The following is a 72,089-nucleotide window of genomic DNA, read 5'->3' as shown; positions in this document are numbered from 1 at the left end:
ACTGCCTTCTGCTTGTCCACAGTGTTTGTTACCTCATCACAGAAAGCAATGAGATTGGTTGGGCAGGATTTGCCCTCAGAAAACCCATGCTGGCTTTTCCCATTTAACTCCTTGTCCTTCATGCATTTAGAAATGGCTTCTGAAAGGATTTGCTCCTTTTCCTTCCAGGGAGTGTGGTGAGGCCAAATGGCCTGTAAGTTGCCTTGATCCATCCTCTCCTCTTTCTTTAAGATGGGTGCAGTGTTTGCCTTTTTTCCTCTCTGTTCCCACAGGCTTCTGTATGTTTAACTGACTTAAGTGCTCCCTGCCTCCTGTGGGTACTGCTGCCCTCCTACAAGCTCCAGTAGAGACCTGGGAAGCCTGAAAAGGCCAAAATTAACAATTGTGAAGTCCACAGTTGTAATGCTGTTTTGTTGAATTCTCTTAGGACCTTAAACTTCATAGTCTCATGGTCACTGCAGCCAAAACTGCCCTTGATGTTCACATCTTCCACCACTTCTTTCTTGTTTGTGAGTAGCAGGCCCAACAAAGCATCACCTCTAGTCTGTTGATTGATCACTTGCTTCAAGAAATTGCCCGGAGTTGCCAGAAAACTGTATTGCTTGTGCCTGGCTGTATTGCCCTTCTGTAAGATATGTTAGCATCTGTATCTACCTCTATAGATGGACAGAAATTTCAGATTGGTTGAGTCCACTGCCAATAAACAAAACAAAGAAAATCTCCCCTGGGCCTTAAAAGAAGTATGAGAAATCATTTTTTTTCAAAAAAACTATAGGAGAATGGAGAAAAAACACCCTTATTCTGCTTTGTTCTCTTCTTCCCATGCCTAAACCCTGCTTAGTTTGGTAGAATAGGTGTGGCTTAGAGACCAGGGCCAGTACTAGCCAATACCAGTTCTGAGCAAGAGTGCAAGTCCTTGAGGTTCACACTCTTGGACCAGCTAGATCGAAGCTTGTTGGTAGGGGTCCTGCTTCTGGACAGAAACTGGCTTTGGGAAATAATCTGGACTTTTAGAAAGAAGCACAAGTTTGTTTTCTTACTTTCATACGTAAAGGGTGAATAACCAAGATTTTGAGATCCAGTATAGCCAGTTTTTCTTTTTGAAGCTGGGAATCCATCAGCCTGGAAAGTGTAAATCAATTGACAATCATATATATTCCAGACACAGATATTCCAGAAAGTTTTGCAGGAAATAAGCATGTGTATGTGAACAGTGAACGCACTTATATATAAGAGAGGAATAACAAAACACTATTCACATTTCATAGATTGCCTGGGCAGGTAGATGATGTTTCTTATTCTTTGTTCTAGACAGGCAAAGTGGCTGAAGTAATATATGAAATTTTAAGTTGTGTGTGTACGTCTGTCTGTGTATGTGAGTGTGTATGCGCGCATTTCCGTGTTTGGTTGTACTCCAGGTCAGAATATAAGATCTAAGGTTACTACTGGCCTTTAAAAACCTTTGTCTGAACCAGCCTTTCTGACCATGTTCAAGAAAGAGTCTTGTCTCCCTAGGCAAGGAGAACTGTCTATGTTTATACCCACAGGATGTGAATTTTCTTTATTCTTACTCATTGTGCAAGGTCACTTATGAATCTTTTGACTTTTAAAATGAAAGTACAAGGGCAAAATGACGTCAATCACTTCAAGAAGTCATTCACTGAATTGCAGTGCCAGCCTGTTTTTTAGAGTTCTTTGGACCACACTTTTTTTCTCCAGTGCAAAAGCCATAGCCTGACCAATAGAAGAAATACAAGTTCCTGTGAGACAGTTTTACTGAAAGTAGAGCCATTGCAGTATTGCAACAAACCTATGTGAAATATTCACCAAGAACTGCTTTTGTCTGCACAGATGATCACACTTTTCTACAATTGCTTTGTTAAAGTCCTATTTAATTATCATTACACTATGCACTGGTATTCTGTTAGCCCAAGTCTGAATGTCATGGTAGCAGTCAAAACTGCTGGTTGTTCTTCATAGTGGAGTAGCACTGGAAAAGCTTGTACAGGTAGGATTTTGTCCAGGAGAAGACAACAATTTTAACAATTGCCAATTGTTAAAAAGCTAGATGAAAAACTATTCCTTCCCATCATTGTCCTCTAGAGTAGCTCAATTCAAGGAGCCTTTGTGGAGAAGGTGACATGCTCCTCAGGGTCTGCTGTGTTTGCATGGGACACTGTGTTGGATATGAGTGTGAGCACAGTGAAAGAAAATATATTGGAAGAAATAATATTTTCATGTATAAAACTTTTAGCCTCAGATAACCACATCAAAATCAGAGACTTGTGGGAGATCTGGGCAATAAGGCCAAAAGGACAAGTCAGGGGAGGGATTTGGGGATCCCTGAACAGGCTAAGAAGACAAGAGCTTCCAGGTTTAAATTATCCACAGATCATCTGCACAGACAGCAACACCTACTGCTGCTGAATGAAAGACATGTAATTTTCTGTGTATGGAAAATAGTTTTTTTGTGTATGAAAGTACTGTCTTCATCCCAAGAAAACAGTTGTGGAAAAGGAGCACATTTTTTTACAAAACTTGTATGAATATACTTTTTGTTCTCATCTTCCAGGCCGCCCCAGAAAATCTTTGTCTCAGAATGCTTAAAATATTATTTTTTGCTTCTGAAAAGTGAAGGGGTATAAAGACAGAAGGGGAAGGTGGACAGCTGTACAGTAAGGCTGATCTGAGTTAGTCCTTAACTAAATTTTCCTGAGCTGAAAAACTACTCAGGATACGGATAGCTCTGAATATGGACAGAAATCTGAAGCAGTGCACCATTTAAATGTGTTCATTTATCTCTAACTAATACTCTAGGCTTTTTCAGTCCTTCTACTCTTTTATTCCTGTCAGAGATTACTTTGCCATTTATATTTGTTTAGAAGCTCGTGTTCTAAAATCATGCACCCAACTGAACTGACTAAATCTACAGATTTCTGGCACTGTGGAACACTTCATGGCATCCCCCATCCTGCAGGGACAGGCCATCACCACATCATGAAACCTCTTATATCATATTAAATTTAATCCTGTGGTTACTGTTATTATAGAATCATAGAATACCAGGTTGGAAGGGACCCCAAGGATCATATGGTTCAACCTTAACTCTTGCTAATAAAAATAGGATCTGATTTTGTAATGTTCCTTCGCACAACAGTAACTTTGCATTGGATTAACAAGGAATATCACTGCAAACAATAACTACGGAAGCCAAATATCATATATTATGATAGGAGGGAGCAGCAGAAAAATGAGTCGATGGAGTAGAAATATGTTTAAGGGCTAACCTTGTTGTATGAAAACAGATGCTCCGTTAAAAGTTATCTCTAAAGGAAGGCTTTGCTATTGATTTTTTAAAAATTAATATTATTTTCACTGGCATTTTATTTTATGCCTAAATATACTTTAGTTTGTAACAATGAAGAATTAATATTAACTTAAGCTTTTGAGGCACTCAAAGTTTCCATTAATAAGTTTATAAACTACTTAGATCATAGACATTTCAGCTTATTAGAATATGGGCCTTCTGTGTGCATTTTTCTTGTGCTCTAGACAAAGTTTAGCATTTATGGCTTATTTTCTGGTTTCCAAGAGATCCATCTGTTCCTTGCAACATTGGGTATTGTTACAGAAAATAGCACTCTTGCTATGTAGCTATTCTTAAAAAGAGGAATAATTGAAGGAAACAGAAAATTTAAAAAGCAGAATTTCTTCTAATGCTTTGTAGCATTTTCTTAATCTTTTGTTATTAAATTCCCAGGCCTTTTATGGGAAAATTTATATGGGAAAACATTATTAGCAAAAATGAAATGTGACAGCAAAGAAACAGTGATATAGATTGTCCCTTATAAAGCTGAATTCCACAGCAGGAGAAAGCATGTACATTAACCTGCTCAAAGACCATGGATCTTTGTGAAATTCAGAATTAGTTACCTTTACAGAGCTCTGCTAAACCCATTTTGGGAAGGGAAGGGGAGGGAAGGGGAGGGAAGGGAAGGGGAGGGAAGGGAAGGGAAGGGAAAAAAAAAGAGAGAATTTTGCTTAATTTACAGGCAGGGGAGGAAAGCGACCCCAAACAAACTGTAATATAGTGTAATTACAGTAGATTGAATGCATGGTACCTTTATAAGGCTGTTTTGCCTTAACACTGGTGTCAGTATTTCTGTTCCTGTATCACTATGTTAAAGGATGAGTGTCTTCCCTTTGAACAGATTGAAATAAGATCACTTGTCCCCTAAAATCCCATCATTTTCAGTACCTTCTGCAGACTGTATTGGTGCCTTTCATGTGCAGCATCTTTAAAAAAGCTAAGGTGCTGTTGTGGGATCCTAACAAAAAATTATCTTTTTCACTGAAAAGAGTTAGGAAACCCGAAGAGATTGATGAGGTAAGTCCATTCACCTTAGATCTATCCTTTATTGAACAGATGAAAGCAATATGTAATAGGTGGTAAAACAGTAGTTCTGTTACTTTTAAATAGGACTCAATACTTTCTGCCATTGAATTTGTGTGTTTAATGAAACTACCTCATGTACTGAACAATTGTGCTGATTTCTACCAATTTATTTCTAATTTATAGGCATTTTTTAATTACATCCAGGGCCTCTTTTTATACTTTCTAACATTAAAAAATATTGTTAAAATTAAATGAGCAGCATTTTTATCTGTTTTGTTCAAACCACAGATGCTAGATTTGATTTTATTTCTTACACTGAGATTGAAAATCTATTTTAATATGCAGAACTACAGCCTAGGGAGCCATAAAATGCAGAGTGTTTTCATTAGATGATGGCTCTGCACGTCTAGTTAGCAGGAAAGCTGATTCATCAAACAGTAGTGATTGAGACACTGGGGCCTAAAAAGGAAATTGACCACAAAGAGGATAAAAGGATGAATCTGTTTTGCAGTATGAAATTGTTTGCTTTTTGGTTACACTCTAATTCTGCCAATAAAAATTTTCTTTAAAAGTACAGCCATTTGTTACAGATCAAGGCAATGACAAGGTTGAAGCACATGTTATTCTTCCACTTACAGACTATTAGTTATGGAATTTTAAGGAATGGTTTCTAAGTGGTGACTCAGTTTGGTGTTTCTCTTGATGCCTGTGTAATTTATGGGCTAGGTTTGTTTGAATAGTATATTGCTGCTAAAAACATAATAAGTGGACTAAAAAAAATAATCAAGTAAAGCCTGCAAAAAACTGCAGGTACAAAATTATTCCTGCATATAGTGGGTAGTATTTTAAGGAAGTATTTTAAATATTAATTTCGTAATTTTCTTGTCTTGATTTCACAATTTACATGAGCTAGCCAGTTTAACTGGCTTGGTGAAATGTTGCGTTCCTGTACCAGGAGGCACTGACCAAGTTCTTCAGTGTTAATCACGATTTAATTGGCATTTCATGGAGTATGGTGATGCAAAATAACCAATTGGAAGTCTCTCTGTTTTTGAGTATGAGCTAACATCTTTATCATGACACACAACGTGCTGCTCCTTGTGGTTTGAAACTGGAGCCACATTTCTGCTTCCCACCAGAATATCTTGGTATGGCCAACATAGAGAGAGATCTAAAAGCATATATGAGAGAATGCGTCTCACTGAATAACAAGCAACAACAAAAGGAACAAGAAATACAAGAGAATAAAAATCTCCCATGCAGAATGATGATTTTGCATTATATATCTTTGCATTTAATCTCTGCTAGCTCCTAAATATTCCTTGTAAAATGCTAGATGCTTCTCAATTTCTGGTCTTGTTTCATCCCAGTAGCCTTTGCAGAGTTCTGTTTTTCAAATGTGACCTCTAAAGAGCTGCACAAAACTATCTTTATGTTTAACAATGCAGTGTGTATTTCCATGAACTGCTTGTGCTGCTACAAAGGGGTATAATGGAGCTTCAAGACAGACCAGATGCTCATTCATGATTAATTTTATCCAGAAACAGATAGCAGCCTGTTTTAAGTGGCTGGTTACAGTGTCCAGACCAGGGAGCACTGCAATATCTAGAAATAATATCTATGGTAAACTTATGTCTGTCAGTGAGGAACCTGGTTTCATATGCAGAGTCCACAGTGCAGCCGAGTGCTCTGTCATCCTCTGGGGTTTTTGAACTTTTGTGGGAACCAAGATCCTTCATTCATGCACCTGAGATGGATGTATAAAGGTAGACAGCATATAAAACCCCATCCTCGTAATGTCCTGTTCAAAGTGACCCTTTCCTTATTTTTTGCATATGTATTCAGATATTCTGAAGAATAATTCTTAAACTCTCCATTTAATTAATCTTTTTGCTTAGTAAATATGTGAGTACATACTGCATCATGAAATGAGGATATGCTTGTCCAGACTTGCAATTTCCCTGCAGCAATTTATCAGCAATGATATTTTAATTGATCCCTACAGTATAAGCCAATTTAGGAAAATATCAGCTAGGCAAGAGCATTTGGAAATCCTTTGAAGTAAAGAAATCTGTGTTCATATTCTTTCCTTCTGCATGTATTTGTTTATAAATTAAAAGAGATATTATCTCTACCACTCCCTCTCTGCATGGCAATGTATTCCCTTGATTTTTTCTGCTGTTTCAAAATTATAATATAAATGATAATTCTAACCAATTATAGTTCTTTTTTAAAAATGAAGGAAACCAAATTGATCTCTGAGCTAGGGCCTTGAGTCCTTCAGAAAAACTACATAGCTATTTGCTAGGGAACAGTTCCATGCTCTTGAATCAGAAGAAAAGTGAAGAAAAAAATCTAGATGCAAAGAACAAAATAATTTAAATTCATCCACTATTCGCCAAAGCTGATATAGTGGTGCCCATTGATTTCCATGTCTTTGGGTCAAACTCCATAAACATATTTTAGAATCTTTGATTATTTCTTTTTCTTAAAGGAAGGGCATGGGTGGGTGGTGTGGCAGGGGTGGGGAAGGAAAACCAGCCAACCAGCCCAATATTTGTTAGAACTTTCTTTTTCATTTAAATCAGTTTCCCAGACTCAGGTATAAAAACACACAATCTCCTCCTTGTTATGTATTATTCTTTTTGACCTGAATGGCTTGATAAAACTTTTTGAGGAGAAATGGACAATGGAGTCAGGTTGTTTCTGTGATGCAACTTTGTTTAATAGTATCTACAAAATTCCAATGAAAACCATGAAAACCCTTTTGCTTGTATGGAGTTTCTTCAGTCTTTGCTGCCAGTGCACTTCCCAAAAGCTGTCTCTCTCATGAATTCATTCTCCATTGCCCTGTACCTTGGCTGTCCCTTTCTGCATGCCTATTCTTGTTGCCTTTTACTTGCTTACAGGCCAGGTTTACACTTTCACTAAATGATAACACGTTTCATCTTTGTGTGTGTATTTCTGTTGTAGTGCTCAGTTAGCAATGGGAGGCAAAGGCTGACTTAGATCTCTCCAGGTTTCATGCTGATGGTTTTTTTGTTTTCGACTTGTGGTGGGTTGACCCTGGCTGAATGCCAGGTGTCCACCAAAGCCGCTCTATTGGTCCCCTCAGATGGACAGGGGAGTGAAAATATAACAAAAAGCTTGTGGGTTGAGATAAGGACAGGGAGAGATCACTCACCAACTACCATCACAGGCAAAACAGACTCGACTTGGGGAAATTAGTTTCATTTATTACCAATCAAAATCAGAGTAGGATAATGAGAAATAAAACCAGATCTTAAAACACCTTCCCCCCACCCATCCCTTCTTCCCGAGCACAGCTTCACTCCTGGTTTTCTCTACTTTCCCCCAGCAGCGCAGGGCGAGAGGGAATGGGGGTTTGGGTCAGTTCATCACATGTTGTCTCTGCTGCTCCTTCCTCCTCAGGGACAGGACTCCTCACACTCTTCCCCTGCTCCAGCATGTGGGGGCCCTCCCACAGGAGACAGTCCTCCACGAACTTCTCCAACGTGGGTCCTTCCCACGGGCTGCAGTTCTTCACGAACTGCTCCAGCATGGGTCCTTTCCAAGGTGTGCAGTCCTTCAGGCACAGACTGCTCCAGCATGGGTCCCCTGCGGGGTCACAAGTCCTGCCAGAAAACCTGCTCCGTGGGCTTCCCACGGGGTCACAGCCTCCTTCGGGCACCCACCTGCTCCGGCGTGGGGTCCTCCCCAGGCTGCAGGTGGAGATCTGCTCCAGCGTGGACCTCCCTGGGCTGCAGGGGGACAGCCTGCCTCACCATGGTCTTCCCCACGGGCTGCAGGGGAATCTCTGCTCCGGTGCCTGGAGCATCTTCTCCCCTCCTTCTGCAGTGACCTGGGGGTCTGCAGGGTTGATTCTCTTACATGTTCTCACTCCTCTCTCCAGCTGCAGTTTCTGTGCCCCCTGCAACTCTTTTCCCCTTCCTAAATCTGTTCTCCCAGAGGCACTGCCACTGTCGCTGATGGGCTCGGCCTTGGCCAGTGGCAGGTCCGACTTGGAGCCGGCTGGCCTTGGCTCTGTCAGACATGGGGGAAGCTTCTAACAGCTTCTCACAGAAGCCACCCCTGTAACACCTCTGCTACCAAAACCTTGACACACAAACCCAATATAGGACTTTTGTCCAAAACGGTGCAATTACACATGAAAGTATTATGCGGGTTGTGTCGGATTGATAGCTGTTCTGCCTCAGGATCACAACAGGAAAACATGGCCTCCCTTGCATCGTCACATTTCAATTTGTTTACTCTTGCATGTGCCATTTTGCCATCTTTAGACCTTTCTGAAAGGCCTGTTCCTTTCCTTCCAGGACCTACTGTACTCAGACTCCCACTTCCATTTACTTACCTCAATTCATGTGGGATGTCTGAAGTTATTTTCAAGAAACAGTCTTTAAAGGATTTTTATTGGAAGAACAACAATGTATAATACAATATAAAATAAAAATGCTTTGCTTGCAAGATTTTAGAGATTCAAAAATAGGGCTTAGATAATACCAGGCTGAAAACTTGATCCCATGTGACTACAAGAAATAATCACTGTCAATAATTCAGAGTTTGTTACCAATATTATTACTGCTTATGCTTTTTGTCTACCAAATGGAAATATTTGAGCTGTTGCAAACCAAAGTATTTGTCTCACCAATTAGTCTGCAAGTGTAATAAAATTAACATTTCCTTCTAAGATTCTTTTTTGTGCATTTTAAACTTTAACAAAATTTATGAACACAAAATGTAGAAAACCTGAGACTTGGTTTCTTAAAGCTTTTCTATTGCTCAGCACTGAACTTCAAGAATTTCTCTTGGTGTAACTGTACATTTCAGCCATATGAATGAATGAAGATAGTTGCTCTGCTTTAGCCAGTAAGTGTTTAACTCTGAGGGCCTCCCAGCTCTTGGCTGGTCACATCTTCTTTTCAACATATGAATACCAATACTGGGTTATTGTTGGAAGATTCTTAACCTCTGAAAAGAAAGCAGCTGAGCATACAGTTACAAATTACTGAGCCTACAGACTCAAGGAAGATTTCCTACACTAAGCAAAAGTGTTTGGGCAGTTTTGGTATAAGATTTGTGGTGAGCACCTGGCTTCAGCCAGCAAATAGTGAAGATGCTGTAAACACAAAAAAAATATGATCTTTTCTTGCAGTAAGTCTTGTGCAGGGAAGTGGGGGATCTATTAAGGAGTCAGTGAGGATACGTAAGCAGAAATCAGAGGACCCTGGTGTCTATGTCTGATGTGAATGCATTGCACCACAACTCATGCACTGATGTTTTTTTGTTGATGCTCCTCCTGTATGCTGCTCAGAGCCTTCTTGTGACAAGGTCATGCCTCACAGAGGACTTCTAGGCTTTTGATATCACTGGAGAATAAAACAAAGGGGTGGCTTTGTATGCCTAAGGAGGAACAGGGGAAATGGGGAAGCTGTAACTCCTGAGCTGTGTGCAGGTCCCAAGTGCATCCAGTGTCAGTTCCCAGTCTGGGGAGACAGCTGCTGGGCATGCCAGCAGTGAACAGGAGAGCTGATGTCAATGAGGGACATCTAAGCCCAACCTTGACAGTTCAGCTTCAGCCGCAATCCCTGGCTCATGCGCTGGACAATGGCAGGGGTTACAAAAAGCCATTTTAATCTCCTGCCTTGGGTCCAGGTCTGGATTTGGCAATTCCTTGGCTCTCCCAGATGGTGGAATGTGTAACCTGAGGTTGGTGGAGCATGTGGGGATGTTGATTGGCAGTTTGCACTGTGAGGTGTGTTGGCCATGACCTGCAGTGATGCTGGGGTTGTGGGTAGAGGAGCTTTGTCATGTGAGCTGACATAACTGGAGAAGTTTTTATAAATCTCATAGCCAGGCCAGTGATCAAAAAATTTTATTTACTGCATTTATTTTTAGTTGTTGAGATGCTTTTTTAGTTGTGGTGGTGGTTTTTTTTTTTTCCCCTGGTAATCTGTACTTCTGTTACAGCACTTGTTTACACAGTCCTATCAGTACCCTTGGTGTCAGATGAAGTGGAAATAGAAAGAAAAAATCTTTGCCTTCCATTGGAAACCTAGTAGGCCATCATTAATTCATTCTAATGACTTGGAGATCAATTTTAGCATACTATTTTTTACCAGTCAACAAGCAAGGGGACAAACACAATAAAAAAAATCAAGGATAATGTATCATTAAAGATACTTGGTATAGTCGACATGTAATTTGATTTAAATTATTTATGGTAGTACTGCATTTATTAGTAGACTCATAAATGCTCTGTAGTACAGTTTGTAAAAATAAAGCAATACATTACATTTAAAAACAATTGTACTAAAAGTGATACTTCATGTACATATAGTGATATATGTGTACCACTAACACATATAACATTGACTGTAGAATAGTCAGGTATGCTGTATAGAGTTCAGTTTTCTGGTTTTTATCTTTTATAATTTTCACACAGCATTTCTGCTATACTCTAGCATTATTTTTGCTTTCCTTTGTTTTGTGTACCTCAAAACTTGCAGTGAATCAGTAAAAGCCTTCTAAGGGCTCTTTGTAGGTGGGGTTAAGTCACTTTGGAGCACATTTTCCATCTGCTTTTGCTGTTACTGAGTCACTTAAGAGCCTTCAGCATCTTACCTTTTTCCACCAGATGGAATGGCAATAGCAACTAAGAAATCTGAATTAAAAATCTGTCAAATACAATGAATAATATAGAGAACTAGTTGTGCACAAACACCAAATTTGCACGTATATCAGATAATTGAACCGGGGTATGCCAGGGTCTTGAAAAGAAGAACATATATAGGTGGAAGTAAATTAATATAACTTTGAAAAGCAGGACTCCAATGACCAGTGAGAAACCATGTGCCAGTGCTAGTAGACTAAGTAGTTTCATTCTGTGCAGAGTATTTGTTATGGAGGTTAATGCTCATTAGAGCGCTGCTACACACCATGAAAACTCATAGTTCTTACTCTTTTTTAATGTTCTTGTTCCACTTAACTTGAGCCACAGGTATTTCTGTTTTCTTGGGTATAACCTGGGGAGTCCTATTTTTTGTTCAGAACTGCTGTTTTAAAAGCATAGGAAACATTAATAAAGGCATTTTTATTTTCCCTCTTTTATATTTGAAACCAAACTCTCTAGCATTTTTTGGACATGAGAAGAGATACGAAACTAATTCTAAAGGTTCTACTTCTTTATGAAACAAGGAGTAGGGTCTGGAGCAGAGTAGATTTAAGCAAGCAGCCATCAAAACACAGGCATGAGGCATTGCAGTAATTTATGATCTGGCAGCTGGGGGCTGGAGGGCCTATTTGTGTGCCTAGAGGATCCTAAAATGTAGTCATTACCAACAGGACACTATTTACTTTTTTTTTTCTGTAGGATTTTTATGTAGGCAGTAGTCCTTTCCTGTAAACAGATAACAGGGGTGTTCTTAGAAATTAGATAAATACAAATCTCTCTTGTACTAATCTGGGTGAGACCGACCAATAAGCAATTATGTTTTACATAAATGATGTTGTAGGTGCTGTCTTTCAATTAAGTGTCTTGTCTTGGCAGATATTTTCGCATCTAAAAGTGCTGCTGATTGAGATCTGTAGGACAAAATCTGCATGACTTGGAAATCAATAGGAAACATAGGTAGCACAGTGTTTCCAAATACTGACTAGATAAAAATAGATTTTTGTTCAGCTACTCTTTAGACATCTAGGGAAATCAAACATATTTTCAAAATAATGAAAAACAGTAGTGCAAGACTGTACGTTTAGCACTTAAAAATCCATGCTCTAACACAAATGCACTACAGAATTTTTTTTTTTCCCTGAAGAAACAGAAAAGATGCTCAAGAGTGTTTTGATAAAAAGTCCTTATTGTGGAAAAATCAAAGCACAAGAGTCTGGGGACAAAGAATACTGTATAGTGTGATGGATTTATTAAAGAAGAAATCCAGACTAATCTGACTAATTTGTCCCCTTGATCTGTACTATCAAAATTTCACAGGCATTCTCTGCACCATACAGAGCACTGAAATAACTCCCAACATGTTTTTGTAGTTGCCTCAGAAAAGAGGCACAGCCACCTTTATTGCTACTCAACACATGTAGGACTTGGAAAGAGTAAAGAAAACAGCTAAATCAAACACTTAGCTGGAGAAGAGGCAAACAAAGCAAAGAAAAAGAATCCAATTATTTTATGTTTGTTTTGCTAAATGGTTTTTCTGTCAAGGATTGTGGAGACGAAACCCTTCCTTCCTCCCCTTGCCTTTTTAACTTGTTTGTCTCTATTCTATAAGGCTGGGAGAAGACATACTGTATGACTAGCTATACATTGCTGCTGAGACTTCTGCCAACACTAATTAACCTCCTCCTACAAATTTCAACAAAGTAAAGCCTAGGCTTTGTCTGCATATGATTTAAAACAACAACAATAATACATCCTCCCCCTGCCCCGCAACCTTTTCCAGTCATCTTGCAGTCGGTAATTGTTTGGTTTCTTTCCCTTGAAAAAGATCCTCTGGTTGAGGAAATTGTCCCCTCCCTCTGCCCCCACAAATGCTTCAGCATTGGTTGTAAACTTGAAATCCCAGCTGCAGACATTGGTTCAAAGAGCAGGAGCACTACAGCCCTCGGCTTTCTGTGGCTGATGAACTTTTGGATGCTGCAAGGTGCTAACCGCTCAAAACACCCCACCAAACCCCCAAAGGGCACAGAGGGTGCTCAACAGCTCTCAGTTAGGACTCCAATTACTTCAGTATCTCCTCTTTGGACCATCAGTGTACATTAGGGCAGGCAAAGCATACTGAGATGCCACAGGTGACAGGCAAAATCCTTCACATGCAAAGGTTTTACTCTTCAGGTTTGTTGCAGTGCAAATTTAGGAGTTAACGTATGGAAGCAGTAGTCACACAGGAATATGGCAGGGATCAGGATTTGGACAATTTGGCTCAGAGTACCTTAGCCGAAGAGAGCTGCAACAAATTTTGGGCAAGGCATGTGGGCAGCCTGGGGTGGGTACCACCTGGGGTCTGGAGGAAGTGCCACTGGAAACCAAGGTCTACCTACACCGACTGTATCACCAGGGCTGCTGGCAACCTCATGGGGAAGAGCTTCTTGCTAAATCTGGCCGTCACAGAGCTTTTCTTCTGCACTGAGCTCCACTTTTATTAACCCACTGTTCAGCCTCTGAAAGGGTTGACTCTTACTTTTTTGAGTGTCACTGAAAATGACCAAATGAGGGAGATGGGGTCTTGTGAAAGTGGTTCAGTGTTAAAGATAGACAGTAAGGCACTCCTTTCCTTTAAAAATGACTAGTCATTAATATCCAGCTATCTTAAGGCATATCTTAATTATTTCTGGGAAAAATAAAATATAATTTTAGCTAAATGATCTAAATATTTTCAGAATGATTTCAGAGGCTGTTAGAGAAATGTGCACAAAAAAAATCACACATACCTCTCTATTCTTACAGCTGTACCAAAACCTTACTTTTGTTGAGTTTTTGGTTTTTTTTTTTTTCCCCCTCTGTATTTCTCAGCCTCCAAGATATGCAGATGTTTCTCAAGCAAGATGTTAAGGAACATAATTGGTGCAAACTATCTCTGCAAGGCAGTCTTTCCAGAAAGTTTGTTTTAGTTTCACACTCACATTTAACTTTCTCTTTATGCGTGTTTTTCCTAAAATCTTTCTTTTAGTCACACCACACTCTCACCAGAATTTCTTCATCTAGTAACTATGAAGTTACTGGTAGTCATTAAGACAAATCCAAGTTATGGTTTCATCTGCCTTCCCCTTAAGTGTGGTTAGGTGGGGTCATCTCACAGAGTGTAAACAGAAGATATTTATGGCTGTCACAGTGCCTGCTAAAATGTGTGTGTTTGTCTATCTTCAGTGTCATTTTTTCCTGCACTAATCATGCATTTCTCAGAAATCTATAGCTTGACAACTGTGCCTTATGCCTCATATGGTGCAGATTAACACTATCTGGTTCATTATGACCTTGCAGTTGACACTGGAGGCAGCAGAGGCTGATTACTTTAAAGTGCAGGATCAGGCCTTATATTAGCTGCAGCTTGAATGTAGCTTTTCTCTGTGGGTCAGCAACAAATACAGATAAATATGGCAGAGCTTATATAAACACCATTGAAAAAAAAAATGTTAGCATATGTAACATGCTTACATTATACAACTTTCCCCACCTGAGAGCCAGAGTCAGACTTTGGCTGCATAGAACGTGTCTTACAGGTTTTACATAGCTCTATTTCAGTGAAACAATAATTTTATTTCTGGCTATAGCTATGTGATTGAGGGTGTCATCAAAAAGACTGGCTGCATGCCCACTATTAGATGTTTGCTTAAATACTTTGCTGAACTGGAAATGAATGTCCCTGAGACATTCTGTGGCTTCTGAATCCCAGAATAGCCCTAAATATATCTACTCAGTCATAGAGACATTTTTTTAATATTGTACAGTATGTAGCATTCGACTTGACATTTTTATATATGCATTATTGCTGAGATACAGTTGCTGTGGGAGGAGTAATTTAGAATTTTCCAACCCTTGCACATTTAAAAATCTCTGTCACAGCATTACACTAATATGCTTATAGTCATATTTCCTTATTTTTTTCATCTGAGAGTTGTACTGTGTATCACTTTTATAGAGCTCTATAAAATGTATCTAATTAACCCTATCCATGTTACCCAATTATTTGGGTTTGTGTGGTGAGGAAAGAATTTCACCCTTAAGGATCAGATGCCTAATTAAATTGTTTAATTTAAGTTTTATTAATGTTCTTAATTCATTCTCTTCTGAATAAAAGTAAGAAACCACAATATTTGCTCATAGTAATACTATTCAGCAAAATATTAAAGTAGCTAATTTTGTATCAGGATTTCTCTGAATGATTAGCCAGGTACTTTCTGTCTTTTTACTCTGCATACAGAGTGGAGCTGTTCAGATTTAAAAAAAAAAAAAAAAAGTCTGCATCCATCACGTCTTAGAATAACCTTCAGACATATGGCATATGGCATAAATAATTGATGCCATCAAGGTTTATGTCAAGGTACGACACAAACAGTTAAGGTAAATTTGACTTGAACTAACAGATGAACATGAAGACAAATGTTATTAAATAAAGGTGCATATTTTCATGTCTGCTGTTGGCATTGCCATTGACTTTCTCATGAGAGAAATTGGATCAATACAATCAGGGCATTAAATGTTTAATATCAACTTAAAACATTTAAATTTTGCCACAGACAGACCTCTCTCAAGCAGTGGCTTAACCAGTAGATGAGAACAGGGTGGTGCTGACTGATAGTTTGGTCTGGCAGGCTTGTGGCTCACCAGCCTGCTTTGCTTGCTGCCTGCCTTGGCACATGCTTGAGAGATGCCCCAAGTATCCACGTAGCTCTGAGGCTTTGCAGTCTGTTCTTGCATGCATATCTCTTCACCAGGGCTAAGCTGGGAGGAGTCTGGCTGGATGAAGAAACAAGGGTGGAGAAGCTGGCAGAGAGGAGAAAACACTCAGAGCAAAAACTGCTGCAGAAACTCTCTCACTGCTTGTTTGACTCGTGGTCTGAAGCTGCAAAGACACCTTTCTATCTCACTGTCTCCTCCTATGACTTGTTTTCTTGAAGGCAAGATGCCTGGGAGTAAGGAAGCCCTGGACCCTTGATACCCTTTTCACCTGCGATATATATTGATGGATTTCATGCATATTGATGCTTCCCCTTGCCTGCTGTCCCTTAATCCCTGCAGCTGAAAGTTGTGATACTTCATTCAAGACACATGGCCCGGGAGCAAGCACCTAGCCGTGACTTAACCACATGGTGAAAGGCAAGATACTGCCCTTTGTCATAGCAATACAGAGCACTAGGCTGAGTGAGCTGGGAAGGAAAAACCTGCCTTGATCTCACTGAAGGAATCAGTGCAATCCTCACAGTCTGGGTTTCAACACAGAGTGTTGAAATTCAAGTCATGAAAAATCAGACATAGAAATACACGTTACTGACTAGAAAAGCTGTGGTAGAGTCCACTTTATACTCACATCCAGCATAATAAATTAAAAACATTCAATTTCTGTCTCATTTGTTTTCTCCTTTCTTCCCAAAGAGGACATTTCAGAACATTCATAAAATATGTACAGTTAAAGGAGAAGCTTATGTTTGGGAGCACAACAGCCTGCTTCATAAATTAGTGACAGACAGACTTTGAGCTAGAAATTTCAAATTCCATAAGCAACTTATTGTGATTTTTTTAAAGTATAATAGATTGTATGTAAGGTGAAGTTTGTTGCATACACCTGTTTCTATCATTTACTCCCCAAAACATGTCAATAATATGTGTTGAAGAAAAGAACATAAATAAATCTCCAAGTTCAGCCTTCCTATATGGAACTGACATTTTTAAAAACTACATTATCAAAAAAGACTATAGTTTATAAGAGGTTTTAGGAGAAGACTGGCTAGGATTTGAATGACTATAAATGTTTTCCTTCTCAAAATACTACATCCAGAAATGGTACTTCATTTTAGTTTAAAGTATGTATTTATGTCAGGCTTTTTGGCATTTTTCACATAGTTCCATGTAATTTATTTAACATAACAATAATGACCGGCCATATCAATTCTCCTTGGCTCTTGATTTCTAACAACCCCATGTGGGTTCATCACCAGAGAATAGGTATTCTGTAAGGCAGAGGGTCAAACAGCAGGAAATCACTTTGCTGTGGAGCCTTTTGTGGAGTCATGGCATCATAGAGCCATGTAGGTGGACAGGGACCTTGGGCCTCATCCCACTGGGGTTTGAACATCTCCAAGAATGGAGACTCCACAGCCTCTCTGGGACCTGCATCAATGCTCTGTCCCCACTGCAGCCCCCCATGAGGGTGCATACAACAGTAACATCTCCCATCTCCGTCCTTGTCCTCACCCCCTTCCCCTCCTCATCTCCAGGCTGAACCAGGCCAGCATCCTCTGCCTCCCCTTTTTTATCCTCTCCTCCAGCTCCAACAATCACAGGGACCTTCCAGTGGACTATATCATGTACATCAGGGTCTTTCCTCTGCCAGGAGCCCAAACCTCAACCCTGCACTCCCAGTGTGGTCTCACCAGTGCCAAGCAGTGGGGCAAGATAGTGCCCAGCCCTGCTGCTGTGCCCAAGCAAAGAGAGCCCACCATTGGCATCCTTTGCTGCAAAGGATCTCTGCAGACTCTTTCTTTCCACTAGGACTCCCATGTCTTTTATGCAAAGCTCCTTTCGCAAGTTGGTCACAGCCTGTATTGACCTACAGGATTATTCTGTACTGTGGTACCACATGCGAGACTTTACATTTGCCTTCACTGAACTCAAAGTGGCTGATTGCTATCAGCGAATTTCTCAATCTTCCCGAGGTCCCTCTGAATGGCAGCTGTGCTCTCCAGAGTATTGACTGTTCACGCCCCACCCTTCCCAACCCCAGTTTGATACCAGCTGCAAACTTGCTAAGAGTGCACTCCGTCCTACAATTTAGGTTGTTGATAAAAAATATTTTACAGTTTTGCCTCTAGTACCTTGCTGAATGCCCCTAGGTATTGGTCACCGATAGCACTGATCACAGCTCTTTGATCTCAGAAGTCCAGTCTATTTTCCACCCAATTCATCACTCAATTATCAGGCCATATCCTGCCAATTTGGCTACGAGGTTGCTACCAGAAGGCATGTGGCCTTGCTAAAGCCAAAGTATACAGCATCCCTTGTCCACAGCACTAGTCATCTTATCACAGAGAGCAATCAGCTTGGTCAGGCAGAATTTGTCCCTGATAGATCTATGCTGGTGGTTCCCAGTCAACTTCTTGTCTTTCATGTGCCTGAAGGAAGCTTGTTTCCTTATATATTGTTGAATTAATACCCTGCTGATGAGGTACTTTTCGAAGACACAGTCAGAAGTTTGATGGAAGGTTATCCCCCAACTCACTTACATGCATTTCAGCAGCTGGATCCCACTGTGCCTAAGTGAGGAAAATTCTGAATTGTCCTAGGTAATAATTATCCTTCAAAAAAATTTATAGTATACTAAATACTTCTCGGCATTTACAGTACACAACTCTTATATGAAGCTTTACACCAGTGACATACCAATGAAGTTAAGAAACATAATCTAGTAGTCCATTCTTTAATTTCTAAGAAAACAAGAGCTGTAAGTTATCCAAATAACTCAGTAAGGGGTACATAGTCAAATGAGGAGATAAAATTCTGTATCCTGCAGCTATAAATCTAATCTAGTCTTGGGGTAGGAGACATCTTACATGTAATGCTAGAGAAGACGTCCATATTTGGTGATGATAGAAGATCATATTTGGTGGAGTAGCTAGAAGACCCTCTTAAGTAATGTAGCAAGAAGAACTCAGCAAAAAAGTGAGAATAAAATATGCTGTATTGTGTATTAAGACAAAAATCAATGCCTGGATCCAGTTCTATAGGATTTCTGAAATAGTCTGGGCAGGCAAATGATACCGCTCTTGTGGCACTGAATGAACAAGGCTGCTTGTGTGTGTTCGACTTGGCAGCAAGGCTGTAACAACATCCCTGAGCACTGCATTAGCTTTAGCAGCCTAAAGGAGAGATGTGAAATGTAGATTCATAACCTGGTCTAAAAGAATACATTTTAGTGGAATGGAAGAATGGTTTAATAACTAAAAAAACCCCCAAACCAACAGTAACAATAACAATAATATCAATAATATCAATAATAACAATGATAATGATAATGACAATGACAATGATAATGATGATGATGATGATAATGATAATAATAATAATAATGAAAAGGAGTATAACAAAAAAAGAGAGAAATAAACCCCAAGAAAAGACAAGCAATGCACAACGCAATTACCCACCACCTGCTGACTGATGCCAGATCCGCCCTTCCCGGCCAACTACCCCCCAGTTTATATACTGAGCATGACGTTCTATGGTATGGAATATCCCTTTGGCTTGTTCGGGTCAGCCGTCCTGGCTATGCTCCCTCCCAGCTTCTTGTACCCCTACTTGCTGGCAGAGCATGGGAAACTGAACAATCTTTAACTTAGAATAAGCGCTACTTAGCAACAACTAAAATGTCAGTGCATTATCAACTTTATTCTCACACTAAATCCAAAACACAGCACTGTACCAGCTACTAGAAAAAAAAAATAACTCTATCCCAGCTGAAACCAGGACAAGTTGCTAAGTGACCAGTGGAGCCGGGCTGCCTATGTGCACTGGGCATTCATAGCCAATATGCTTTGTTGTGTTGTTCTTAAAAATAAGACTTGTTGCAGGCCATAATATCAGTCCACTGTTGGGTTTTTTCTCCTCTTTTGTGGGGGGCATCAAATGAATTTCAGTGTGTGACTTGGAATCCTGCTCACTGCTTTTTATATATGAGGCTCTTTAGAAAGACTCTTTGCAAGAGCAGGTAGGCAGAATATTTGATTATCCTGACTTGACCTAAATGATATGTGGGGACAGCACTGCACAACTGACTTCATGAACAGGGCAGGCTCAGAAGCAGGAAAAGGTTGTAATGAACCCACAATGCATGCCAAGAATCATAGAATCACAAAATGATATAAGCTTTTTATGATATAAAAAGACCTGAGGGGTTATCTAGTCCTACGCCCTGCTCAAAGCAACGCTAATGAAAACAGGTTGCTGAGGACCATGTCCAGTTGAGGCTGGAACATGTCTATGCGTGGAGATGCCCACAACCTCTCTGAACCACATCCATTGTTTGTCCACTGTTATGATGAAAAAGTGTTCTTAATGTTAAACCAGAATTTCCTGTGTTCAGAATTGTGCTCGTTGCCTCCTGTCCCTCAACCTTCAACAAGGGTCAGACAGCTGTGAGGTCTCCCCTTCCCCTTCTCCTCCCCAGGCTAAACCACCCCAGCAGCCTCTACCTCCCTCATCCATCCCGTGCTTTAGCCCTGGCCATCGTGTGGACTCTCTGCTGGACTTGTTGCTGTACATCAGGGCCTGTCCTGCACTGGGAGCCCAAATCTGGACCCTGCACTTCCTGTGCAGCTTCAGTGGTGCTGAGAATTGAAGCCACATATTTAGACCCACCAGGAAATTAATCTCTTGCATGCAATTTCCAGTCTTGAAGCCCTTAATCAAACAAATAAAGACTTGTGGAAATCTTCATTAGTCTGATGAAGGACCCTGTGGCCCCTTTTTTACTTTTGGCAAAGCAGCTATAGATACCGATTGACAGGTTAAAACCCTGTCCTGTTATCCTTGTACTACAGACTTGGAAACAGAAGTTTTGTCTATCAAGGTATGATAGGAAGGACATGCCCTTCAACAAACACCATTGTGTCATATCTCTATGAAGTAAGGTTTATTGGGGATTTTATAGCTGTGTTAGAGGTCCTCCTCTTAACCTGCCTCTGAGCTGAGTTATTCTAAATCACAGAGCTGCAATACAGCCTTGAGATCTGTCAGACGATGAATACACTTTGGTGGACTGTCTTTTAGTGTTCATGAAGCGTAAGTTCAGACTGAGAAATGATGACTTCAGCCCAAAATTCACAATCATAAGAAGCTATTTCCTTATATGTAGATGAAAAGTATATATTTTAATAAGCTTGCTGGCACCTAGGTCTCAATTTTTTCCCCTGCTGAGTACAAAACTGCTTGATATAGGTATTTTAGACTTACGTGCTGCAAGCAAAATAGTGTGCCCCAACAAGAGCAGGATTCTCAGTTATGATATTTCCACTACAAAGTATGCCAAAATGAGTGGGCAATATTCATTTTCTGCAAGAGCTTTGAAATTAAATTAACAGAACATTGCATTTATGGCAGAGCATGTGTAGTTATATTACCCAACCCAGCATATAATTTGTCAACTAATACACATTAGCAGAGCTATGTTATATATTTTGTTTCCCAGGCTCCCAACTCAATGTGTGCAGTCACTGAACCAATCCCTTTGTTGCTCACTTATTGAATCTGCTCCACTCATCTCAGCAGCTAGTAGAGGAGTTGGTGGGAGGAAACCTAAACTTGTTTACGTCTCTTTCTGCAAAAAGTAATGACAGAATAAATAAATCTAAGAAATGTCTACTTTGCAAATAAAAAAAAAAAAGTTCACCAAAACTTAGATCCCTAAGGACTTCTAAAACTAAAAAATTTTTCAATGATTTCATGTGTTTGCTCAAACTGACTCTATTGTTTAACACTGAGGACATGAAGGTGTTAGAATGCTTTCTAATTCCACTCAACTGTCAGGCTCCTCTAATACTAATAATCTAAAATGATGCCACAGTTTTTTATTGTCCACTCATATGTTCTGCATGTATATATGGTCAGTCCATTACCAGTATATGCACGAAAAGACAAACTTATTTTGCTGTTTGCTCTTCTGTGTGCTTTGGATAAATCACAGAAGACCAGAACGTGCCCAGAATACTGCTCCCACTGACCTCAGTGGGCCTAATTTCTTTAGCTGCTTGTAAACTGATCCAGACTTCCAGTAAAGAAGGGATGCATCAGGATAAACGGGAACTTGGAGGGACCATCCTACCTTTTCTGGTCTGCAAACAAGTGCAGACTTGAAAAGAAAAGTAGAAGCTGTGGAGGTATTCCACACTTATGAGCTTTAGCAGTGTGTGCAGTTTGATATTTATGGGTATTACCTGATATCCTGTTTTTTCACCAGTCACTCTTAGACTCGCTTCATGCACTGTGCATTTCCAGAGTATGGCAAATCCGATCATGTATTAGATACTTTAATGGAAAGCTTCATATTCTTTCAATCTTACAATTTGTAAGCTCAGATCTGTTTGAATGGAGGTTTGTTTGTAATTGGAGAAGTAAGTACACTGAAGATAGACACTTGTAGAGTGATGTTATCTGTCAATAAGCTAAAAAGGAAATAATTGACTGTTGCTATATTTAATTAATTCTTAATACTGGCTACTGTTCAGTGTCCCTGCTGCTTAAAATGTCACAAAAAATAACCCATCCTTTACTGATTAGCTCCCACAGAGTATCTCAGAAATGTGTGTCAAGGCAGGACACAAATATGCTGGCATGGAGACTCCAACCATGGAGGTGTACTGTTGCCCAGCCCTGGAGCCATTTCAGGGTGGTGGGTTAGGGTGAGGCAGGCTCTGGGCACTGCAGACCAATGTGCAAACCCTTTAATGTTGATACAGTGACCCTCCCCAAAACACAATGCTCAAAAAGGGCCAAAGACATTAGGATACTTAGTGCTATATCTGATGTATGCCTTTTAATCTGTGAATGGCACAGTTTTATATCTTTTTTTAACATTCATTTCTTTTAAGAGTTAACCTGCTTGTTATATCACTTACTTTTCCCATGTGATGTTGAATATAGCTTTTCTTATTTACTGTGTCCTCTTTTTCTGTCTGTTTATCTGTCTATTTCTGGAGTGTAGATACACTATAATGACTCTAGTGTTCTATATCTGCCTGATGTAAGGGGATTCATGTTTTATAACTTAATGGATTTTTTAAAGCTAAAATGTAATCTTGTTAACTAGATCATATATTTTTTCCCTATAATTTAAACAAGGAGATGCAGAATGTGTATAATGTATGGTACAATTTGCCAGCAGGTGCTTCAGACTTTTTGCTAACTTGCTATATATCCTTCACATATAAAATGCAGGAAGATTTGAAAGGTATTTTGTCTTCTACTATTTTCCTCACCCGCCTTTTCTGTTTAAAGTGAAAAAAATATTATTCTAGCTGATGAAGTATAAGTCTCACCAAACGTAAAGAACTGAGTTGGAATAAGGAATTCCTGCTGCTTGATTATACAAAATGCAATACAATTAGACTTGGTTTCTTCCTGGTTTAATTTAGTTTATTCCCTTAGGAGAGATCCATTCACCATATTTAATTTAGCTGTAATACACTGTAGTAAATATTTTCCAAAAAGGAAAGCTTAATGAGTTGAAGACATGCATCACAAGCTTGCTATTTTCCACCTTACCTTTTCAAAAGCTTTTTTGTTATGGTTGCATTAAAAATTTATGGGGAAAATCAGACCTCCAGAAATGTTCTTTGTTTTGCATCCTTAGTGAAGAGTTTTCTTATTCGTTGAGGCACAATCCTAATCCTACTGAAATCACAGAACCTTCTCCCCAGAGCTGCCCCAGGCCCCACTGGCATGGCTGCCAGGTCTCTGTAGGGCTGCGCAGTGCTCCTGCCCCAAGCGCATGGGGGTCCTGTTGGCTCCCCTCTCTCCCTGCCCTGGTCCCTCTGGGTGGCAGTGCTGCTCTTGTCCACATTGGATGCAACTCTCAGAGCAAACTCCAGCTGATATTTCTCCAAGCCTGAGGGAGTACAGTTAGGTCTAGGCTGTGGGGACATGCTCCTGCTGCTCAGTCTGCCCAGAATGGGCAAGGAATAGAGGAAAAGTGGGCACTGTCTTCACTACCTACATGCAAGAAACCTGTACTGAAAGTCCCACTACTGACTTCTTCATCTGTGTGACATAATGCTTGTGTGTCATCACAAGCATTCAGAAACTCCAAAAATAAGACTCAAAAGCTATGAGATTTTAAGAAAGGATTTTTTTTATCTGCCTATTAGATTTTGATAAAGATGTCTTATATTTTGAATTCTTTTCTACATTAAAAGGGAATTATATCATACAATTTCTTTAGAAAGATTCTTAAGAAATCATTAAATATTCCAGGATTTCAAGGGGGATAAATGACCTGGAATCACTGTCTCAGGCATCACTCCCAGTGACAGTAACAACAGATTTACAACTAATTTATATGCAGCTAATATTTTTCTCCACTTTGATTCCAGTCTCCATTCTGGCAAAACTGCTGCTGGAGAAACTGATGGGATTTTTTTCTGGGAATGGATCATTGACATGACACTTCCATCATGTGTTGAGAGATGTAATTTGGCTCAACAAGCATGGAGTAGGTAGAAATACAGACCTCGTATTTATATTCCCTGTCGGGTGGATACTATTCACACTCTGAAAATGAAGGTGCAAGAAAGGAACAAAATATGAAAACTGATTTTTATGTACCTCTAAGGTTGCATTCTTTAATAGCATAAATCAGAATGCAAACGTTTAGGAGACCAAGCAAAAGAAAAGTTTCAGAGGTATGCAAATTTTATTCCTGGAAGCTGAAGAAAATGATACACTTTATACCTGCCTAAAGATCTGACCCTTTTTTTTGCTGCTGCAGTGTTAAATGAACAGCTCCGCATACACACAGGACTTTCTAATCTTGATTTGCTTTATAAATCTGTAGATTGATAATAGCTTGATGAATTACAGCAATGTCAATACCATCCTGAATAAAGGTGTAATAGTGTGCTCTGCTAGACACTGTTTTCTGTAAGCTCAAAGCACTGATATTTCTTAACATCTTTCTTTTTAAACTGCAGAACCTTTAAGTCACAAGGCTGTAGTTATTTTTACATTTTATAACCTTGTATGAGGCTAATGACACAAATGCCTTTGTCAAGGGTAGATGCCAGCATTAGTGTATTGGGACCAATGACTCAGTCAGTGCTTTGCTTGAGATGAAGTGTAGCAACCTGCTATACTTTTCATCGCAGATCAGCAGGAGAGGCAGCACGTTATACAAACATTAGCACTTAAGCAAAGCTTTAGGAGAGGCCCATATGGGCACAAAAGCAGGGGAGAAGAGCTGTTGCAAGCCAGGGGGGGCTGTGTTCCCGGCAAAGGTGTGCAAAGCCTCCATGACACTGTTCATACACCTCTCAAGTGTGCAGCAGCTGCACCAGGGGTGAAGGCGTGCAGGAGCAGCATCACTTTAACAAACTACCGACCAGGGCAGTTTATCCATCATCACTAATGAAGCGTGCTGCAGAGCTGTTTGTGAGAGGCTGAATAACACAGACGAGCCCTGCGGAGGACACAGGTGTGTATGAGCCGCCACCAGCTCAGATCTATTGATCTGAGACATGTAGGGTCGGGGTCTTGGGGAAATAAAAATGGCATAAGCCTGAGGCTTGCTAGGGACTGTGCCGATTCCTTCAGCTTCTTTAGGCTTTTGTCTAGCCTTAGTGTAGCTGGCAAGGTAAGGTTTGCCATGTGCTAATCAGGTGGCATTGAAACCCAGCCTTTTTGCAGCACGCCTCGGTCATGACAGTCCTGAAGGTCATGGGACAGTTCAGAAGCTGGGTGAGCTGCTGGAGAAGGTCTAAACTACAGTAGTAAGTAGGATCAGGGTTGGTATCCTTGTTCACTTGTCAAATTCACCTGCTAGACTTAATCTGACCTAACTGGGATTTACACAAATGCCTATGTATGTGAATTTGCAATGCACTTTCCCAGAAGCTAGGACCAAAGAGTGAAAACCACCAAATATTTGGGTTTGGGATCATATGTTCCTGAACTTAAGCATTCTTACTTGAATTTACTCAAAACTAAGTCCACCCATTAGCTGAAAATACTGGGAGAATAAACAAACTTACATACATTCTCTTTTGTGATGTTTCTCAGAGAAATATTTGGGGAGAGTGAAAAAGACTTACACTCTCCTATTTTTCATCTTATTCTTCTAAGACAGTTGGGAATAGTGGTAGCTAATAGGGTAAAAGAGGAATGGACTTCTTAGCCCAGGAGGTAAACCTTTGTATATGGGAGAAATTTTACAGCAGTTTATCTTCAATTTTGTAAAAAAGTACATTGAGTAAAAGTAGTGCAAATCCTTGCAGTGATTCTTCCCTTAACATGTTGGGGAAGGGTTGTGGGTTTTTTTGTTTGTTTTTTTGTTTGTTTGTTTGTTTGTTTTCTTTTAGCTAAAATCAGTAAATCTGGTCTTTTTATCACAGATTTAAGCAAATATGGAATTATTTTTTAAAACTGTGAAGTTGCCACAGCTTGAATCCTGAGAATAAGGGAATTTATAGCCATCTAAAACTGATTTATATCTGTATAGTTTATTATCCTTCCTGTACAAGAGTAGCAATGGCAGATAAAGCACCTCTGTAGTGGTGTAGTGTCCACACTAAGACGATCTCTTTCTAAAAACACCAGTTTCATTAAAGTGGGTCAGTTTTCTGTAACAGACAAAGTCTGAATAATTTATTCAATTTGCAGAAGGATGTATTTAAAGCAGAAGTGAAACATCCAATGGAAACATTACAGTGTTATAATCAAGGTTATATCTACACTGCAGTGTCTGGGTGGTACTGCAGATAGAGCTGAGCTGGCCAAACTATGGGTCAGTGCAAGCTAATTTATCTTCCACTTGGTGTTGGTGCCTCAGTTGCTGTGGATAGAAAGGTATCACTACTCAGGATAGATGGTGTGGGTCTACACTACACCACAGCTACTCCTTTTTGAAGTTAGACTAGTGCAGTTTTCTCAAGGGTATTTTCCCAAATCCATTGCTAGTTTGGAAGTCAAAAGTAAAATACTGTTTACCTGCAGGATGAAAAGGCAGTTTTTATTTTTGGCTTGGAACATTTATCTTTTTTTTTAAAAAAGCCAAATTTCCATTAACAAACATATGTTATAAGTAAATTGCCTGAGCAAGGATGTTCTAGAGCATTTTTCCCATATAAGCAGTCAGTAAAAAACATCCCAAACCCAAACTAGAACAATGAACTTGAAAAAAATACCTACAATAGCAAAAATCTAGTCTTCTAGCTAGGCTAGGAATCTCTTTTTTGGTCGTGGGATGAATGAGACTTATTTGTGACCTGCTCTGGGGAATCACATCTGGAATATAAAAACAGATGGCTTCAAACCAAAGAACTGCTCTGCATGAAATGCAAAAGTAAAGCATATTTTCCTTGCACCCCTGACTGTATTCAGCAACAGTTAGCATTATTGGAATAAGCAAGAAATGCTACATGTGTTTGTGGTAAAAAGGAAATATTTATGTTGACTCTTCTCATTTACTGCAGCATCAGTACAGTTTAAGCAATTCAAACTTAGATGTTGCACTTCAGGTCTTATCTCCTTGTGCTAAGGGCAGAAGGGAGAAGGTGTTTGTCATGGGAGATACTGTATTCTAAATAACTACACCACAAAAAAGGAAGGAAACAGAAGTTTGGGATGAAGGGATTGTCCAAGAATCACACAGTATATCATGGCAGAGCTAGGATAAAACCTAGATTTCTTGGTTCTGACTCAGTAATCCCATCTCTTGAGCATGCTGTTTCACAGTGCATAACATGAACATGCAGTACTTTGTAAAGAAACATGCACTAGACATGTTGGTGTTATTGACTTTTTTATTCACAATAACTAAGTCCAAGGAGCATTTAAATCTGCACAACAGGACTTTTGAAAAGAATCCCCAGTACGAATTTTGACAAAGTAGTTAGGTTTTCAGGTCTGTGAGCACAGAAAACCCACTGAAAATATCCCTGTCACTAAATCAGGTTGTGCTTTCTGACAGGAATTTCACAATAAATACTTTCCCTGCAATATCTGCAGATGAAAAAGCTGCAACAAGGGAATTTGGAAATGTTTCCTGCACTATACAGTTTTAAACATCCATAAACAAACAAAAAAAAGCAATAATATGCTTTTCATAACTACTGCTGAACATGCTGGTGCCTAGTGTCAGGGCCTGCAGTGATGGCAGATATAGAGATTAGAAAATGAAACACACAGAATATTTTTTACAGAGCAGGGGATTGCCTTTGCTCAGCGGGGAAGAGGCAGAGTCCCTTAGTATCACACAAGAGTCATCTATGTTTACATTTGCCTATTCAGGGACTGCAGGAATCTCAATGTGCTCATGACACCTGGCAATTCACGGCCATGTTGTCTTTAAGGAGCTCAGACTCAGCCTTAGGACAACCTGCCTGCATTATCTGCCCACCCGTGTGGCACACGATGTTCCTCTTTCCAAGGAAACCTTTATACTCGTGTGTCTGCCTTGCACCAGCCAGAGGACAGCTCCTGGACAGATGTGCAGGAGACCACCATGCAGCTGTGCTGTGTGAGAGCGAGCTACTCCATGCAGCTACTCTATGCACACCTTCCAGTGTATCCTGATAAGCAGGATGTGCCCAAGAATTCCCTGATGGGGTAAGAGCAAGATTGCCCTGGATCTGCTTCCCAGGTGTTCCTGCTGTTATGTATCAGGAAACAAATTCAGCTCTAGTACCATGGCTGTTCCAGCACAGTGGTGCCTGTGAAGGCACAGAGAAGAAAGATGATTGAATGCATTTGAAATTCTGGCCTCTTTATTTAAGAGCCTATGTGGAAGCTAAGCCGCTCTGAAAATAAGTTCCCTTATAAAAATAAGATGGAGACTTATCTCAACACAATTTCCCAGCCTTTTGAGATGCATCTATTAGGGTAAGAATACATTTAAGCACATGGGGAAATACACCTTGCTGTGGTCTGTTGCAGTCTTTTTGTAAAGACAACATACTCATATTTCAGCTTCACAGACGAGTCAGAGATAAAGACAACCACAGCAAACAATATTAAAATCATCCTTAACTATTCCTTTCCGTGATCAAGATTTCCAGGGTGGCTAGCGATTTTGAGTACCTCTGCAGCTTATGAGGTACCTGATTTGAAACCCATAAAAGTGGCCTGGCTTTCAGAAAGAAAGAAAAATTACTCAGGACTTTCTGTTGTCCAGTCACAGATTTTTCTGAATGTTTTTGTTAGAGGAGACTTATACAGAACACCTCTTTTGAGAAAGAGGTTTTGGTGCTAGTGGCTCTCATCTTGGTTGAAAAAATACAAGATGAGCCTTTCAGTATATCCTAGCCAAATTACAGCTGTCTAGTCATTTCAATTAATATACTAACTTCACTTGTACACATATTCCTAATTTGCCCTTTAATTTTAATGACTAAAGAAAAAGTTTGTACCATCTGGAAACTCTCACTTTATTTTTCCCCATGTTTTCTGAGGTAGCATATATAATTACTTGGCAAACGGTCTGCCTAATGCCACTGCACCTTGTCAATAATTTGTATGCAAAAGATGAACTCTCGTGTAAGTGATAGTTCCTCTGAGGCAGGAGAGAGAGCAGAGGAAAGAGTCTTAGCTGAACAAAGTGTAAGTGTCTTGTAAATATGTTGCCGAAGCACTTGTTCTAAACGGTGTGTCCACAGAGACTTGTATTAATGATCCAAAATACCAGAGCAGCGTGAAAAATGACTAAAACGCTGTCACTGTTGTGTAGCTTGTGTTATAGCCTGTGACAACTGTCAAACAGAAAGGCAGGGTGGCAAGCAGGAGCAAAAGGCTGCCGGAGGAGGAGGAACTGGCAAGAGAGGTGTATCAGAGCTGGGGAAGCACCGGGCTTCACAGAGTGGAGTGGAAGGTGGGCTGGTAGTGGAGATGGGGGTGCAGATCTCCAGGACAAATTCATGTGAGCTCATATGTAACTGCTGTCTTCATTTCCTGATTTTTCTAGTACCCATTTTTGGGAAAGTTGTAGTATATATGCAGTTTGTTTTCCTCACAATCTTAGCCAGACACACTGTTTTCTTCCCTTAACATTATTTCCACTCATTACATATGTTGTTTAAATAAAAAGAAGGAAATTATTTTCCTCTTACTATTGCTACATAGCAGATTTAAAAAAAAAAATTATAGGAGGGGGGAATAAGGCAGGTTTTTTAAAATATATTCACCGTACCTGTTACTCTGACTTTTTCAAATCAATCATTATTAGTTTTAATTTACAAATCTATGACAAAAATTGTTCAGCTTGAGTTGACATCCTTCTTTTCCTTCTTGCAACACTCTTGCTACTGCTAATCACATGCAAGTAGTTCCAGTCGTGTAAAGATAGTTTGCTTTTGATGGGAATGTTACATGTATCAGAAGAAGGGAGCACCAAATATGTAGGGTGTCATAGGAATTTAGCAGAATACTTACTGAGTGTTCTTTCACTGTTTTGCAATAAAGTTTCAGTTCAGTTCTTCGTGGCAGGAAGCTGACTTAAACCACAACAGGATACTTACTCTACCCAGGAGCAATGATTCAGTGACTTGGTGTTCATTTCTGAAGAGGGACTTTAAATCTCAGTTTATCACAGCAGCAGTAACTTTCCATAGAATAGGTGCAATGAAAAGAAAAGGAGCTAGTAAAACTACAAATGCAGAATCAGTGTTGGCAAGGAGACTAAGGGGCATGCTAACCTAAGGAAGTGAATTATTCTTTTAACCTTAGCATTTGCACCTTAGCACTGGCACCAAATCAGAGCTGAAGAATGAATGTCTGACACTAGGCAAAAGCCTTCACTGCCACAACATGTTCTATAAATGAGTTTTCAAGAGTGTTAACTTTAGAACTAAATTCCCTTCCAACAGACTAGAACTTGTACTATTTTAAATAGCTTACAAACATTAATTATATTCCTTAAAATTTTCTAATAGTTTTCTAGTAACTTCGGTTAAGATTTTGAGAAAGAGTTTTGAAAGCAGTTGACTGTAAAAAATATGATGAAAGTTTGTAGATTTCTGTTTACATACACAGTAGTTAATATAAAATAACAATACTTTGGACTTTTGGATTGCCCTTTAACAACATTGTTTTCTAAACTGTACAAGATTTTCCCACACAGCAACTGTGCAATCTTGATATTATTTTTATTCTCTTTTTCTATCCTTATTAACATATATGAAATTTTTCATTCATGTATCTATGTTTATTACCTTATGAAAAGATCTGCTTGTGTTCCTTCCATCTCTTGGCATTATGAGTTGGACTAGCATGTGTAATCTAAAATGTTTGCCTTTTACATATCATCAAGCTGCATTTCTAGGACAGACTCTTTAATCTTTGTAAAGCTTCATCTTTACAAAATTCTTTGGATCAAAAGAATTTCATTTAAATTTTACATGTATTGTGTTTACCACTATATTTATTAAGTTGTAATTTCACATTTTTTAACACGAATTGTCATTTGCTTAATATAAGTCCCATACCCAGAAGGTCCAAATTCTGCAGAATTGTATTAGCTATTCACCATGTGTTTTATTACAACTCTTTCTTCAATCAGCAAATGTTAATTAACTGTCCTGGCTTTGTTTTATATCTGTGAGTCTGCTGACCTAATGTAAAGAGAAAACCAAGACAATAAGTTGAAAATAACCTTTGCTAATGTAAAGAGAGGAAGCAAAAATGATGCTAAGGCTTTTTTGTCATACTGTAAAAAGTAATCTAATTTAATTATTACTCTGTCACTGTGCTAATGACTATTTAGCTTTTACAAATGACAGCCTACACTAAAACAGGGAGCCGACCCATGTTTTTAATGCTAAACCCATTTTTCTCTTTTGTGCTAATTTCAATCAGAATGGAAAATTGTGTGTAATATTATTACTTAGACTGATTACAGTCATATATAAAAACCTTCAAAGCTTTATGCATTATATCATTGAAATGGGGTATTTTTGAGAGAATGGAGAGGTTTCTGTTAATAGTTTCAACAGAAAGGTTTCAAGAAGGTTTTTAAAAATAGAAAAGTTAAACCAAAAATCTACATACACAATGTTCCATAACACCATATAAATTTCTGCTAAAGCACTGAATCCTTGCAGCAAAACTCCAACCAGTATCAGATAACACAGTACAAATATTTCCATCTACATATGTGGAAAAATCACACATGGAAACGCCAGACCCTCCTGGTTCTCATTTCTTCTGCGGCTGAGAAAAAACAAAGGCGTTCCTTGAGCATGAACTGGTTTGTCACAGCCTATCCCCTTCTCTGTAGTAACCGCTTCTGTGCACTCTTTTATCCCAAGCTAAGTGCAGGGGTGATTACTGCTTTTCTACTATTACCTAGCACTGGCTCAGCATAACTTGGGCATCATGTTTCTGATGGCCAGTTTGGGCTGCTTGAGGATTTTGATGGGACCTCCTGCCCTGGTACTGGATGAGTGGGGACAGTGACAGTGGTTAGTGCCCTGGATTGCTTCTGCAAATTGTTGTCACTTATGGCAGAGGTGGCATAAGAACAGTTGAAGCATAACATGAATGTTTACATGGTGTTGGGCTTTTTTTGCAGACTAAGCTAAAGTCAATGCTGGATTTAATTTTTAAAAGTGCAGTGATTGAGTATTTGATTCATAAGGTGTCCAGCTCTCTCTCCAACAGGAGAAACAATCTTCAAAAGGGATTGTTTATGTGCTTCCAAAAACTCAATATACATATATATCTGCTGAAGATGAACCTGCTTTGGTAGAATATTTTTTCCCGTTTCAATAGTAATTATCGTCCCAAAGCAGATCATCTATTCAATAAAGAAACCAAACAGAAGTCTGTTTGAAAAAGTTGACCAGTATAACTGGAAAACATCTACAATTTCCTGCAAGATGGATGAAAAGGAGAGGAAGGACAACCAACAGAAATCCAGAGTGGGTCTATATTCTACCAGAACTCATTAAACATACTAGTGCCTTATTAATTTCCTGGCCTTGTGAAGTCTTTGAATATGCAATTGAAATGGAGATAGGGCAATGTGATAGATGTGCTGCAGGATATGAACTTCTTGCATTTCTGTTCACTATAAAAAAACAGTTTTAATTAGATTGCTTTCAACTAATTCAGATTCTTTTTAAAAATGTAACTAAGATGTGTTATAAGTGACTGAGACATCCTATTAATTTGAAAATATTGAAATGGAAGTCAAGGATTTTTTCCCCTTTCTTTCCATGCGGCCAAATCTCTGCTGTGATAGAACATACTGGAATACAGTGGGATTGTGATAGAAGTAGTTTCTGGTGTCACTTTTTGTTGTTGTTTTAAAGTTCTTAAAGGCACCAAGAGAATGTTTCTTCTTAATTTTCTTCTTTTTTATATCTTTGACCTGATTTGCAGTAAAAATAGATCCTCTGTTTTAGTATATTGCAAAATGGTTAAGAAACCCTTTATGTGTACAGATAGCTAAATGCTGTTACTTGAGGGACAAAGGGTGCAGATTTACTTATGAAAAGTTCCCCTAAGCAACAGAATGTTTTTTGTGTACTTAATAATAGCCCTAAAGCTCTTCCCAAAATCATACTTGTGCTAACTGAGGTCAGGTTAATGCTACACAGAAAATGAGATCTGATATCAACAGAAGGAATTTAAAGTTTGAACCCGAGGTGACAAACAGCTCTGTGAAAGACATTCTCTGAGATACAGAGCTTGTTGACCAGGAAATAGCAATGTCACTCTGCTCCTAAGAGCTTCAGTGCTATTTCTGTGCATGGTCATTTTTTTTGTGGAGCAAGAAGTGAAGAATACATATTATTTGCTGTTGCCTTCACCTTTCTGAGCTATGTGACATTTAAGGCACATTACAGGCAGTGTTTTACAACTAGAATAAAAGAAGAGAAAAATGTTTAGTGTTCTGTGACCTCACAAACATATTTTATGTATGCATGTAACCTACAACAGTGTTAACTTCTTTAGGTAGACTAAGGACCTCATCTCAAACGTGTAATGTTCTGAGTCATGCTGATAAATAATACCCTTTCCCCTTTCTCAAATGATCCTTGAGTATTTTGCTTGTAGCAGTATACTTCACAGCTGGCCTTGGGAATCTTGGTATGTTATGGCAAGCTTTGCTGAGCCGCTTCTATAAAATCCAGATCTTTTGTGACTCAGTGTTTGGTGCCATGCAGGAAGATGCAGTCTCACGGCACAATGATATGAACTGGGGAGTAATAGAAACTTCAGATGTTCATGATACAGATGGCAGCATTTTTTAATGGATTTCAAAATTCTGAATCCCTACAAAGAAAATTTGCCACCCCTGATATTTTGTTAAATACAATCTTAAGAAAATGATAGATTTTTCAGACCCAAAGACTGATGGAAAAATATAGAGTGGCAGTAGGTTAGGAGGGCAGGAAACTTGTGGTACCAGTAGAAACTAGAAACCAAAAGTTTTCTTTGGAAAAACAAAGATAGATAATATATTCAGAGTGACCTACAAGGTCTTGACAGAAGTGTTGGTCAAATAGAGAGGTAACAGTTTAAATAAGAATACAGAGTTTTATGTACTTAGTTGAGATTAAACAAACCATTACGCTGGCCAGAATTTTTTTCAGTGTTTGATACTGGAAGTTATTTACCCATTTCATTAAAAATGAGAAAAGGCAATCTCTGGGCCAGAATTACAACACGGGATGCGTTCCATGTTACCAAATAATCGTAAGGTCAAAATATGCCAGGACGAAAAGGAGAGAAACCTTTTTTTTTATTTTGTTGGTTGAACTTATGTTTGGGATTGCAGAAATGCTTTTTGAGTGGACTTAATTACTAAGCACTGCTGTGCTGACAAAAGATGTCCTGTTCTTAGTGGCTCATTTCACAACATTGCCAGGATTTGACGTTTCTTGTTCTTGGTTTGGTTTTTTTTGTTTGTTTGTGTGTGTGCATTACTTTCATTAAGAAAAGAACAGAGCACAGCCATTAAGCACAATGGGGTCTTCAGCCTTCTCTCTGTGTTGGTATTGAATTGGCAGAATAAGCAGTGAGTTTCTGGAAATTCTTAGTATTTCCAGTTGATTAACTTGTTTTTGCTTCTGCTTTCTTATAAAGAAGCTTTGTGCAAGTTCAAACGTCACAGAGAAAAAGTGGAATAAAGAAACAGCACTATATAACTTAAGGTAGAATTTGAAAGTTTCCATTGTAAATATAATTCCTTTTGGTGAATTAATTGCTATAAGCTCACCATGCCTTTCAAGTACGTGGTCTGACCAGTGGTACTTTGCAGGACAATTAAGCAGTTGAAGGAATTACCTATAAATTGTAATATGGTAAAACTCCTAAGAGTTACACAGAAAAAGCAAAGAATTTTAAAAGTGTATCGTAGATCTTGGACTCAATTTTAGCTACTACTTCTAATTCTGATCCTGCAGTTTCACTGATGTGAATTGATGGCATTTAGGTATTTAATCATTGAATGAGAGTTACTTGAGAAATGTCTAGACTTCTAAACAATTGAACCTAGGCTCTCTGGGACACCCAGTTGATTGTGGGCACAACATTGCAAACAATTAGAGACTGAGGTAAAGCTGCTGATAAACCATGGAAAGTATGAAAATACCTAGTCATGTGAAACACTGATAGTGTAAAAAGACTGCTAAAAAGTTGATGGTTCTGACTAATATTATAGGTGAAAAAGAAATCAGATTAATGGCCAAACACCATTATAATAACCAGCAAAAATTGCAAGTGTTCTTATTTTAAAGATAAAACTTTAGAAGTCAGAATAACTACCCTCCAAAGTTCTTGACCCCCGCCTTGGCAATGGTACTATTTTTGTTTTGTCAGCAGCACCAATAAATACAGCTACTATACTGTATAAAATAATTGTATTATATGGCAGATAAAACAAGGGGTATGCATCAGATTATAAATAATTTAATTTTACAAAGGAATTTTACATCTTAATCTGTTTGACCATCACTTTCACTTAGACTCTGAAATAAAATTATGTTATTGTATTCCTTGTTATAATCTAATATTTCACCCATAAGAAAATGTCAGGTCACATTTACAGCGATCTAGGGGCCTCTAAGCCAGATTGGAAGGTCATTCTGTTTGAGCATTGTAAATGAACCTGTCCAACAAAGTTTTGGTTAAGGGCAACCAAGGACTCATTATGCAGTCAATTTATCCAAATGCCAGCAAAAGTAATATCAAGGCTGTTACTGTCTGTCCTTTGAAATTTGAAATGGTATCAAGCATAAAGGAATTTATGCTTTATTATCAAGCCTGGGAATAAATTGTATTAAAAAAATATTTTTGTAGAAGATCATTATGGTACAGTGTAAGTAACATTAAGCAAAATAATATTTTGCTAAAATGGACAAACTGTATTTCAGTACTATGAAAAATATGGGTGTACATTTGTTTTCATAAACTATACTAGGAGGTTTGACTATCTTTTATAGCCTTCCTAAACTGCTACATAGGTATGATTAAGTTCTAACAAGGGACTTTTTTGCATCAAACTGTGACTCCCTTTCTTAGGTATTATTGTGTACATGTGCAATCACTATATGCGCCATCAGGGAACATGACTGCAATCTTGAAAGTGGTTTCTACTTCACTTAGCTAGCATTGACACTAGAAATCGGGAGAAATAGAGATGCAGCTGTGAGTGGCATCTAAGTCAATAGTCAATCTTTGTTCCTCCATAGGCAGAAAAAGGACAAGAATGATATGTCTTTGAAAATTTGTGAAGGGCCAGGGATTAGTCAACATATTCTGATTATATATGATAACTTCTGTGTTCTGACTATTGCTTTGCAGTAGCATTTGTCTATTTTCTAGTATTGCAATGTTGTCTCAAAATCACTAAGTTAGCTCACCTGTTAGCTGAGATTTCCCAAGATAGTGCAAAAATAGCAAGTTGCTGACAAATACATCCAGTGGTAAGCCACATGTTTTGAGCTATATCTGGGTAAACTGAGTCAAAGCATTTCAGTGCTTTCCTAATATTAATTAATTTTACCCATCCTCACCCCTATCTGCTTTCCTGATTTATATGGAACATCTACGTATACATATCAGGTGCAGAGACAATTCTGTTTGAAAAAAGAGCTAGTATAAGTTAAAGCATTGGAGTTATATACTCTGATATCAGCACTGGATAGAAGATCTCTAAGGGAAGAAGGAGGATTTTTCCTTTCTGGATCATCACAGTCTCTTTTGACCCATGAATAAAATTAGCATAATTGAACTGAGTTCATTCAAACAATTGGAATTGTCAGCAAAAGGTAATCTCTGTCTTCCTCTTCTTCTTCTAGTCAAAGTGCTATATGACTAGTTTTGTCGTGATATTACAGAAGTTCACATGATAACACAAAAAAGGTCATATTTAGAGCTAAAAAGTCCTTTTGGTTTTTGCATCATTCAGAAAGGGAGCAAACCTTATTCTGATAAGCTAAGGCCCCTGATGTCAGGAATGTAGAGAATACATAGGGGAAAATGTATTTTCTGTAGAAAAGACAGTATTTCTCTGTTTACCACCCTGTAGAAATTTCTGCATTCTGCACTGCAAATCCTTAAAGTCCCAGTGCAGTAAAGCACAATGTATTTGTTTCCCTGAACAGCACAGTGCTATGAAACTCCTGGAAGACATTGAACAATCTGCCATGGCTTGTAATGTTTAGTGATCTTTTACCACACCAGGCTGATTTTTTGATTCTCTTGAAGGCTGCTTAACTCCTCCATTTCTTTGGAGAGTTGTAAAAAGAGACCTGTCAGAGAGTTGAAGACACCATAGGTTGCAAAAGCAATCTCTTTGCCAAGCTAAGAACAAAACCTTGGCAAGGCAGTTTTTCTTTGTTCTATTTATAATGTTAGGAGTGGTGGTCACAGGTCTGGCATCAATGCTCTCATGCTTACTTCATGGACATCTATACCTTTGCAGGGCTATTATTATTACTGAAGTGACTTGATGTGGGAAGCAGGTAGTTGTAGCACTCCAAGGGCCAAAGACTCATTCAGGATCACACATGGGTATGAGTTTGACTAGAACAGGGAGGTTTTCTTCTTTAGTGCAATGTCTAATGTAGCAAAGACTCTGTCAATTTCTGTCAATAAATTTTGTAAGACCTACAGCAGAGCCTGGGAACTTGAGCATGGTGAGGTACAGGAAGATTGTTTTGTCCAGGCTTCACCCCTTTCCATCAGAGATGGGCTTGGCTGAAGGAGAGAGCTGTCAGGGCAGTCAACACTAACTTGCCTGTCAAATTCTCCTGCATTAGGAATAATGCTTTCAAATACGATAGACAACTTTTATTAAGTCCAAGAGTGGAAAACTACACTCAGACACACTGAAGACTTGCATAATTTTCCCACTGCTAATGTACAGTATGTTCCTGAACTCATGAAGGAATAAATGATATTGGGTGGTATAAATCTCCAAGTGAAATAGTACTCAATTCTCCAGGTTCATGTTGTGTTTCCTGCAGGTCTAATTGACATTTCTGGAAACAATGTTGGACATGCTGTTTACCAGCAGTGGAAGCGCCGTTTTTTAAGAGAAGGTTATCAGAAAGGAGAAGTGTGCAGTAATTAATTGGTACCTTACCTGCACATCTCTGGGTAAAAAGGGAGCTGCTGCAAAGTGAGTGCGTCCTCCCGTTAGTGGCCTCTAAGGGCACTGTAGGCTCCAGCATGGCCAAACTTCCAAGAATCCCTCATACTTCAAACAACCCAGAGAAGCCAAAGTGCTTGCCTGAGGCAGGGCTATCACAGGGGCAGGAAAATGGCTCAGATAGTGTAATTGCTCCCAAATATCCTGGGTGAAATATGTTGGGGGTTTGGGGGTTTTGGTTTTTTTTTTTTTTCCTTAGGAAATACTATGTTTACGAATAGGATCAATAATTAGTATTTAGTGATTATAAGCAGTATGAATAAAGTATGACCGTTGGCTAATGGGCTCCCTAATTTCTACACTGCTTCTATAATGATTCTAAAATTAAAACAAAAGTCCTAGTGCATTTAATACATTTTATGCTTAACAGGGTGTTACGAGGCACTAGTCCAGAGAGCAGTCAAAGAACTCCGCAGGTGTACGGAAGCCTTTCATAGTAAGCTGTAAAAGTGGTTAATTTGTGGCACTTTCAAGAAGGTAGCAGATAACATTATTTAACAGAATGAATTGCCTCTTGAATCCACTCCTTCTGCTGTTTGTCAGCCAGCCCCACTGCAAATGGTCTGTGCCTTCAAGCTTTTTTCCCTTTAAATGGTGCAATCACATTATGCATTCCTTGCCCATAGCTTTTCCCCCTTAAATCAGCCCCTGGCATTTGACACTTGCAAACTAAAAATAAAATGAGCTGAGTCCCTAGTTAATGTCTATTTATTAAAGATGATCTTTCATGTATAGAATTACCAGGACATTTGGCCTGATTTACTGTACTAACATTTCCAATTTGGCCCTGGGTAGGGAGCTGTGCTAGTAATGCTGCACCCTATGGTGAAATAGTGCCTAATCAGTATTTATGAATAGGGTTTTGGAAGTCACTAAAGAGCAGAGCTTTCACAATGGACTGGGGAAGAGGTTTTACCTTCTTAAAACACAAATATTGCTGAGCTTTGGGAATCTGTATGGCACATTAGGATTGAAAAGCTTTCATTTTTAAATTGCGGTTAAAAATGTGTAATGTAATACTGTCAGTAATTTAAATGGAGTGTACTTCTTTCAGCCATTAATGCTATTTGTTAAACTTTGTAATTACTATGCAAATGAACTGTTGCACTTAAAAAATGGCAATACAGTGAATACAACAGAGAACAGCTTGAAATTCTAACAAATGTGAAAATAACCCACCTTTTTTTTTTTCCTTTTTTTTTTTTTTTTTTTTTTGTTTTTTTTTTTTTTGTTTTTGAACTCAGTGTTGTTTGGGGAAGATTGCATTTTTGGGAAGGGAAAATAATTTTTTGGTGTTGAAAGGAGACATGTAGGGCTAACACTATACAATAACAGGGAGCCGATTCTGTAATGTATGTGGTTTTCCTAAATCTGGGATTATATCTTTAGAATGTCCAGGTTCTAACATTAGCTTTTTTCAGAAATCTGGCCTCAGGGGATAAGTCCAAGCTATGCAAGGGAGCTTGATGCATAGATTCTTGTGTTACTGGTGACCCATCTAGCCCCATAAGTTGGAGTCATCTAGACATGACAAGGGTCATGTTAGATCCCATTACTTTCTCTTCTCTCAATGTGGAGAGCAGATTGCTGCTCCCTTTTTTTTTATGCAGCTACCTTATATATACTTAAAAGTTATAACCCTGTTTTCCCTTTATCTGGTTATCTAAGCAAGTCCATTTTTAAATCTTCCCCAATTTCCTGTCTTCTAGACTTACATATCTCCCTTCCTCAAGAATTTCTCCAGTTATTCTGTGACCAAAATTTGATGTACCAGTTGAAGTCTTCTAAATATATTTCCCAATAGCTGAGGAAACTGTAAGAGTATGTTATTTCCATTACAAGCTATAGTCCATTTTATGTGGTCCACATCAATTATTGCTTTTTTCATGATATCAGGCCATTTTTAGTTGCTATTACATTTGTGATGCAGGATTACTTTTAAATTTTTTTCTGTGAACTTGTTACCTAGAGGCTTATTCTCCCATCTCTGTGTAGCAGGTTATTCTTGTTTAAGTGTGGAAACCTGTGTTTATCCTATTTTAAAATGCATCCTGTGGGTTTTTTTTTTTTTAGTTAATATTTTAAAGGTTATTCTGTCGAGCATGCTTAAGAAAATCTTCAGAGATTTTAGAGAGGAACACTTAGATTTAAGCACAAAATCAGAGGGTATGCAGCTGATCCGCGAGGTCTGCATCAGATCTTTGTCCTCTACACATGGTGCCAATGACTTCCATGTCTCCCTGCTGCATGAGCTGAAATTCTTTCTTCCTGAATTTTCTTCAAGATCTGATTATGCCAAGCAGTAGACTTGTACAGCTGAGAGTAGGCCATTGTAGAAGACTTGTGGGAAAGGAAAACAACCTGTTTGAGCTAAAAGCATAAACCTGGAGAATGTGCACCATAATGAAAATGAGAAATGCATGTGCTAATCCTTATTCTGATAGATAAGCAGGAAACATTTTGGTAGAATACAAAATCCAGCATTGGTGAGGTAGGGAAATAACCCCACACATTTGCCACAAGTAATTCTCAAGGGCACTATAAAACTTTGTATGACTAACTCGTTTCTACAGTAAGCTTGACTTTTGAATGTATGGCTTAACATTTCGAGTGTACTTTTAATTATGGAGAAATATTTTTTTTCTACTACTGGAAATAATTGAAAAGATCCATGGGATGTATTTTAGTAATTGGTCTACCTATGGCAACCAGCATCATTGTACACTCTGTTCAGATCCATGTCAAATGTTGACATGGAAAAAAAGTCTGCTGGGACATTTAACTGTGTTTGACTTCAAACCATTTACTCATTGCTCTGAAGCTTTAGTATATCTTGGGGAATCTTAAGAAAAAAGTATCTTATCCTTGGTAACATATACCTCTACTAACAGCAAATGTGTGTTAGTAGAGACTGCAATTTTCAGTATTAAAAAACCATTGAATAGGAATTTAGGAATGAGTCTTTGCAGTCTGAATTATGAATAATTAGTTTCAGGTTACCTAATTCTGTTAGACTCTTGTGCAAATCAGAATAACACTCTCTGCTCCAAATAAGCTGGGAAACTAGTGTATTTGGTGTAAAGCACAACAAAAAGGGCTTATCTTGCCCTGAACCTGTCAGGACTACTTTCTGTTAGTAATGGAAATGGTATGAATGGGTCAAGGTACAATATGGTATATGTGCATGCAAAATGTCTGTGCAGCTGAGCATAGAAGTTAATATCATTGAGTTATTCCTTCTCCTGTGTATATAAGTATGTATGAATCTATTTTGAACCACATCTTTTTGCAACAAATCTTCCAAACTAGTCAGGAATGTAGTTGTCTGATGTCAAAAACTCTGCTAGATTCCTCTTCAGGCTAATGGTGTTCAATAAGAGTAAAAAGCAATGATTTCTGGATCTTTCAAAAACATTATAAATAAATGAGACTAGGAGGAGTTTTCAAATATGGCCACTAAAGGTAATTCCCATATAAGGAATTCTTCCTTTCCTGGCTAGGAAATAGCAAGATATTGAAAATTGGGCAGAGTGAGCAGAGGACAAGGCCAAAATGTCAGAGGAAAAGCCACAGAAGATTTTATTATTAGATCAAGGAGCTGATAACAAGGATGAAGGATGGTCTTAACCCCCTCTTTTTCTGTTTCAGTTTGAATGATGATCTAGCTGGTTTCAGTTCTCCAATGTAAAGCTGTCAGCAGAGGCAGGGGAACTGTAAAATGAGAAGTGCTCACACAATTACAATATGTCAATACTGCTCACCTGCATAACATGGCCTGTGACTGCAGATGAAAAGCAAATGAGTAAAGACCAGCTATGTTAAATGTAAAGAACATTTTTTTTTTCTTTTTGTTTTCTTTTTCTTCCTGTAAGAAGGTGATCTGAGTATTTTATTCTAACACCGTAATACAGAGACTTACTTCCAGGATTATTCATCATCTTAATATATGCATTAGACTGTGGAAATTAATAGCAAGACAACACTATGACTGAATTAAAAAACCCCCAGACTAATCCAGTATTCTCTGCCAACACATCAGTGATCTATTCATGGAACAGCAAGTACAACAGTTTGTCTTCTGTAATTGTCTTCAGAGTGACTTGGTACACCTCTTACAAAAAAAGACTGGGGAATCATCTTTTACAAAATGCCATGCACATGTTGTTTAGCAGTCTAGTGTGGACCGATTAAGCCATCAGAAGCTCCAATGAGACCACATGGACTCATTTCTCTATGTTTTGTGCTGCTGGTTCATGAAATTTATGACTCCTACATGAGTTTAATTCTGTTCATGGTGAGAAATTGTTATCTGGCAACCAAGGAACACATCCATTGTACCATACAGTCCATTATACTGTTTAATCCCCTCAGCTCATTACTATGTTAAGCAATCATACAAATCACGTGTTTTATTCAAATGTTTTTTCTGTAGAAGCAAGTAGCACAGTAAAGGTCACAGTTAGAGGAAATTCAATGTGTACATGGGTGTGCCATAGGTTATATAATACAGTGGTTGCTGTTGTAGCACTTTGATGATTCTTTCTTTTGTCAGGTGATTTCCAATCAATAATAAATTGCATGTGCTTAAGCAAAAGAATTCTGTAAATAAAATTTTTGTTGAACTCTTTGGTAAAAAAACTTCCTAATAATGATAGCAAGAATAATAATTAAATAATAATAATTTAAAAAATCTTCATTTTTTTGTCTTTATGAATTAAAAGGAATATTAACATAAACCAGAAAAAACATATAAAGTCATAGGAAAAATGTTCTCTTCTAAAGAAGGCCACAGGCTGCAAAGGGAATAACAGACAATTGGGACAAATTTCTTCACTTCTTCTGCTGTGCTGTTTTTGAAGATATTATTTGTCATTTGCTCAAAGATTTTTTTTTTTTTAAACTCGTATCTAGAACAGATATGGAGATGTGTGTTCTTTCTCCTTCAGCCTCTCTCTCTCTCTTTCTCATACACACAAATACATACATATGAGGAGAGCAAATCTCCATCTTCTTATTTCTCCACTTTATTTAAAAATACTATCAGTGGTTTGAAACATAGTTTTATGAACTTGGTGTCATTCAAGCTCTGGCACTTGGACTACTTTTGCAAGTTTCTTTAAAAATGACAGAGAGCAGCTTGCTCCTAGGGAGTAGTTTGGCAAATAAAAAGGGTAGTCTTTATTATTACAAAGCTGTTCCCAGAATTATGTAGAGAAGGTGTGCATGCATGCACTAACATCTATTTCTATATTCCTCATTGCCACAGTATCTATGTGCCTTACAGCATTCAACAGGCTTGTCTTCACAAAAACTTGTCAAAGCAAGAGACTGCTTTTATTTCCATTTCACAGGTAGAGGTTAAAGTGAGGCTTTGTAGCTTGCCCAATCTGTCAAAGCGGGGTGGGGCAAAGCAGGGAACTGGATCTGACCTCCCAAGGGCTAAGCCAGTTGCTTTAACCTGCAGGGTCATGTTGCTGCTTTAGCACTGTTGGACTCTTGCTTAATTAATTTGTCAGCTAAGCAAGTTTTTGGAGCAGGATTCATCTTATTGTTGTAAGAGAAAAGACGTTTTGAATCTGGGGTCCTAATTTTAATTTGTGGAATGGTGTTTGACTGAGATGATTAACAGCTGGTCAGGAAATTCTGCCATATTGAAAAAAGTAGCAGAGGGACTAGTTCTTGTTCTTTAACACAGCAGCAGTCTGAAACTGAAAAATGTTTTATTTCTGCCACTGCCTAACTAGGTGGTGCTGAGCAAGTCTTTTCACTTTCCACTGCATCAGTTTCAGTATCTATCACTTGTCATGCATTTTCACCTCCTTTGTGAAACTGATTGTGACCTACCTGTGGAAGAGCTAGGCCCTACTGTCCAGAGCAGAGGTATATTTATATAAATGTGAATTGTATGCAAAGTATTTGGATTCCTTCATTGTCATTTTTACAGTCATTTCCGTTAGGGTTTAAATTCAATTCAGTGTTTGTCTCCTCATGTCACAACCTTGGCCCTTGTGTCAACTGACAAGTACATAACAAGTTATGCCTTTTCACTTACCTTCTTAGGATGGGATCGATCTAACCTACTGTTTTGCAAAAGAAAGTCATCATCACCACCACTCTTGGTTAAACAACAGCAGTTTGCAGGGCAGGAAGAAGTATGCAAAGAAATTTCATTCTGCAGAATAGAAACTGAAGTGCATGACTGTACTCTGTGATAATCACAATTGTCATTTATATGCTGCCAATTTGTGAAGGACATCTTGCAGCGAGATTACATTGATACCACTAGTAGGGTCCATCACAGACTGTAAACCAGTTTCAACATTCTGTAACAGTGTTTCAACATTAAAAACAAAAATGTCATTTTTAAATTTAAACAATTGTTTAAACATTGCTCTTCTTTATAGTTGTCCAACCAGGATAAAAAATAGAGGGAGACTTTTTTGTTTCTTCAAACCTCTGACATGGAGTGTTAAACTTCTTAGACCATCTGTATGATGCCTAATCAGAAATGATGTGCATCTCTCAGCAAGATGTTGTAAGGGGGGGGGAATGTTGGAAAAAATAATTTTTATTAAAATAAGTGACACTTGCTTTGTTTTGCTGTGGAAGGGAAAAATTAAAGAGTAAAACCATACCTTTTATGGACCCTTTTTTAAAGTGACAAATGCCTTACCTCCAAAAGTACCTACATGCAGTTTCATTGTGTCTGGGAGAAATACTGAGCTCTACTCAATGTCTCTTTTTTTGAAGGTCTCCTTAAGGCTTTTTGCATAGCTCAAGGGCTTAAATATAGCCTTTATACCCACTGAAGTAAATAAAAAGGGATCCCATTGACTTTTCATATGCTGGAACAGGCCCTAAAGTACTGCTGAGAGAAAACTGTGAACCCCAAAGTCCTTTATCCAAAACTGACTTCTAAAGCAGTCCTCCAGAACATACCCTTTAGCCATCTTCTGATTGCACAGAGGTAGTCAGTTTTGGTTTTCTTTCCTTCCCCTTGAACTCAGGGAACCATCTTGCCTTCTAGCATGTAAGCAGATAGCTTGTCCCAGATGGTAGGGTTATGTCTGAGCCCACCACAGGTTTTATTTTCACAAAGCCAGGTTTTATTTTGTGCATTGCAGTGTTTAGAGAGAGAGTGGAGGCTATAGCAGAAGAGCCACCATGCAGCACAGGGACTTGAGCATTGCTCCAGGAAACCTGCAGTACACAATATCTGCAAAACAGACCATGTGAAGCTCAGAGAGAAAGCTTGCATGGAGAAGAAAGGGAAACCAAAAGCTGGAACAAAGCACAGAGGAAAATATGTAAATTAAAGCTGCCAAAAGCCCTTTAAAGTATATATGTAGCAAGTTACATTAGCCAAGTAAAATCTGAAGCTGGAAACAAAGAGAATGGGCCTGAGAAAAAAAGCAAAATATCAGAAGTATGTGATTAGACATAGCAGATTAAAACAGCTGGTACCCATTGGATCCCAGCCTAAGTCCCAGGAATATACTCAAAAGATCTTCACTAACCCACAGGTTTTACTTTTTTTTCCCAATTCTCTTCCCCATCCCACTGTGGGGCGAGGGGGCGGGCAGGGAAAGGAAGTGAGCGAGCGGTTGTATGGTGCTTAATTGCTGTCTGGGGTTAAACCACTACAATGATATATAGAAAAACTAAATAAATCCAGGAACTCTTTTATTCAAACTTTTTAAACTGCTATGTCCAGAATAGCACAGCTTAGCTCGTATCCTGAGTAATGTGCAAAAAAGGGTGTACTTCTTGATAATGAAGTAAAACTGGGCACCAAATACTATGTTCACCTTTTTCTAGAGCAGTATTTGAAAGGATTACCCCACAGATCCTCTTCTCTGCCCTTCCCAGTATTTCAGCTTTCAGAAGGAATCTTAGTGATTTTTGCTGCTATTTTATCTTATTCTTTAGCTAGAACTAGGAGGGTACTTACTTTCAACAATATTTTTCTGCACCCCTGCATTCCCTGTGTACCCAGTGTAACTTGTAATACTTGGTTCTCGTTTAAATCTTCTCTGCTTGGTGCTGTTTGTGTGCTCTTTTTTTCTGTACATGATCTAAATGACTGGAAATACAAGCTTGTGTGGCTATGTAGTTTTTGCCCTCAAAATGTATTTGTAGAAGCTTTTCTGGTGGTCATGAAAGTGTGCCAGCACTGATCTTTGCAGAGATTGCATTTTGCTGTAGAAAATTACAGTGATGCAAAAAACAACTTACATCCATTTTACATACGCATGTAGAAATGGCTGCATACTGCATTCTGCCATAATGGTGCATTTTCACTCAGGCTTGTGATATATTTGTGTTTTAGAACATCCTAGAGTGAGGGCTAAAATTGCTTTACAGAATCTTTGCTTTTAAAATTTGACTCTTTTTTTTTCCCCCTCATTCTCAACTATGCCAAGAATTGCTGTTTTCGATGTATTGCTCCCTTAAATTATTTTTCCCTCAGAGAACTCTAAACTTATTGAAGCTAAAGAAATTGCTCCTTCTCACATTAAAATCAGTGCCAAAGTTCTTCTGGCTTTGGTGAAAACCCATACTTTGCTTTCTTTTGAATGGACGCTTTACCAGTTCTTTAGAACACCTACTTTTCTCAGGTGTCACTTCGAAATACACGAATCTCATCTGTACAAACAATTGACCATTAGCTCAATTGCAAAAGAAAAAAACTTCTTACCTTAGCATTTAATTAACATTCCTTTTAAGATTTTTAATTGGAAAGGGTACACCTTTGCGGAAGTTAACTTCTTTCACATGGTAACTTGAAAAGGTCACCCAAACTAGTGCTAAAACAAGTGTAAATTGTATGGCTCAGTGAGAGCAGAACACAAAACTCTGAGAGGTTGTGAGATATGTTAAAAAAACGCCCAGTAACACGAACAGAGGGAAAGTCAGCAAAGGAATAAACAGGTAGACAGGAACTTTGTTTTCACCTGTCCACACACTAAATTTCACTATGTCCTTCCTGGTGACCTTGGTAGAGTCCAGTTTTCACTGTAGTGACTGAGGAGACTCAGAAAAATCAGAGTTGGGATGGGTGAGGCTTTGTTCCTTGTTCTCTGATAGGTAGCTGAAAACAGGGATTATAGCTGTTTTGTGGAAGCTATTTGCAGGAGGTGGCTTGAAACAGCCCAGGGGAGTACATCAAACACCTCTCATTTGCATTTTAGTCTCTTGGCTCCTAGCATGAAAGAAAGGGTGAAGACTACATGAAAAGAGGTTGTTTGTCACATTTCTTCCGTACTGAAAGAATGGCAGAAATGAGTCTTTGGAGAGCTAGGGCCCCTTTCTAGACACAGACTTCCAAACTAAGTTTAAGTGCTTGATCTGCACTGAAAAATACTAAACTTTTCTAAAGTCTTCCTACTTGTGTCCTAGAATAAGCACCTGTAGTCTAGTCTCACTGACACTATTAGCTGAATTGCAGTGATAATATTTCTTCCACGCATTTATGATTCTTAGTTGCTCACTCCCCACACTTTTCTGTTACTTCTGTGCATGCTTGTAATTCTTTTGCTCCCCAGTGACATTGGTAGCATCCACACAGCTTTTCCTACAGAAGGCACTTTCCTGCACCATGCCCATACAGCTTCTGAACCTTTCAAACAACATCCCAGCAACTCACCCTAATTCTTACTGGAGATCTTGCAAAAGATTAACCACTGCCCCCCGCCCCTGCACAATAATGCCCAACAGTTCACATTCCAAAGCTGTTTATTTCCAAAATTATCTGTTTGAAAAGATGATTAGAATCTTGAGAAGAACAAAAAAACAAGCAGGATGAAAATCCTGTGGAGTTTAAGCTACAGCTTGATCATTTTGTGAAATGTATTAGCTGATACAGGCACTTGTAAAAGTTGGCAGATGTGTGTATTGACTCTGGATGTTCCTTGTAGTTGTACATCTCCCCAGAAGTCTCACCACAGAGACTAAATCTTGTCTTAAGCCTGAATCCATGTGAGAGTATGGTGTAACATTCTTAGTGTGGTGTTGTGCTGTTTTTACCCAGAGGTTGCCAGCCTCCCTCTGCTAGTATTTGAAATGCATTTTCCTCTGCTGTTCTGAGAGTCCTGAGAGTAATAGCTCTCTGTGACATATGCCTCTGTTGCTAAGACTGTATTCTGCCACCCTTTTCATTTTATAGTGCCCTTTTCTTTATGCACTTCTGGTCACTTCAGTGACAACCTTTCCTCTTATGATTTCAAACATGAAATTATCTGTTAAAACAGTGTTTGGGAAATTATATTTCCTCAGTTATACATGCTGATTTAAGTTTCCTGCTGTCTCTTTTCTGACACTAGGTTGGGTGTAACCAGCGTTTAAACAAACCACAGACTTCTGCTTAGTCCTCTTTTTCTTCCCATGGTTTATACATAGCACTTCAAGGGTATCCTTTGAGTGAGGTTAGATACTGCTGTAAAGAGTGTTCTACATACACTGAAATCCTTATCTCCTAGAACTTGCTTAGGTTACTGTCTACTAGCATGTTCACGGTTTTTTCACCCCAGAAGATATTTTGCTGTCTTCTTCCAAAAGATCAAGCATTGTGCAAAAATAAGAATCATGTTTCTTAGTAATAGCTATTATACAACCCTAATTATTCCAATTTTTATCTTAAAGGGGTTGTTTCTGACAATCTTGGTGACAATCATGTATCCACTCCTTTGCAAACTTAATCTTTATTCATGTTTTTGCAAATTCCGTGTAGGCAGAATTTTGGCTTTAGAAGAGATTGCTAGTGTAAAGATTTAAAATTTGAGTGAAGTTCTCAGGGTCTAGACTTCAATAAATGCATCAGAGACATTATCAATCTGTTCAGAAGTGCCATTAACATGAATCATAAATACGTCATTTACTAGTTGATTCTGTCCTGGTTAATTACATCAGTGAATGAGATGGCATGAGCAGGGAGTGAGATATTGGTCCCAATTCAGTAACAAAGTTTTCTTCCTTGTTTTTTGTTTAAGTTACTAGCTTACATAAAAAATGTGAAAACTGATAGTGTTTGTCTGTCTCTCGCAACCCAAAGATATTGCCTGAAGAGGTTTATATTGAACATTTTTGGTGTGCAAGTGCCAGAAGAATGCCCTTCTCAATGCAAAAGAATTGTTAAATTCCACAAAATCTCAATGCTTGAAACTATAACAAAATAATTTTCATTTACGAAAAAACATCAGAGAGGAGAATTTTCATCAGGTTTAGTGCATAGGTAAGGCTCAACAGTGTTTGACTCCTGAAATTGATAACTTGCCTATTAAATGATTTCAAGACCTTGAACAAATTCCATAAAACAAGGTGTTAGTAGCTATTACCAACTATGTATGGTGTTTTGTAATTGTGTTTTAATAATGCTATTAATATTCAGCAAGGTGAGACGCGTTGAGTGTGCTTGATAATATATGTATTAGGTATTAGAATACCCAGCATGAACAAACTGAAATAAAGTAATTATCACAAACCTTGCTAATTTAGCAGTTGTACTCAAGCCTTCATTTGCATTGCCTTTGAGTTATAACATTGAAGACAGATTTCTTCTTAACAAATTTGGAGGGCTGAGATACTATCTAAAAAAATGTCAGTGAGAGAGTAAGCAGCAGGCAGGGATTGATTCACAGACTTCATAGCTGGTTCTGTCTCTGTATTTTTTGATACATATGAGTACTTATGGGAAATTTCAGTATCTTCTGTTTCAGTAATTTATTTGCTATTGTAGAGAAATTGGTCCTCCAGTATGAAGATGCAGCTAGCACTTTAGTACTAAAGTTTCTTGATATTCCCATTCTAAGTCTGTCTATTTCACTGGCTAAGTGCTCAGGCTGAAATTATATTTATTGACTTTTTTTTTTTTTTTTTTTTGCTTCCCCCTTGAAAGCCCACACAAGTGTCAATTTTAAAATGAGACGTTTTCATTGTATCCAGGATTCCCACCACAGACCTGCAAGTGGAGGCATTGCTGCTGGCTCTCTGGAGCCATTAGCTCTGGAAGGAGTAAAATCTCTACCCTTGGTCAAGTTAAGATCTGCCTGGTGAATGCGCATCACAAATACACACTCTCAGGTTTTCTATGTCCACATGTCGACTCTGCAATAGTGAAGGAGACTTCTTCAGTTATACAGAGACGGAAGCTGAATGAGGAAAGAGGCAGTAGGGAGATAAGCAATAGTCAAAGTAACTGAAACCTGCACTGAGAAATTGGATTCTATCACAAAATTAAACCAAACTGATTTGGTGTGCCTCATTTTTTTGAATGTCTGACTGGAGTCCTGAAATCTGATTTGCAGAGTGCTTGCAGCTAAAATGGAAACCAATGCAAGCTATCTTTTAAATATGTTAAGTGCTATGTGCTATTGAATTCTCAAAAAAAATCCAATTTATAGATGTTTTGACTTGGGCAGTCAGAGTTTATGGGTACCTTTGACTCTTATCTGGCTAGACATCAACAATAAATTTTAGAGATTCTTCTCTCAAAAGAATGAAGCATAAATATGGATGCTTACATGCAGTAATGGAAATCTCATTATTGTATATATGCAATATTAGGTGATAAGATAGTATTTTAACACTGGGCCCTAAGTAAAGCATGAAAAAAACATCAAGGAGAAAATAAATAGTGAGCTGATGTTTACGTAAATGAGCACCAACTTCTCAGTGAAGTAAAAGGGTCTTTGAAAAAGAAAAAAAGCTTATCCAATCTTCAGACTGGAAACTGTGTTCAGTTGAAATTGAAAGGTGTTAAGTCCACTGGTGTGAATCAAGGTTGTACCATCAATTTTAGTTCTAGAATTTTAATATTCCGGGGTGTTTGTCATTATAAACTTACTATTATTCCATTTATATTGAACATAGAGTTTGCTATGTTATGCTGTAGGATGATTGGCTTGGAAATAGAACAGTTCTCTCTGCAAAGGTAATAAAGGATCCTGCTAAAGCGTTGTCCATTACAACACTTGCTATTTGTTCACTTTTCTTCCATTAAATTTCTTCATGGGAAGTAATGGAGACCTGCTTATATATTAACAGTGTTGTTAATAAAAAGCTGGTTGACTCAAGTTGGCTAAATTAATCCGATATCAAAAGAGTTTTTACCCCACATAAATCAGAAGTGTCATGTTCAGAGAAGTATTCAGCCCTTGACTGAGAGAGCTTTTGTTTCTCGTCTTCTTTTTTCTCCCAGGGGAGGGCAACTGATGTTTCCATTAAGTTTCTGTAGGAGCTCCACAGCAGTTTGCATGAGCGTGTGCTGAAGAATACCATGCCACACAATAGCCTTCTCTGGCAGCAAAGGAACAGGAAGGGATTTTAGGACTGAACCCAGGGCTGATACGACACATTATTTCCTAAGGTTTATAATTTTCAAGCAGTGTTCAAAGTATGTAAATTCTGAATTCCTTTTGATATTGTTAATGTCTGTCTTCATGTTTAGCATAATTTGATTTACTTCAATAATAATAAAGCTATACTTGGGCAACCCTAATCCTGGCTCTCTGCGTTTGCATTGGATATAGTCTATACTTACAGAATTATTTATTAAACTTTTCCTTATATGTGTGGTAGAATGGAGACTGCATAGCTGCATGAATTACGTAAGACAGTGTTGGGGATTTTTTTTTTTTATTTTTGACTTGTAATCATTTTTTTTAACCACAATACAGATTAGAGAAAAAATGCTGTAAAATAAAATTAAAGATTATATTTAACTTGTCATGTAAGAGCCTTCAGAGGAGATGCTCTTCTTTAATTTAGTCCTTAGCTCACCCAGTTGTACATGAATATTCTAAGACTTTATACATTAGTAATATGCAAGATAACAATATCATCTAAAAGCTTTGCAGTACCATGGGCATAGCAGCACGAGATGAGCTATTCTTATCCTTACCTTTGTCTTTCAGGTAGCCAGCTGAACAGTTCAACACAGATTATCTTTTCTTCTGTTGTTGAGAAACAGTTGGCAATAGCAGCATACGTTCAATGAACTAAGTTGTTCTCATTCCTTTCACATCCATGGAGCTGCATGAAACATGATCTTTGCCTCATTGTATTGAAGGACATCATGTTGTGTATGTGCAGGTAAACAGAGGCAAATATGTATAAAATGCCTTTGCAGAATAGAACATCAGAGGTTTTGTTTGTTTTAGACACACATATACATCATAATACATTAAAGGAAATCCTGCTGAGTGTTATCACTGCACATGCAGTTGATGGTGTGGGAAAGATGATTATGGCAGATAATTTGCAAATCAAAGGCAAAGAGAGTTTCATTTCCAAACCAACTGTTAGCAGTTGCAACTGGAAATCCTGAACTTACTCTTATTACTCTAATTATTGTACTTTTTTATTGTGATAGTGCCAAGAGAACCTGATCATGGTTCTTCTTGTTCTTGACATGTGCACATCAGACGTATAGTTAGTGTCTGCCCCAGAGAGCCTATAATCAGGGCAGCAACAAAAGGAGGCAAGAAATGGACAGCTTGGAAACTCACTGTATTAACAAATCCACTATGATTAGGGTAATAAGCAGCTCCCATGCTACAACTGTGGAAAGGAATCTATTACCTTTCTTTCAAAGCCCTTTACTGATTATAAGGATATATTCTTAATGATAATTGTATTTTTATGCAACTATATATTAAAAATAATAAGCTCTAGAGTGTCTGGAAATATGCTTGCATGGCATAAAGAGAGCAAGGGGAAGCAAGGCAAGAAAATACTTTGCTCTGTGAAAAGTTTTATGTTTGCATCCTTTTCCCTCATTAGGAATAAACCTTAAATGGCTGGTTGTGCTGGTTTTGGCTGGGGTAGAGTTAATTTTCTTCATAGTAGCTAGTATGGGGCTATGTTCTGGATTTGTTCTGGAAACAGTGTTGATAATGCAGGAATGTTTTCATTATTGCTGAGCAGTGCTAACACAGAGTCAAGGCCTTTTCTGCTTCTCAGCCCACCCCACCAGTGAGTAGGTTGGGGGTGCACAAGGAGTTGGGATGGGACACAGCTGGGAGAGCTGACCCCAGCTGACCAAAGCGATATTCCACGCCATGCTCAGCAATTAAACTAGGGGGAAAGTTAGCTGGGGGCCATTGCTTGCCTACTGGCTGGGCATTGGTCATTTAGTGGTAAGCAATTATTTCATTTGCATCACTTTTATTTCTTGGGGTTTATTTCTCTCTCTCTTTTTTTTTTTTAAAATTTTCTTTTTCATTACAATTTGTTACTATTACTATTGTATTATTATAATAATATTTTATTTCAATTATCAAACTGTTCTTATCTCAACCCACAATTTTTCTCACTTTTACCCTCTCAATTCTCTTCCTCCCATCCTGCTGGCGTGGCAGAGAGAGCAGCTGTGGGGTCCTTAGTTGCCAGCTGGGGTTAAACCATGACACTGGTAAGAGACTAAGTGAGAGACAACACGTGTAGACTACATGGTTAGCACATATTTCAGTGTTTCCATTAGTTCCTTTTTTAAAAACTTTTTTACAGGCAATACAACTAAACCGAGTGTTTCTTGTATGGAAGATCCCCCTGTGGTCAGTGGCTTTTACTATGACAATGCATAAACAGTCTCGTAAAAGGTTTGGGAACTAGAAGATGTGGGTGTTGGAGTGACCGAGGAACAGCAGCAGCATGGACAAACAGAGAGCAGACAGTCCTTTTGTGTTAGGGTGTTTATTTCACAGTTGCTCCTGCTGTTTAAGTTTTATTTCTAATTGCATTGAAATTCAAATTTTTACCTCTCAGATGGTGCTTATGGGATGTGCTATCTGTATGAAAAATGTCACATATTTAGTACAATTTTGCTGATGCTAGCAAAAGAAAAAATCCTATGGGATACCTCAGACTTCTTTCCCTAAATTATCCGGCAGCAACTGTTTTAGAGAACACTGTTGGTGTGTCCAAAGTTGAACATTTCTCTCTAGGAAAAGAGTATACAAAATAGCATGTTGAGCTTTTGTCTGCTGTGACTTAAGGAATTTCTGGGAAAATGGCTGGAAACAGCTGGGTTTCGGGAAGTAGGGATGAGGTATGTCACTGTCCTGAGAAGGTGCATCTCTGTTAGCTTGCTTTGAAGATCTTGAGTAAACACGAAGGGACAACTTAATATAATACTTATCCCAACATTTATTTAAGGCTTGTTCTGTCCAGGTGAGGAAGCCTCCTTTGCACAGGCTTACCAACCATAGAGGATGTAAGGGACATTCTGTTTTCAGTGCGGTTTTTGGGCATCTGACAGTCTTAAAGCTTCAGCATATCCCTGTGAGGCGGGAAACTGACTGTAGATGGGGAAACAAGTGGACAGAGAAAGTAATGAAGGTCCCAGAACTCTTTGGCTTGTACTTGGGTTATTTCTCCTTTTTTTCCTGTGTCTAAGAGGCATAGTGCTCAGGACAAAAAGAGGTTAAGAGAAATGTCACAGAAGATCACTTCTGCTTGGAATAAGAGCAAGGATATCTCTGAATTTGGAGATGAAGAAAAACCCTGGTGTTAGTGCTGGAATGAAGAATGGTTTGAGGGCAGAATCCTGTTTGCATGCTCTGCAGAATTTCTGTGTGGAAAAATTTGCTAGATTAAGTTTTTGTCTTCTGAAGTTGAGTCACAGTGAGGTGGACATATGGCAGCTTGTATAATCCTGAGAACAAGACACATGCATCCTGGATGAATAGTATTGGTTTCAGGAGGGAAGCAACAAATTTACAACCAGCAGATACCAGCTTTGTGAGCTGGTCCTATTTGCCCCGTGAAAAACTAAAGTTTTGAAGAATATGTGAACTCTCATGTATTGGAAAAATGCTTGGTACAAATATCTGTGACTTGCAATGAATATAAAATACCAACATTAGTACTTTTTTAGTGACATAAAGTACATTGATTGCATTGCTAACGAAAGGATCTGAGTCCTCGACAAAAGAGTTTACTGTATACTAGGAACCAAGACCTAAGTGGAAGAATACTCATACATCTGGATAAAGAAGGTAGCAATTCCTTTATTGTATCACACTGGCTGTACATCTGGTGCTGGATCTTTTCTCTGGCTAGGCAAGTTATACACACTTCCAAGAAAAGAGGGAGTGAAAGGGATATAAGGTTCAAAATATAAAGGGACTCCTCAGATATCAATGGTGAGGATTTAGCATTCAAGTAGTGTTCTTAGTTTATTTGTTGTTTTGTTTTGTTTTGTTTTTTTTATTCTCAGGAAAGACAGAATATGAAGCATTCTAGAATGATTATAGTAAAATTCATATAATAACTCATTATTCATTGGTCTTATAGAAGTTTGAAAGCATTGGTTGTAGCCCCAAGGTGAAGGGATCTAAAAAGCTGGTGTGTAGGGAGAAGGCTGGAATCCGTATTTGTTTTTTTTAAATGATATTTTGACCAGATAAATAGAATGACTAAATTTGTGAGGCTGATGTTATTTCATAAAGGGCAGAGGTAATACTGAAGAAAGAATTTTTAAAAAGTTATGCAGCTCAACTATAGTTTATGTCTTTGAGTGCAATGAAGCCATACACCCCAGCTTTTTATGTAATTATTTGTTTTATGTTATTCTCAACTCTTTGCCGTAGCCTCCTTTTCAATCCCAGTGAAGATACTCCTTCTTGAGTGGGAAACCATAATGGATCTCTATATCATACAGAGTTTGGAGGACTTACTCATTTTTCCTGCAAAAGTTAAATAAAGTGCAAAACTTTCAGTCCATCAATCCTTTAGCAAGCTGTCCAAGGTGACATTTCATTAGCACACTTTGTCAGTGAATAAATCGTATAGCATGCTCTGAAGAGAAGGTGGAAAACATCCAGTCCTTTTTCATTAGATCCATCCGAAGCTGAACCACTAGAGATTACATACAAAGAGCACATGAGACAGAGAAAGTGCTATTCTGTCTATAAACTGCATTAATCATTCATTCCCTTCTGAGTGCTTTGAGTCACTGCTCTGTCTCTGGTTAGGCCCAAAACTGGTGATTTAATTTTGAGCTGCATGACGGATACATTTCAAGGAAAATCACAGACATAATGACTCCTGCCAGGCTTGATAAAGTCCTCATTTGTCAGTTAAGGAGCTTCCAATAAGGCAATATGGATAGCACAAAATGAGGCAGATCACATGATAATATGTACAGGGTTGGGGTTGCCAGTTTTTTCCCCTCTTCCTCATGCACACACAAGCACATATTCCCCAAAACACACACATGCGTGCACATACACATGTACACACCCACCCCCTCACACGTGCTTCTTTTGTTGATTCTGGGAATAGAAATAATTAGGGAGCTTTCATTCACTAGTATGAACTAATTACCTAAGGGACTGGGACTGTATTGCTGCTCCACTGACAGTAAGGGTCAAAGGGCTGACCAAAGATAACAAAAACCTGAGGAGTCACCCATTTACTGCAGTGTCAAAATGATTTTCTCTTAGTAAAATTTTTCCTGGCTATACTGAAAATGAGTGTTAAAATAAAAATGATTTATGTAAAGAAATAGCAGTGCCACAAATTCAAATTAATTGCTGGAAAATGCGCTACATAAACAAGTGAAGCTCCAACAATAAAGAGGAGACACAATGAGATAATGACCAATTTAAATTAGTGATAATGGGCACTGTTAGATTAAAATCATGGGTCTGATACAGTGTTAAGTCAGTGGATGATTAGATATTGAAGGATCATTTTGCAGTTCAAGACTTGGCTAAATACAAAGTCATTCCTGCTGAGGGGTTCCTAACCAGACCTCTCTGACAAGCTTTATTTGTAGATGTTCTAGCCTAGGACAAGAAGGCCATACCCTTCAGCATCTTGGAATAGCTTTTACCCAAAATTCCTTTATTGGGTGGTGAGAGCACAGATATTACTGGAAGCTCTACAACTGTTTTAAGAAAGTTAAATAGTTACCCATCTTACTCAGCTCCTTTGATGATACCAGGAAGAACTGATTCTTAAACCTTGTTTTCCTGGTCCTCCCTCTTTTGACTTTGCTTTTTTTGCTTTTCTAGTAGCTATTATAACCTGTCCATCTCAATCGCTTCCCACCACTAAGAATGTGGTTTCTTTTATTCCCTAAGAGGAAGGATAGGTTATTCACAGAAGTCAGACATATTTTGCTTTCCAGTGGCTCATTTCTAGTAAAACATTCTTGTTTAGGCTATTTAAAATAGAAATGGTTGGATCCCCTCTGGCCCACAATGAAAAATGTGAAATACTGCAATCTGTGCTATATTCAGAACAGATTTCTTCTTGGAAACCTGGTGCCCTGACTTTTTGCTGTACTTCATTCCACCTCAGTGAAGGCTTTTTGTGATGTTTGGAGAAAATGAAACCGTAATGCCTCATATTCTTGTCTTCTGCCTGTCTTTAGAGTACCACTGGAGGAGACATAAATCATAAACTGGAGTTCTCTTATAACTTGAAGTTCAAATGAAGAGTGGGAGAGCACAGAAAAGGTGGAAAGTCATCTTTACCCTCTCTTCTTCCACCTTTTAGCTCAAGAAACACAGTAATAGATAGTTTCCTCATAACCTAAGTACATGGTTTGTGCTCTTTAATATTTTACTTTGGTGATGAATATTACTAAGTAATTTACTTCTCATTTATAATCAGTTTAATCTTTTCTTCCTGATGTACATATATTACTGTGTTGTTGTTTACAAAATCTGCTGGCTGCAAGGAATTGTTTGAATCTCTAAATGCTATTTTAAATTAAACTTTGAAAGAAGGTTTCCAAATTCCTCCTTCTTTTCCTCCCACCTCCTTCTCAAATGTTTTAAAGCTTCTTCTTCTTACACAATGCAGTGCTTAAAAGCTGGTTTTATAATGGGTTTTTCATCTTCTAGATCTTTCTTACCCATGTGACGGAACAAAAGTAAATCTGACAGTTAAAATTTCTTTGTTGAGTTCTCCAAAGTAATAAAATAAGATTGTGACGTTGTTCAGGCTAGCAGAAGTTAGCAGAATTTGCTCAGCTGCTCAGAAGTAATTGACTGTTCTGCTATTAATGTCTGTACTCTGGATGGCAAGACCTTTTCATTTTCTACAGCTACATTAGGCAACATCCTCCTTCTCATTAAATTTTGGCAGTTAGAAGCACTCAAGTCTTTCTTTGCAGAGAAATTTTCACTTTGGAGTAAACTTGATCTTTATTTTATGTACTATTTTCCATAATATCTGAAATACCCAATATTAACAAGTGTTTTCTACTAGCCAGACTTTACTTTGATGATGACACACTCACATTTTAGGCATTACATCCAGTTGCTTTATAATTTGTGCTTACAAAAATATGCAAGAAAACTAATTTCACAAAATTATCTGTGAAGGCATGAATGCATCTTTTATGTACTCATTAATTAACCAACTTGTTTTGAAACTTTCACCTGAAAGAGAAAATAGTGATCGTGCTGCAAAGGACTTCCTTTGACAGATGCATTTTTCCAAAACACTTCTTAGACCTTTTGCAAGTGAAGACAGTAGACACCTGACACTTCTGAGAGCAGAGTTAAATGGATTACATTGAAAAATTCCAACTTTTCTTGTAATTTTTGCCTTCCTTTATGGTTCTACATGTGCTGAGTTTTTACTAAAAATTGCAGGTTGTTGTTTTTGGGGTTTTTTTTTTGGTTTTTTTTTTTTTACAAATGATGTTTTAAGCCTCTTGTTGGAACACTAAGGATACCTTGGCTTTCATGCTACAGTCAGTGGGAAGGCTTCTTCTTTTTTTTATAGACGTCCAGTTGTGTTCTTATGAAAAGTATTATATCTGAAAGACTCTCCCACTGAAGAAAAGGGAAAAAAAAGGCAGCCAGTGCAAATATGTCTTTTGCTGGTATAAGGAAGGCAGGTGATGTTCAAGGAATGAAAGATCACTATTTAGCAGCTGTCCTGTAGGTGATTCTCAAGATATTAATTTTAGAGGCCTAAGGTAGCATTTTGGATGTCTTTAGAAAGTTGGGCTGAAAAATGTAATGATATCAAATTCAAATCTTAGCCGAGGGAATCTATCACCCCAACTGCCTGTTTGGAGTCCCCACTGGGAAATGTGAATGGAGAAAACATTCTATGGGATGCTCCCATCTCCCACGGAGCTTGAAGGAATACAAGTATTGCCTCCCTTATTTTTGCCATATTTCCTGTGTATTTGCAGGCAAGAAGGCACACAGAGCCTCCCTGCAGTCACAGAACAGTTTCTGGCAGCTTTTCCCCTGCTGTGCTTCCCCACTTTGCCAATGGAGCAGGAGACCAGGCAGGGATGGGAGTGCAGAGGTCCTGCTGTGCAGCTCAGTGGGCAAAGGTGGTTATGGGCCCCCCCACTCTGGGGAATGACAAACTTTGGTGTACTTCACCTCTGTAGGAGAAAAATGTTCTCTGCAGACTTTTTAGAATTTTGAAAGCCTAAATCAGACAAAAGGTGATACTGGGGAAAAAACAAGAGGGTGTTGAAAACTCAAGGTAGTTCTTGCCCACAGGCCTAATTTAGGGGCATTTACGAGTACAGTGGCGGCACCCACTGAGACAATAAACCTTTTTCCTCCTTAGGAATGTCACTATTGCTCATCCAACAGTAAAACTAATGTTCCTGTTTGCAGGTATTGTTCACAATGCCCTTATTTTTTCCCCTTCATAAAATTATATTTGGATTATCCATATTCCAGTAAAACCATGTTAACTATACAAATGCTAATATAAAATCATGGCCCAAGATGTTTTATTTCAAGATGATCTTCGTTACTGTGGTTACGACAAGTTTATTGTAGTTATAAACTATACTGCAGTTTTATCTCAGTATCTCTATTATAACCCAAATTTGCTTCATGGAACAGTAGCTCTTACAGTTTCTTTGTAATGAATGCTACAGTTTTATTTTCTAACTACTCAGATTTTATGTCACTCATCCTGAGGCCGGAAGCTTTTAAAGGCAGATGAGGAATGGGATGGAAAAGCAAGGTCGTTTCTACTTCAATGAAATCTAAGGATTATTCATAGAATCATAGAATCATTTAGGTTGGAAAATACCTTTAAGATCATCAAGTCCAACCATAAACCTAAAAACTGCCAAGTCCACCACTAAACCATGTCCCTAAATGCCACATCTACATGTCTTTTAAATACCTCCAGAGATGGTGACTCAACCACTTCCCTGGGCAGCCTGTTCCAGTGTTTGACAACCCTTTCAGTGAAGAAATTTTTCCTAATATCCAATCTAAACCTCCCCTGGCACAACTTGAGGCCATTTCCTCTTGTCCTATCGCTTGTTATTTGGGAAAAGAGAGTGACCCCCACCACGCTAGAACTTCCTTTCAGGTAGTCGTAGAGAGCGATAAGGTCTCCCCTGAGCTCATCAACTTGTATCTTGGTTCCCAGTAATGTGGTGAAGTCTATACGGTGCTTCTGAGATCCTCTGACAGGAAACTTTATGCAAGCACTATAATACATGCATGCATAAAAGTATTTATATCTTTGGCTACATACACAAATTTATATACTTGCATATTTCTAATTTGTTCTTATGCATGTATATACTTACATGCATGCAGAAGTATATGTGGGACCAACTATATGACATACTTATATTGTGTTGGCATTTGTTTATAACTGGAAATTATCATTTCTATCATCAGCCATTTTTTTTGTTGTTTTAAAAAATGATACTGTTCCATTAAAAGAAAAAAAAGAAGAAATCTCTCATGTGGGATCTTCTTATGTTCCTCTGTTTCTACACTGTAGAAAAATATGTAAGTAGGGCAAAAAGGAGCACTTACAAACTAGGAGAGTCTTTTTGTTCTATGTTGTGGTTTAGTAAGAAACCAAAACCTAACAAGGTGTCCTAGAGCAATACATTACATGGTGTCTACTCTAGACTGAATATCATCTGAATGGATGGATTTAAGAGTCTAGGAGAGAAAGGATGAACAGCATGGGACCTACATACAATGACAGTGACACCTCACCATTTACTTTTCTTGATTTTCTATAGCATAATGTTGACATTTTGGTTGCCCATAGACAGTTTTCCTACCAGATTTGAGAAAATATTCAAGCCATATCACTACATTTTGCACTTTGAATTTTTTTCAGAAGAAATAAGGCACCTTCACTGGTACTTGACTAAAGACTTTTTTTTATTCCCAACAAGTTTTGATGTTTATTGGACCATTTGGACTTCTGAGGATTAATTACTAAGCACGGGAGATCAGAATATGCTCACAGAAGTAAAAGAATAGTTTTAAAATTACGCTTTGACTTTTTAAGCATCTCAGAAGAGTGAATATGGAGAACTCTGTTTTCCTTCTCCTAGTGAGACCAGGGATGACATGGGTGAACATTTCTTTCAATACTTCTGATTTTGATCATTGCTGATGCACACAGCTTCTAAACAGTGAAACAGAATAGAAGAAGCAACTCTTGTTGAATTTATTTGGGTCTTAAATGGTTTGGTGACCCGTAGTGGAAATGTACCAATTAGGTGAGGATGAAATATCATAAAAGTCTAACAGCAGGTCTCAAAGAGCATATAGAAAAGGTTAAACTAATTACTTTCTCAATAATAGCTCTAATAATCTTCCATGTAAACTATATAAGGTGAAACTTTTTATTTTGAAAAGTTAAATCTGGGGCACACCTCAGGTAGCTTCATGGCTGGAAATAAAGCAGATTTCTCACAACTATAAACCTAGTTGTCTTCTCTTTGTCTTGCAACATTTTACAATACAGTCCAATTATCTGTGCTACATGCTACCAGTTGGTAAGTGAAAACTTTGCCTTCATTATGTTTTCATTACATTTCCAATAGCCTGTTATGGAACAGAGATGTGGTTTATAGTATGATCAAAGGAATTAGTGTACCACCTGTTCTGTACCATAATACTTACTCTGTCTAATGGAATAAAGGTCGTAGTGGGAAGTCCTTTAAACATCCAAAGCAAAGAATTCAAAAAGATCATATTGCATACTACAGATCATATAGGACACCTACACCATATACTCTGTTTTCTCCTTTCTTTTGTGCTTTTAACTTCTATTTAGATGTCTCATCTATCTATGCGATAATGGCGATGATGTGTTTAAACATAGGTTTGGAGCACAAAGGTCTACTATCTCAGTGTTTTTCTTTGCTAAAGGCTATTATACAATACTGCTTAGAAACAGAAAACAACCTTGAAAGGTCTTTATATTCCTATCTGGTTTATAACTTCTCACATATTTCTGCTTTTAGAGCCTAGTAAGCTTAGGACACCTAAGCCAGTGGTCTTGACTGATAATGTGGTCGCTAACATTGGTGCTTAAAGACAGAAGACCAAACCCAAAAAGCATAGAGTAACTGAGAAGATCTGTCCTACATGAAAAGGAATGGAAGGTCTTTTTTTCCTCTCTAGGACAGTCAGATTTGGCATCTATAATAATGTAAGAGTTACAAACAGATGAGTTATTAAAAATTAATCTCTACATTAAAATGCCTGTGTGACTAATAGGAAGAAGCCCTTGCATATAGTGCTATAAATCATCCTGCTGGCACTAAACCCTTGTAATGATGGGTTAGACTAACAATATGTGTTAAAATTTATGTGCAACAAAGACTAATGTGATTTTTAAAAATTCCGTTTTTAGCGTGGAACTAAACAAGGGTTCTCTGAGGGAATCCAAATAAACAAGTAGGTGCAAATCATCTACTACTCTCTTTAGTTTCCTGATAGTAAATACTTATAGGTGATCAGCTTCTGCTGATTCAGAAAAGAAAGATATTAAAATAAAATCTAGCTGTCTACAACTACTATCAAGATACTTAAAAGTGAAGTAGTTGGTTTGCACCTTCATTTGGATTTTCTGAGACATCTTTTTTTCTTCTTTTCTGTTATTACAGCAGGAGCAGATTCAGCCCGGTTGCTTTAAATACACAATCATATGACTATAATTCAGAAAGCTTTAAGTAAACTTTGAACATGGAGTCTTTATTTTGACCTTGGCTATAATGACTGCAGGCAGAAATGTTTCTACTAGTATTTGAACGATAACAGTATTTTAGTTATTAAAATGTTTATATTTTTAAGGAATTAAGAATTTAGAAGATGACAACTTTTTGCAGATTTAAGTGAGAGTCAGATGTCTACACACCTTCACAGTGTGGTTCTGTGAGTTGAAGTCTGTTCCTGAGATTCATGAAACACATTATTAACAATTTTAATTTTTTCAGTCTTCAACTGCCCTTCCGCTTGAAATTCTGTTGTTTACCGTTCTGTTGTTATAAGTGGAAGGTAATGAAAATTAGGCAGGTAACTGCTTCTTAAAATCCTTGAAAACATTTATATCATGCATTTCCCTGGTCTAAAAGTGTTACAAGTATTTGTTAGGAATGATTTCTGTAACTCACAGGCTCAGGGGAGCACATTTAAGTATTTAGCTCAAAGCTCAGTCATGTATTTTTTGTATAACAAAGAAGTTTCTTTGTTACCTGTACTTTTCAAACTAATAATCTATTACAATTCGGAAGAACAAGAATATATTTCTGTATAAAACCACAACCTTTAAGAAAGTTTTCAATGTTTGCAGGATAGTTCAGAAAGGAATAACTACCATATTACTAGCACTGTGTGAAAAGCGGCCTGATGATAATACAAAATACATATGCTTAAAGGAGTTTATGGGAATTAGCTCTTTGTCCCACTGAAAATCAGTGAAATGAATTGCTAACTATAATAATGCTTTGAAAATGCTAGTATTGGATGCAGAATGCTAAAACTCTGTATTTGTGAGTGTGTCTGTTGTAAAGCAGTACTTTTACAAAATTCTTTTTGTTAAGAAACAGTTTGTGAAATGCTACGGTAATAAATTACTGTTTAGGGTTTTATCCATCTCAAAAGGAAAACTACTATATCCCATTAAATGGTTGGAATATTAGTGATGAGAAAATTATTAAAACATATGCCTTAGAGAGAGGAGAGTTTGTATAAAAAGTCAGTAAAGATACACTGTAATATTACAGGGAAAAGATGTAATATAATTGGGAGCTAAATGAGAAGCTAAGCATCACTGAATCCATCAATGACAGGGCTAGGGTCAATTCACACAAAACCCTAAAGTAATTGGAAATTCACCTTAAAGTAATTGGTTACTGACATGTCTAAAATCAATCAGAAGTCAGTAATGAGCCAGAAATACTAGTCCCTTTTACCCATTTGTGTGAAATAGAGTTGTCAGTTTTAGAGTATGTATGAAATACAGGCTTTAGTATGTGAAGGGGCTCCAAAAGAAGGTGAATGTTCTTTTGTCAGATGGAAATGGACCTTCTGTTTCCTTCTGGATTGCTGATTCAGACAGTAGACACTGGGCTGTTTTCAGTACCCTATACTGACAGCGAGCACTGGATTATATCCATTTAAAATTTTTAACATGCTACATAAACCCACTGTCAATCTCTAGGTCCTCTGAGATCCACACAGTTACCTGTCTGCAGCATTCCTGGACCCAGTAGGAGCTGGCGTAAGTGCAAGGACTCAGTGGGAGATTAAGCAATTAGCGATCCAGTGGCACTGGAACAGTTTCTACCCCTCTACTCATTGTTGGTATGATAATGAGTGAGAGAGCTTGGGGCAAATCTGAGTGGTCAGGGCCCAGAGCATGCATCAACTTATCAGCACTGCCAGGGGTTTTGTTCTGTGTGCTCATGCCAGCTCACAGATAAGGAGGTTCATAGCTGTCCTCCAAGAAAAAGCTGAAAGAAGCCTCAGTGAGGCTCAGTGAGGGGATCCCAACCGTCTACTGAGTGATGCTCTTGTGCTTGATCCCCTCCTGGGCTGTGCTGCAGCCACACTGCAGTGAGGCACCCCATTGATGCAGATTTGGCCTCCAAGCTTGCCCATAGACCTGCCTTATCTGCAGACTCACCTTAGAGGTCACTGAGCTCGTGGTAGACCATCACCAGGCCTGTGCTACACCCTGTGCTTGGGGATAGTGGGACTTGTCCTTGTTAGTGAGGTCTCTAACTGCCTCTTCCTGCTTTGTGTTGTGCTCTTCCTTTTGCAGGGCAGCCTGCCATTGTTGATCCCTTTCAAAACTGTCAGAGAAGAATTTAATAATGCTTCTTGTGTTTGGAAGCTTGGCAGGTTTACAGACCAGTATGCAGAAAAGAGCATGCCTGGAGATGGAAACGTTTGGAAAGGCAGGTCTTGGCTGTAAGCTAAATTAATTCCATATTATAAAGCTGATTCCACAAACCAAGGGCAAACCAGTAAAAAGCAGAATGGGAAACCAAAAGCTTTGGGGACAAGTGTGTCCCCGAAAAGCATTTATGACCAAAATGTGGTGGAGGCTGAGCCCAAACCCAATATGTGTCAGCAAACACAGAAACAGCATCTTGAGAAGTCTCAGGTCAGTCAAAGGGACAGACAGAAGATACCAAATAACTAGCAGAATGAATTCAAATACATTATCTTAGTAAAATCAACAGGTTTTGTGTTGTTGTGCAAAGCAAAACAAAAAAAATGTTTTCCTCAATTGACTCCTTAAAACCCTCCCCCTTAAAATCAGGAAAACATGTATACTGTGGAGATGGCATTGTGAGTCTGTTTATGCATCCTTCTAAGAGAGGAGGAAAGAGCAAAATTAAGGGAGCTGCCTGTATGACAATAGGCTACCTGCAAGCAGTTTTTGTACTTAACACATAAACTGAAACCCTTTCTTTTCAGCCAGGTGGGATCCCAAGATATGGACAATACCATGGCTCTTCTGTTCAAAGATTTATGAAATATATGTAGGGTAAAGCATCTAAGTTTTGTCCCATATCACTTGAAAATGCATAGTTCAGTGTAATATGGTTTTCTGGAGTGCATGGCTGTGCAGGTACATATAAATAAACAGTCAATAGAGAGTATAATGTTAGCCTACGTGTCAAGTTTTTTGACACTAATTTCTATGTCGACTGCTTTACTCAGCCCCTTAAATGAAGAAGAGGCCAGAGGTCTGTTAAGGGTATCAAGGATCACCATGGGAAGACAGCATTAAATGTACAATAGGACTAGTCACTGAGCAAGTCCAATGGTTCCCAATTATTTTAAAAGCATCTAGGGAAGAGTGGGTAAGGTAGAGTCTCAGTATTCAAATTTCCTGGTTTGTGTGGGTGTAGAAATGGCATTCTTATTTTCTGTTAAATTTAATAAAAAACCAGGATTCTTGGAGCACTCTTCAAAGTTGTGGAGATAGTTGATGAGGCCACCTGTAAATAAAGCAGGTTTCTCAGTCAGACGTGCATCGGTCAAGCAAAAATAAGTCGTTGTTGGAGAATGGTTCCAAACCTCCACAGATCTGTTTATTTAAAAATAGAAAGGAAGATATTTTAGAAGACCATAATCTGCAGGGGGATCTACCCTCAGGAAAACATGCAGTCATATGACAACAGAATTGCAGACTCAGGTCAGCAGGGACCTCCAGAGGGTCTCCAGTCTGACCCCTGGTCCAGAACAGGCTCAGCCATAGAATTTGACCAGGCTTTATCCTGTGGGAGCTGGAAACAGCTGCAGCCTTGTCCTTCTTACAGGCTGCTTCTCCCTGATGTCTGACTCCTCCCTTAAAAGGCTACTCCTCCCTTAGCGTCTGACACCATTATGGCAGCTTGAGAAAAGTCAAGAAGGACAACTTGCTTTCAGAGAACCAGACTATCCTCTGAAACAGCAGAAACCCATCTGTTAGATGTACATGAGGTGAAAAGTGGCATTGTTTTCCTCTTGGGTGTCATAATGAGAGATTAACCCATTAAATTCTAATGTATTAGTTTATCTGTTATCTTTAAAGAAGTCAGTGGTGTTGATTAGTTAGGTTAAAGTTTGTTTAACTTTCATGTCTGTCTGTCACCTCCTCACCAAAATTGCACTGTCTTCAGCCTATATTGTTCTGTGATTTCTAGAAAAAAACCTGTCATGTGATAGGAAAACCCCCTCTTCTTGGGACAGAGCATCCCTTCCCTTTTGTCTCCAGGGAACATTTGAACTCATCTCATAAGGTTTCTTATGATACCTGTCAACTAAATCTCTCTTGTTACCGAATGCACTCAGGACCAGCACTCTGTACATTCCTTTTCATGCAGAAAAATGTAGTTTTGTCTGAAATTTGCAAAAAAATGTTATAATCAAAAGGAGTTTTACATCAAACTTTTTTCTTTTTTTTTTTTTTTTTTTTTCACTTTTACATCAAACAGTGTATGCTAATAAGCCCTGAATTGACTCCATAATTACAAGGATCCTTTATCCGGACCATGCAAAACCCCAATATTTTAATTCTTGAGGCTCTTTGTGATTTTTTGGAGCCTGATCCAATGGTCAGCTTGTTTCAGATCAAAGATTATCCACAAGCATTACAGTTCTCATTAGAAGGTCAACAAATTTCCTTGTTCTTCTTATGTTAAGCTTGATTCTGTCAGAGCTTAAATGACTTTGATGTGAATAACTTTGTAAAACTCTATAAGCTGAAACTTTCAACTTTGTGTGGCTTGAGATTTTTGTTTGTAGTGTCTCTGGTCATTGTTTTTCATTACCTTCTGTAGCTAAATTTAGCTGAACCATTTGAAGATATGGTTTCAATATTTTTTTTTTTTTTTTTTTTTTGTATGTGCAGTAATCAAATCATTGCTCTTAACAGATTCAAATCTCATTAAAATACAGCTTTTGGCAACCATAGTGCTCTAATGTAGCAAAGTGGATCCTGTAGGCAAAAGGTGATGCAGTTCTTCTGGTAATGTAGTTGGTACCTCAGCTTCTCCAAAATACACAGTTGCGTAGCTGTCTTGAGCTTACCAGTAGCTGGTGAGTGTACAAAGTTCTGGGGGAACTCGTAGCAGTGAAGAATGAAGAACTGCTTGTAAATACAGTGTTTTCTGGAACACCACAGAGGGAAGAGTAGCCCGGATCAGCAGCAAGCAGTCCCTCCTGCAGAAGTCCACAGTGAAAGTCACTGGAAAATGAACCTGTCCATAGAAGTTTTATCTTCCAGAAGAGGTAGCCTCATAGGGATGTCATTTTTTTTCTCATTGCAGAGCATGTGCTGGAGTGGCAACATACACTTTTATTTTATTCAGGCCTCCTCAGTCTGCATTAACTGCCTGTCCCCTTTACTGTGCCATGCTAAACAGATTTTGCATTTTAGGTAAAGGGTAGATAAATTTCAGTAGTAGCTGATGCGATCTCTGTTTATAAGCCTTGGTACTGCAATGATCCAGCACAAAATATGGTGCTGTCTCTATGAACAGCTCCTTGGGAATCCAAGAAGAAGCTCAATCTACTCTCTAATTTTGCAAAAACTTCAACTCCTTGTTTAGAGGTCAAATGATGATTAGGTATCCTTTCTCCACATCACCAAAATTCAGATGCATGTATGAGGTGCTGCTGGAAGATGCCAAAACCATTTCAACTAAACAATTATTAAAAGCATAACAAAATATAACACATAAACAGCATTCATTTTAAATGAAACGTATAGAGCCAGTCTAACCCTTTATTTTGCATGGTTTTTTTTCATTCACAAAGTCTTTTGCTCTTGATATAGACAAACACTTTAAAAAAAGATGTAATCAGGAGAGCAACCAATGACCATTTTTTTTTTAATATAGGAAGGCAGTGAGGCAGCAACACCTCCTGCCCTGACTTGGAGCCAGTAACAGAAATTAGCAGTGCCATCTGCAGCATTGAATATGCATTTAAAGGACTTCATGTGCTTTATAGCAAGCATTATGGTATTCAACAGCAATTTTTGCTAAGCTAGCTGTACTTGTAGTCATCTTTTAGGAGATTAAAATTCCCAAGGATGTAAAGAATTTAAAGACTGGAGAATGTCCATATCCTCTAGGCTGGACAAACCTGGACTGTCATCTGGCTTATCAGAAATTGTCCACTTCACGTCATTGCCTTTCTCACTGTCTCTTAAATTATTTTCTTTCTTTCCAGATGTAAATCCAGGAGCTCCAAAATGTGGCTTTGTTGTATGCTCCAGCAACATTACTTGGCAATTTACATGCTATATTTTAAGTGGTTTTTGTGTAAAGTGAGACTTCCTGCACTGCCTTGGCTGACTGACCCTGAGTTAGCATCCTCTCAACTTTTTAAGCTATTGTCTAGAAATTTGGTTCTTTAGGCTACCTGTGACAAGAGTTACACAACCTTAATGGATAAATTTTACTATACGACTTTGTCATATTTGTTTCACTGGCATACTAAACATCAAGCCACCATTTAATGTGGCATCATACGTCTGGATGAATGAAACATAAGGAGAAATATTTCAAGTTTTAATTGGATAATTACTGGTGTATCTCTTCCATTCATTAAAAATCAGGATTGCAGTTTTCAAGATGCTTTCTGACTGTACTTCCCAGGTGTCACAGTTTGCTTTTTGATTTTAACTTCTGAGAATTATTTTTATGTGCTCCTTTTTTAGAGATAATGCACATGTTGGGGCAGGTTATTGTTTTTATTTTACATAATGTGTTGTTGACCATCCCCCTTTTTCTCTTTGGCATCTTTGGCCTTAGAAGAAATCTTAGCATTGATGGGCTTAATGACATAGAAGTTGAGAGAACACAGTTGAGGAAGGAAATGTTTTTGCTGAAACTGCTTTAGTCAGTGTTTTTATTGTTATGTTTCTGTTGTTGACTCAGATGTTACAGCTGAGAGAAAAGTGCCTTTGATGAAAGATTTTCTGGTTGCACCCTTCTTATGCCAGACTGAGAAAACTCAGTCCTCGCTTCTAAATTCACAAAATCAGAATTTCATGTTGCCCCATTAAATTGTATAGTGAACTTTGGAAAAAAATTCAAAACAAACCCTTTTAAAACAACGCTCTTTTTTTTTTTTTTTTAAGTGAGAAACTTGAGGGATACCTTTATACATATAAAGCAAGTAGATATGGTAATATAGTACTTTCTTCCTCTTTCCTATTTTGCAGGTCACTTTTATTAATGTTACCACACCAGACTCAGGATTTTAGGTTAGGATTCTGAACTTTTATAGAATATCTGTTTTAAAATTAAATTCTAGCTGACTAATGGCTATGTGACTAATGAGTTAATAGATAACCAGTATTTTTTTCTTTTATTGTTTCTTTGTCCTTGACCACTTTGATTTCCTAGAAATTATTCTAATGAGCCCAGAGTTGACATTTTAAGCAAAATGTTAAAACAAGCTGAGCTATTGATTGTATTGATAAGTTTCTAATCATCAACTTTATTCTCTATTTTTCTTTGATTCTTTAATTTTGAGAATTTTTATCAGATCATTGTAAACATGTATGCAGAAAAGAAAATACTTCAACAAACTCCTTATTTATTGCTTATTTTTATAGTTTTCTTAATGTTTTTTCTTATTTTTTCCCCTGGGAAAAAAAGGGCACCTATTTAACTGCTACTGGTTTTGCAGCTTTTCTTAGTTTCTCGATTAACTTTCCCACAGTCTATGCTGAAGACCTCCACTGAGCAAACTTTCTCGATGAGAACAATACATTATTTTTCAATTCAAATTTCTTGGGAATGTTACTCTAAAATGACAACTGACTTCTGTTCACCCAACCCTTTTCCTCCAGCAACAGTTGGATTTTCTGGTTCTAAGTAACAGGCACGTGTACTGGTACTTCTGATTCATCAATGAGTACACTTCATTTAATGAATTCTGTCTAATTAGCTAGTTCCTGCTTTCTTTTCACTACTTTGTATCTCCTACAGTAGTCTGAAAATTTGGATTTTTATATTGTGGGAGATATGTTAGGTTTTTGGTTTTTAGTTTCCCCTTTTCCCCTTCCTTACCCATACCTCAATTTTCAGAAGATTCAGTATTCTAATTCAACTGATAGGAAAACCTAGACTAAAGCTTTTTACTGTACCTTTCTTGAATTGAGACAGAAACAAAAGCAACTCAAAGCCTTTCTGGAATAAAGGAGGTCATGGAAATATTAAGTAAAACCATTCTAAGACCCAGGGCTGTTTTTGAGGAACTCAGCTCCCTCTACATCCATAGTTTTAATTTCAATATTATATGTTGTTTTATCTCTGTTGTCTTTTCTTGGCCAGCTTCCAAACTCTTATTCTAATAGTCTCTGATAAATTAACTAACAAATTCCACGTGGCACTTCAGCAAAGTCTTTGCTGAAGATCAGCTCTAATTGACTATTTGACTTGTAAGAAAACAGGTATTAATTTATAAGCTAACTCTTTGGCAAATCATGAGAGATACCATCTCAATATGGTATTTCTGAAAAAAAAACACATGGTACTTTTATCCCATTTTCCAGTTTACTTTCAATACTTGCAAAAAAATTTTAAAGCTATACATACTACAAAATCAGATCACTATAGTTGTCTAAGGAATTTCTTTTCTTTTGTCCCTCTGTTCCACCTCATCATTTTACTGAAGAATAGAGTAAGACCCCATCCCAAGTCCTGAAACTCTCACAAGTATACTTCTATAACAAATGTTGGCATTATACCCTGTGACCTGGTAACTAATATAAAGCTTCCCATATTCTGTGTCTGAAAATCTGGATTATCGACAGGTCTCCTACTCTTTTCACAGGGACTCTGACAATGTGGTTTAAATGAGCTAAACTGA

The sequence above is a fragment of the Aquila chrysaetos genome, chromosome Z (assembly GCF_900496995.4).
Source record: "Aquila chrysaetos chrysaetos chromosome Z, bAquChr1.4, whole genome shotgun sequence".
In the NCBI taxonomy this organism is placed as follows: domain Eukaryota; kingdom Metazoa; phylum Chordata; class Aves; order Accipitriformes; family Accipitridae; genus Aquila; species Aquila chrysaetos.
This window is presented reverse-complemented; position numbering follows the sequence as displayed.